This window comes from Pezoporus wallicus, unplaced genomic scaffold (genome assembly GCF_028554395.1).
Source record: "Pezoporus wallicus isolate ANWC-B61680 ecotype Strahan unplaced genomic scaffold, APGP_CSIRO_Pwel_v1 contig_9123, whole genome shotgun sequence".
Taxonomy (NCBI): domain Eukaryota; kingdom Metazoa; phylum Chordata; class Aves; order Psittaciformes; family Psittacidae; genus Pezoporus; species Pezoporus wallicus.
In genome coordinates this window covers 468,506-536,830 of record NW_026641571.1, presented here as the reverse complement: position 1 = coordinate 536,830, position 68,325 = coordinate 468,506, and the positions used below count along the sequence as shown (strand labels likewise).

Below are 68,325 nucleotides of genomic sequence, written 5' to 3'. Positions count from 1 at the left end.
GGTTTGGTGTCTAATTCCAACAGTTTTAAAGCAATGTAGCAAATACTCAAGCTTTGGATAGGATGTTTTCAGAATTTGTGTTTGTGTCTGATCAGCAAGGGAATTTATTATGTGCAGGGAGTGTAGCTTGGCTGTGCCTTAAGCTCTTGAAGGCATGTCCATCTGTCATTACTAACAGCCCATTAGATAAAAATACCTGAAGTTAAGCTCATGTGTGCTTAGCAAGCATTCAAGTGTTATCTACCAAAAGGCAGTGTTAACCTTTTAATAAACCGGATATTTTCAGTATGGTTATCCCCATTCAGAGCTAATGGGGCACTTCACAGTATCTCTGTAGCCACTATAACTGTTTTCCCCTCTCTGACTCCAGAATTAAGCCTGTGTTCTTATAAAGCTGGAAGCAAGCCCAGCATGCCTGGAAACTCTTTTCTTCCCGAGTGATTATTCCTATAGAGATGGAGATTCACGTTGTGAAAAGAAGACCCCAGTGCTTTTATTGTGAAGGTGCTATGAAAACACAGACTTCAATGTGTCATTCTTTTTCCCTTGGCAGATCTTTTCTCTCTTTGATTTGCTGCGATACTGTGTCAGTGTGTGCAATCAGATTGCTGCCCACCTGCACATCCACGTGTTCCGAATCAAGTCCTCCACACATTCTAACCACCATTAGGAAACGGGGAGTCACCAGAAGGAGAACTAAAGAAAGAGTTGGTTTTCTACATGAAAGGATGTGAAGATACATAGGAGACTAAGGCAAAAAAGCAGATAAGAACAAAGTAATTTATAATAATCAGTGTTGTATAACTTTTATTCTTCGTTATCAGTAACACTCCTTAACTAGTCTCCTGCCTGAGAGAGTGAATTCCAAGTACACCCTAGTCAACTCTACATGTAGTCAACTCTTGGTTTGAAGCCCAGGGAAGCATGCAGGAAGTAATGCTCTGTCTTTGTAATTACCTTGATTACAAACTAATCTATCTATGGTGAATGGATCCCCAACAACTGACGTTTCTAATGTAGTAGAATTACAGCTGCAATACAACTTGCTTTTAATTTTAATATTTCATCATCTCTTAGTGAAATACTTGTTTAGTGTCCACTTGAAATTTATTTACTAAAGACCTGAGCTGGTAAAACCAGAGATATCTCACTACTTGTGCAGCTGAAGCAGCTCTCAGGGCTTGAGTCCAGACTGAGGTGGTTCCTTTGCTTGTGCGTTGCTGGTTAAAGCGGTTTCTTGCTAAAGGCCGACGTGTTGAACAGGGTTCTGCAAGTCAAGGGATGAGGAGTGCAAAATAGTGTGGTATCTTTGTCAATTTTATTTTTTTAAATAAACAGTATCTAAAAAGCCCACTTCCTGCTCAGTTTTCTTCAGTGGAAAGACTCCAATTTTACGGTTTACTTTTTTATGTATGGAACTCCGGCAAAATTTCCTTTCTGCTCTTAATAAATAAGACTTCTGAGAGCAAGAGTTGTCTTCAGATGTGTGTGTTGCTCTGTCTTACTTGGAGTGATGAAGTGCTTGGCCACTTTCTAGTGCTTTTAGGTGTATTGTGTTGTCATTCCAGGATCTCCAAGATCTGCGATGTAGTGCAGTAAGTTTGGGGTGGGTTTTCTTGCTGCTCTTTTAATACCATTTTAAGTGGGGTGAACTGAGCTAAGCAGCTGATCCCCATGTTGGTGGGGTTGTTCCAGTACTTGCCATGTGTAGTGATGTGCCATGTGGGTTTGCCCATCCCTAGTAGTGTTCAAGGCCAGGTTGGATGGGGCTTGGAGCAACCTGCTCTAGTGGAGGGTGACCCTGCCCGTGGCAGGGGGTTTGAACTGGATGAGCTTTAAGGTCCCTTCCACTTCAAACCCTTCAGTGATTCTATGAACTGCATCAGGGGGGCTAAGTTAGATTTCATGGCGGGTTTAAGTGCACAGTAGTGAAGTGCTGCAGTATGTGCCACAGGCCCTGGCATTGAAGGAAGCTTCAGCCCCTGAACAGAGTGCCTAGGCTCACTGTACAGGGCAAAGGGAATGTCTCCAGAGTAGGATCTGCCATGGCTTTTGTGGGGCTGCTTGGGAGATGGTGGGGAATGCTAGGAACCTGCTGGCTGAAATCCTAGCCCTCTGAGCATGAAACATCTCAAGATGGTAAGATAATGCCTGTGTCTACTGGGAACCTAGGGCCACAGCAGTACCTGAAGGCACCTGCATGTGTTTCTTCTTGGAGGGAATTAAGTGCAGCTTAATTAAAATAATAAACCCCAAGAGCAATAAATCAAAATTTCCCTTGGCCAGGAAGTGGTGATGTGTATTTCCTGTGATACACTAATGGTTAGAAAACGTGCTCAAGAAGTGGAAAGAAAAGTCCATTTCTTCAGTGACTGGAGAGCTTCTCCCACCTCCCTGGGCCAGTGCTCAGTGTCAGCCTGTCATTCCCGAGTTGTGTGCTTGCAGCTGTGTCCACAGGACTGCTTGTGCTAGAGAGCACAGCGTGGCTTTGGTTCAGTTGCTGAAGTGTGTGTCTCTGTGAGGAAAGACCTGGGGCCCCTGGTTGAGATGTTGCAGGAAGAGGAAGTGAAATGCTAACCTTGTCAGCTGAGCTGCAGCATGTGGATGGGCTCTGGTTTGGGTCTTCTTTGGTTGGAAGAGTCTTGGTTCCTTCTTAAGGGCTGATACCAGTTCACTGGGTGAGTTGGAGGTCATGTGTTGGGATTGAGGCACTGGAGAAAGGAGGAACATCCTCAGGATAAGGAGGAAACTAATGTATGTTTCCCTGCTTTCCCCTTAACTTCCAGGTTCTTGCATGCTTGTGAGCAGCTGTTTTATGGCCAGTGCAGCCAAGGACTCTTTGGGGGACCTGACCCTATGGGTTTGTATTGGGGGTCCCCAAGGGCTCCCTGCAAGAGTTTGGTTCCTGCATCCTCACCACATAGCTGGGGCACAGCTCTGAAGTGTCCTGGAGCTCTGATGGTCCAAGTGCCGTGGTGCACAGTGGAGATGCTTTCCCTAAGGTGGCAGCTGCCTCTCCACTATCACAGCTTCAAATAGACCTGGCATTCAGATGAGTGCTTTATTTAGCTTGAACTGCATTCAGCTGGGTGAAGGCTTGATCTGGATACTCCAACCTCTGCTGCTGCCCTCCAAGCAGTGAGCAAGATGAATTCTACAAGGCAAAAAACCTGGCAGGATTTTAAGGTGCTGAGGGTCTGTCTCCCCTCCCACAAACCACTTGTGTCTCTTCATCAGCATGAAGTGGGTACAGAACTCCCTGGAGTGGGAGTGCTTTCTAGGGATGCAGACAAGGAGAGCCATACTCTTTGTCTCAAAGGTTTTAAGATGAAGCTGCTCCAAATGATGGCTCAGAAATACTTGGTGAAGAACTGAAGTCTTCATAGGGTTATCCAGAAGGAAACCTGTGTTCCCAAACGTGTCTAAGCCCAAGCCTGTTGATGTTAAGGCAATGCAGTCGGGTACCTTTCCCTGAGCTTTTTGCTACCTGGATGTTTGAATGGCCTCTTGCGTTGGAGCCAGCCAGGAAAAACTCCCTGTTTCTATCCTCATGAAGTGTCAGTGCTATCAGGGAATAGTTACTGCTGTGGGTAGAGGCATTTATACAATACCTATAATAAATAATGGCAGAAATGAACTTTACCCCTGGTGCTTGAGCATTACCATGCTGTCTTGTTTGTGATCATAGGTTGTCTTCGATAGACTTGGAGAGCTGAGGTTGCCTGAGGTGTCGAGAAGGGGAACAGAGGTTTTGTGGGCTCAGCCTGACTTTTTGCCATGCTTTTTCACTTTCTGTTGCCTTCAGAAGACGCTTGGAAGGAGGAGCTTCTGCAAGAGCCTGTCGAGCTTCCCGGAAGCCCTGTGTCTGGGTGCCCTCCCTTCAGTGCAAACGCAACCTGTCTGCTGTGAAAGCAGGCTTCCCCCTGAAACTCTCTAAAGGCAAGCTGCAAATTGCTGCTTGGGGTTGGAGTGTTGCCTCTTGCAAGAACTTGGTAAAGGAAGCTCCTTGCTTTGGCAAGCAGTTTGGTGCAGGAGAGAGGCAGCTCAAGATGCCTCAGGGTCTGTTTCTGTTTCATTTGAATGTCAGTCTTGTTTCCTACAAGTGTTTGTGGCTTCTTTCCTTCCTACCCTGCATGCACCAGGTACATCCAGTGCTGCTGTGCCCCCCTCTTTGTGTTTGGAATGGCATTGCAGAGATGTTTAATCATCAGAGAGCAGGAGGTGAAGACTGCAGCCCTGTTCTGAGGTTAGAGCCAGGTGGGAAGTGATCTGAGGTAGGAGCTGTGTCTATTGTTGGTACCAGCACAATCTGATGGCATTTAGCAATACTGACTGCATTGGCTCTGGTGGATTCAATATGCCCAGGGCTATTTGCTGGCACCAAGGCAACTGGCAGAGGGTGATACATGCCAAAACATGAACCTTATCTTCCAAGCAGGGCAGCTGCGTAGCAGGAATTGAACCACAGATCAGGATGCATTCCTGTGCTGACTCCCAGTCCATGCCCAGGAGTTGTTTGCATGAGTGTGAGTCGGCCAGTGCTATGCTGGGAGCTATGTTAATGATTTAGGAGAATAAATGAGCACTTTCCAGTCCAGGGAAGCATTTCTTGGCACTGTTTTACTGACTCTTGTAGATGCAGATCAAGTGGTAGACAAAGCTTTGCAGGAGGGAAATATGCTGTGAGTTCTGATGTGCTGCAGCGTGACCTGAGCCCTGGACGTGGTCCTGCTCCTGGCAAACAGCAGCTGAGTGTCCCCAGGTGTCTCTAGCAGCAAAGACCATCTCCCTGCAGGAGGTTTGAGGGAGGCAGGCTGTGCTCAAAGGAAGGAAATACGGTATTTTATTCAGCATCTGCCCCTTCAGCACGGTGTCTTCTTGACTGATCACAGGGAAGTGCACACTTCTTGCAATAGGCAGCCTGTCATCCTCTGGCATCAAAGGAAGGACACTAAAGCTCTTGCCAGTTTGCACCAGTGAGGTGAGTAATGATAATATCAAGCTTCTTTTCAGTGTTCAGACCAACCCTTGAAACTTGCTGATCAGGAACCCCAGCCCTTGCTGGGGCAAGTATCTGGCCCTGGTTTGCCTGGGAAGGAAACCCAGCTTCCCCTGCTGCAATATTTATTCCCTGTACGAGTGCATTAGGAAAGGGGGAGAACCAGAGTTCAGCTTCAACTCAGCTGCAGGCATCGTTTCGGAGTCAGGGCTTCAATGAACTGCGGGGGTTTAAAAGAAGTTGACATCAAAACCAGAGACAAGGAGGATGTTGATGTGTTTTACTGCTGGATTTAACAAATACTTCCTCCCCACTCGAAGCTGTTGATCAGCCATTTCCCTCTACTACAAAACACAGCCCAGTGGCCTTCACAGTTTGCTTATAGCACAAATAAATAACCTGCTGGAAAAGACTCTTTTTGTTTCTATAAAGAGCTAAACTGGGCTCTAAGTGGTCCCAGGCAGCTGCTGTAGAGGAAACCACTACAACCCACCATAACAGTTCCTGCTGCTATTTAACAATGAGTATATCTTGATAGAAAATCCAATTAAACACTTGTTAATAATAGAAACCTTGGAAGCTTGTCCCATAGGATGTTACTGATTTGCAAACCCTAGCTTTGCTTGCATGGGAAATAACACTATTTCTACTCATCTTCTCTAACAACTACTCTACAGCCTTTGTTGTCCTGCAGCCAGCTCCCCAACTTCCCTCAGTGCTGCCTGAGGTCCTGGTGGGTCCAAGTCTCTGCCCAGGGCTGGGCACTGGGAGCTGCAGTTTGTGCCTGGTGCTAGTGAGAGCAGAGGAGAGAGCACAGCCTGCTTGCTAGCTCTGTGCAAACAGAGTTTTCCAGTGCCATGGTGCCCTGAGGAAAAAGGGAAAAGCTGGGAACTGGTGTTTGGTGCTGCCCAGACATCTCGTGAGTCACAGATGGGTAGGAACTGGTGGACACATCCAGCAGAGGCAGGGGTGCTCTGCCCTTGGATGGGGCAGAGTCCGTGCTGTGTGGTGCTGCTGGCAGTGACCCTGCTCCAGGCCGGGCTTCAAGAATCCCTTCGGTGCTTCTTCTGTTGCCGGTACTCTGTTATTTTCCGCTGGAAATACGCTGTGGATGAGGAGAGGTCGTCAGGGAGAGGCAAGTGTTGGGCTGCAGAGTGCTGGGAATGCGGGAGCCAAACTCTGCTGGGTGATGGACAGCTGCAGCCAGGTGAGGAGCCCTGGGAAATCCTGGGTGTTGCAGTTCCACCCCGTCCCTCCCACCTACCCAAAATGGGCTTTATAATGCTGGGTTAGGCTAAGGTTTTAACCCATATGTTCACTCCTGTTCAGTTCTTGTAGTTCCTCTCCAGCCACCAAGGAAGAGAGAAAATTGGAGACCCTGTTCCTAGGGTAGTTGCCAAAAAGGTGACATAGACTGGGAATAAGATGAGAAAGCTGGGATTGGGCCATTCGTCTTTCCCAACTCCAGGCAGACCCAGATCCATGTCCACCCAGGCAGCCAGGAAGCCCCCAGCATCCTGGCCTGGATCAGCACCAGTGCGGCAGCAGGGCCAGGGCAGGGATTGTGCCCCTGCGCTGGGCACTGGTGAGGCTGCACCTCGAATCCTGTGTTCAGCTCTGGGCCCCTCACTGCAGGAGAGACATTGAGGTGCTGGAGCGGGGCCAGAGAAGGGAATGGAGCTGGTGCAGGGCCTGGAGCACAAGTGTGATGGGGAAGGGCTGAGGGACCTGGGGGGTTCAGGCTGGAGAAGAGAAGGCTCAGGGGGGACCTGATGGCTGCCTACAAGTGCCTGAGAGGAGGATGGAGCCAGGAGGGGCTGGGCTCTGCTGCCAAGGAACAAGGGATGGGACAAGAGGAAACGGCCTCAACCCAAAGTAATGCCAGGATGTCTCTGGCCACTGGTGGTGTTTTGGGTGGCTTCCTCACCCACTGTCTCCCATTTGCCCTCATCCCGGGCTGGGAGCAGGCTCAGCTCTGCCCAGTGCCCTGGAAATGCCCGGGAGAGGGGAAGGTCCAGCCTGGCTGTGCAGAGATGAGTCAGGGCTCACAGGCAGCACCATCAGGAGCCAGCTCCCAGCTGCTGCCTGCGTCCAAGCCAAATCTTTGTGTTGCTACTGGCACGGTTGCTGAAACACTGCGCTCTGGGGAAGCCTGCCCCATCCCAGGCAAGCAACGAGAGCTGGCACGAGCCCAGGGGTGGGTTTCATTGCTTCAGAGAAACGCAGGTGTTGAAGCAAACGGGCGCTGCTCGCTGCCCTGGGCCCCCTCAGCCTCCAGCTGCATCCCTCTCGGTGCATGGAGCATCTCTTTCCCTTAACCAAGCCTTGCAGAGCTCACCCACCCCGCGAGGGGAGGGACGGGGCCGTTACCTTCCTGGGGGATCCTGCTCTTTTCTGCTTCCTCAATAAACAGGGAGAACATGTTGGTCTTCACAAACTTCTTCACGAACTTGCGGCTGCTCCTGGAGGCCACGGCCTTGCAGAAGGCTCGCTCCTGGAAGGTTCCTGCTCCGCTTTTGCTCCACTTGATGTGCGAGGCGTAGTGGCCCACCGTCCGCACAAAGAAGTGCACGAAGGCCTCGGAGACGAGCGTGTTCACCTGCTCGGGTGCTGGAAGGGGACGCGGAGCACGAGAGGTGGGGATGGGACCTCTGAACGCACAAAGAACGGTCTCATTTTAACCCCTTGTGCTTGCATCCCAAGGAATGATTTGCTTCAAACCTCCCTCTGCCACTAAGCCAAGCTGAGACCTTTTGCTAAGGGAGCACTGCCTCTTTGCTCTTTGCTTTCCAGGGTGGCAGCATCTTTGCAGGCCAAATATTGGCAAAAGCTGGTTTTTATCAGCAGAATTAGGTGTTCCTGCTCTCGTGTTCTGCAGGACAGGGCAAATGCCGAGGGATTTCCCTCCTGTGGCTGCATTTAGGTGCAAATTGGGGCAGAAACATCCCAGACACATCCCTTTAGGGATATAGTTTCACTGAGGACTCTGGCCATCTGCAGAGAGCAGCTTGTGTGTGTTTTACTGTACAGAAAGAAGCATCCTTACTGTGCACGTTGTTGTTGTTGTTGTGCCTGCTCAGAGACGTCAGCATCTCATTCTGCAGCTTGATGGGCAAGATCTCCTCCTCATCGCCAACCTGGAAGGCAAGGGCACCATGAAGAAGGTGGTACTGGTGGGAACCTGGCTGAGATGGGCACAGGCAGTGGTCGCCCAGTTAGGTGATTATCACTGCAGGGTGATGCTGGGAGTGGGATGTCCAACACGTGGACCACGCAAGTTGGATGCAGTGGCCATAGACATCCCTTCATGGGACATTCCCCCTGCATGGGTGACACTGAGACGTCTCTGCCCACCAGAATGTGAAAGCTGCTGGGAAGCTGGTACAGAGGGGGAAAGGGGCCCTTCCTAGAGCCCACCCCAGCCCCAAGCCCTGCACGGGGGGTACCTACCGCCCGGAGGATCTTCCCTTCACAGAGGTCAATGATCAGAGCCTAGAAGAGAGCAGAGAGGACCAGGTTTAGCCCTACCAAGGCATCTGGGCTTCCTCCCACATGTTTTGGGCTCAGGGCAGTGTGTCTGCAGCCCATGAGGGTGGGATCAGTGCCTCTGATGCCAGCAGCAGCTCCCTGACACCCGGGGTCAGGATTGTAGGTCCTGAGGTGTCCGACAGTGCCAAGGGGGATGTGGAGACACTGCCAACAGGAGGGGACATGCAAGAAGCCCCAATCTCCAGCTTCCAGGGATGGGAAAAGGGCACAAGCAAAGCCTCCAGGCCTGGAGCCACCCCAGCCCCAGAGTCACTGAGTACCCATCCGGATGTGCTCCCCTGCCGGGATGAAATACCTCCTCCATCGGCTGGTCCAGGACCCGCTCCAGGTGCCGCAGCTGGATGCCGACCATGAAGGGCGTGGGGCAGCAGACGGTGTCGAGCAGGCACTCGGGTACCACGGGGATGTAGGTGTGAGCCCAGGTGAAGGGGTAGAGGAGAGCGGCCACGGCGTGGATGCACTGCGAGAGGACGCTGCGGGGCAAGGAGCCGTCGTGGTGGCATCACGAGAGGAAAGGGGATTTCAGCACTTTGGAGGGAAGATCCCAGCCCAAGCTCAGCTGCGTCCTTCCCTCCTCCAAGGGTCTGAATGAGCTTTTATGGGCTTTTACCCACCAGGTCAGGCTCACCTGAGCTCCTGCGCCAGGAAGATGAGCCGTCGCTCCAGCACGGCCGAGGCAAAGATGTGCAGGATGAGCTGGGGGCTGAGCTGCTGGAGCAGAGCCTGAAACTCCACGTGCTCCAGGTGGGCATCCACAGGCCGGGTGAGCTCAATGAGCTGCCAAGGGAGAGCCACCAAACCCTGGCTTAGGAGGTGCAGCTCTCCCCTGGCCTCCCGAGGTGATGCAGGAGCCATCAATGACCCAGAGCTTGAAGCAGCTTGGAATCGTAGACCCACAGAGGGGTTTGGGTTGAAGGGACCTTAAAGCTCACCCAGCTCCAACCCCTTACCATGGTCAGGGACACCTTCCACTAGAGCAGCTTGCTCCAAACCCCTGCGTCCAACCTGCCCTTGAGCACTGCATCCCTCTGCAAGGACCAAACCTCATCTTGTCCTTGTCCTGCCTGGGGATTTAGGCTGTGCAGCACTGGGGCTGCAGGGAGCCAGCGGCACTGTGGGATTCGGTTATTTGGGCACTGGGTTTTTAACCAAAATGCCTCTTTTCCCAAGTCCCTGGGAGGAGGTGGGCAGGGACGTGCCCCCATCTCAGTGCCTGACAGCTCATTGGTAGCAGCAGCTTCTAGGTAGGGCTATAAAGCCAGCAAAGCTTCCTCAGAAGCCTCTCTGGGGTCAGAATCGCTGATTCCTGGCTAGGGTGGCCCCAAGGTGCATGATGTGATGGCCATTGCCAGGTGGATGGTTGGTTGGTCTCCCAAACCCAGGTGGAAGCTCTGCCCTGCTGCAGGCAGCCCCGAGCTGGTGACCACTGAAGGGTTAACAGGAGCATCATGACACAGCCCTGGCCCCTCTTCCCTGGCTTCAGAGGGGGGAAATCCCTGTGCTCCGTGTGCCGGGCAGCAGCTCCCAGCACAGGGCTTGGCCGGGCTCCCCAGCCCTTTTCCAGCCCCAATCCTGAACATTCCCAACCCTTTCCCTGATCTCCTCCACCCGCTCAGCCCCTGCCTGGAGCCTCAGAGCCCAGCTCTTTCGAAGAACTTCCTTACCCATCCTCCCTGCTGGGCCCTTGGCCAGAGCATTGAGCAACCTGCAGAGCCCTTGCACAAGCCTTCCGGCAGGCAGAAACCTCCTGCAGTTTGATACCCAGCCGCCCCATTGCCCTGCACAGGAGGGACGTGGCTCTCGGACCCCCCCCGGCAGGATGCATCCCTGGGTGCTCAGCACCGAGGTTGCGTTGCCGGTGCCAGGGCAGATCCTTCTTGGTTTTTCCACCCCAGTTTTGCCCCAAGGAAAGGCTCTGCCTGCACGAGCCTGGGCTGTGTGGGGGTGAGAGGAGCCCCATGGGCACCGTGCTTGGTTGTGCTTAGTGCAGGTAAAGGCTGGGCTTGGTGCATCAGCTCCTCCAGCTCCAACCCCTGCCACAGGCAGGGACCCCTTCCATAGAGCAGCTTGCTCCAAGCCCCTGTGTCCAACCTGGCCTTGAACACTGCCAGGGATGGGGCAGCCACAGCTTCTCTGGGCACCCTGTGCCAGCGCCTCAGCACCCTCACAGGGAAGAGCTTCTGCCTAAGAGCTCATCTCAGTCTCCCCTCGGGCAGGTTAAAGCCATTCCCCTTGGCCTGTCCCTATGTCCCTTGTCCCAAGCCCCTCTCCAGCTTTCCTGCAGCCCCTTCAGGCACTGGAGCTGCTCTCAGGTCTCCCCTTCAGGAGCCTTCTCTTCTCCAGGCTGCCCCAGCCCAGCTCTCTCAGCCTGGCTCCAGAGCAGAGCTGCTCCAGCCCTTGCAGCATCTCCACGGCCTCCTCTGGCCTTGCTCCAACAGCTCCACGTCCCTCTTGTGCTGCTGCCCCAGAAGCTGCAGCCTGGGACATCCCACACAGACCCCCTGCAAGCACCCACCTGTTAAATGGGGTCTGGCAGCTCCAGCTCAAGGCTGATGCAGCTGCAGAGATGGGGCAGCATCACCTCTAGGTGGGCTCCATCCTCATCCTCCCTGCTTGCTGCTCTCCTCCTGGCCCAGGAGGGATGCGGCACCCGTATTCCCAGGCCATGAGGCCCCCAGCCTGCCCCACTGCACCCATGGGTTCTATGGGTGTGGAGGGCGCTCCCTATGTGGGAGCAGCCCAGGGCCCCCCACCAACCTCCGTGCCTGCCTCGGGGATGAAGCTTTTGATGGTGACGGTTTTCCCTGGAGCTGGGAAGGGCGATTCCCGCAGGCCCTGCATGAAGGGGTAAATCACTGCCATGGAGATCTGCCGCCTCTTCTCCACCTCATCCAGGATCTGCAGAGGGAGCGGGGGGGGAAAGCGACCCCTGAAACCCTGGCAGGCAACAGAGAGGCTGCTGGGGCCGGCACCGTGCCCCACGGCACCACCGCATCCCTACCTTGGAGAAGAGCCCAAAGCAGCCCAGGCAGCTGATGATGCAGAAGACCTCAGGGAGGCGGACGCCACGGCCCGATGGCTGGAAAAAGGATGGGAGAAGGGGTTTGGGGATCAGCCAGCCCCACTGCACCGCCTCCACGCTCACCCAGACACCCCCTCCCCAGAATACCCAGTCACTCGCTGGGGGAGTTTCAGAGCTGGGGTTCATGGATGCTGTTGGGGCTGGAAAGCAGAGGGTGCTTGGGAATTCAGATGCCAACGCCATTAATCACGTTGGGATATTCCCAAACTCCACCACGCATCCTCTGAGGCATCCTTGGGGCTAATCCTGCCTCCTGCTGAATTAGGGACCATCGGGATGAGGGCCCAGGCTTCTTTTCCCCTTTCCAACTGGACTCTCCTGGGTCTATTCACCCTCTGAGCTTTCAGCCTTCAGGGCATCCGCTTCAGACCAGGCAGAGCTCAGCCCTGGGTGCACAAGTGGGAAGTTTCAGGAGAGAATGAAGGGTGGTGGCATCCAGCAGGTCACCAAGCCGTGGTGGATGGATGGCCCTGTGGCTTTATGTCCGTGTTTAAGCAGGCTGTGCATCGATGAGCAGCCAAAGAACATCTCCATCACCCCTTGCAGCCCCTGAGCTGGCCAAATCCAGCAGCTCAGAAGCAACCTTTGAAACAGGGTTGAGGGCATCTGGGTGCACATCCCCATCCCGATGCTTGTCACCACCTCTGTCAAGGCAAGCGGCTTCCTAAGGCACCTCCCTAGGCTTTGGGTACGGCAGAAGCATCGTGTCCCACCGTGGGCACGGGTGACCCGGCCACCACTGACCCAGCAATGGGCGCCTGTGCAGGGAGGTGCTCACCAGCAGCCGCCTGCAGTAGCCGATCTTTCTGCTGCCATCCACGTTGGTGAGGACGAAGGAAAAGGTCTCACTGCAAGGAGAGACAACACATGGGGATGGGGTGGGGTGGGGTGGGAAGGGAGGGGATGGGAAGGGATGGGATGGGAAGGGATGTGATGGGATGGAATGGGATGCAAAGGGATGCAAAGGAATGGGAAGGGAAGGGATGGAATGGGAAGGGATGGGAAGGGAAGGAATGGGATGGGAAGGGAAAGAATGGGATTTGAAGGGATGCAAAGGGATGGGAAGGAATGGGATAGGAAGGGATGGAATGGGAAGGGATGGGAAGGGAAGGAATGGGATAGGAAGGGACGGAATGGGAAGGGATGGGATGGGAAGAGAAGGAATGGGATAGGAAAGGATGGAATGGAATGAGTTGGGGTGGGATGGAATGGGATGGGATAGAATGGGACGGAATAGGAAAGGATGGGAAGGGATGGGATGGAATGGGAAGGGATGGGGTGGGAAGGGATGTGATGGGATGGAATGGGATGGGAAGGAATGGGATGGGAAGGGAAGGAATGGGATGAGTTGGGGTGGGATGGGATGGGATGCGATGGGATGGGAAGGAATGGGATGGGAAGGGATGGGATGAGATTGAATGGAGTGGGAAGGGATAGGATGGCTCCCCCAGCCCAGAGCCCGCAATGGGGTTGGTACCTGGTGAACTCGGTGACAGGGGCCCAGTTGTTGCCATCGGGGAAGCAGAAGAGGGGGATGGCCTGCAGGAGACGCTCCTCCTCCTCCTTCTGGCCCTTCAGCAAGTTCTCACGCTGGAATGAAGCGATGCTCAGAGTCAGGGTGATGGAGGGTGCCCACGGTCCCGGGGCACGGGGTAGGTGTGTTGCAAAGCAAACCCTAGCTCAAACCGAAGCAGAAGATGCTGCACATCCCTGTGCATCTCTCCAGCTTCTGCCTCTTCCCCCATGGATTACGGGACACAGCAGAGGCACCCAGGGGCCACTCTCCAAACAGGGTTCTCCTCCTGTGCCACCTCCCCAAGGTGAGATTTCCCCCCCTCCTGGGACAGGAATTCATGGAGCATCCCTGGGATTATTGCCCTGGGGTTCGGGACCCTGGGCTTGGACCAGGCAGGCAAAGCCCTGGGGTTTGGGGCCACAGCTCAAGGCCATGAGCTCCTTCTCTGTTCTCCTTCCCTGGCTCTTGCGATGGAGCAGAGCCCCCTTTTCCTCTGAGTCTGGAAAGCTCATCCCCCTGGGAAGGCTGGACCGCGCACCTTTGGGAACTGGTAGGTTATCTTGGGCTCGTAACGTCCATCCAGCACCTTCCTCAGGGACACCACCACCAGGTACTCGAAGAAGAACTGGCCAGCAGAATAGAGGAGAGGGCTCCGCTCCCCGGCCTTCCCCTGCGGCACCCGCGAGGGGTTCTCTGCACCAGGAGCCTCCTCTTTGCCTGGACACGGGTAGGAAAAGAGCAATGGCTTTTATGGGGCCTTGGGGGGAAACCAAAGCGGCATCCGCTGCCCCCAGCCCTCCTTTGCTCCATCCCGGAGCAGAGCCAGAGGTGGGATGGGGCAGAGCAGAGGTGTGGGAATGATTTCCCAGCTGGTAATGTTATTCCTTTAGGGAAAACCAACCCCAGCAAGCAACCAGTGTGGGTCTCGTTTGAGCACCTCCAAAGGCTCCAGTAAAATGAATCCCAACCTCTCCCTGCCGCGTGTCTTCAGTCCTGGGAGCTGCTCATTGTAAATGAGCTCCTTGAGGGTTTTCCCTAAACCACAGCTCCCAAAGCAAAGCGATTCCCTGGGAAAGCATCAGCTGCCACAGCCTGAAAAACAAGGCAAAGAGCCCGGGCTGACATCTCCAATGGATGATGATGGTGGGGCCGGGAAGGAGCTGAGCTAAAGGCTGATGTGAGGCTGCAGCCAGGCCATGGCACAGCCCTTCCCTCTCCCAGCAGCTGCTTGTGACCTTGAATCGCCCGTTCCTGGCATCAAAACTGTCCCGGGCTTGGTCCCTGCTCTGTCAACAATGGGAGCTGGAACAGAAAAGCTGGAGCTGCTCCTAGAACAGGCAGGAACACAAACGTGTGGCTGGATGGGACATCTGACTCCTGCCATTTATCCCTGCATGCCAGAGTCATCGTCCATCCTCCTCCTCCCTGGTGCATGACACCCGTCTGTGCATCCCTCCAGCTCTGCAGCCACCTCCTTTCTCCTGGAATCACCCTTCCAGCCTTTGCTCCAGGTCAGCAGGAGCCGATGGGAGCAGAAAGCTCATCCAAGGTGACACTCACCGTCCCATCACAGGATGTCGGGATGGGGACACGCACGAAGCCACCCCTGCATCTACCCTGAGGCTGCTCCATCTCTGCATGCCAAGTTCTTCCTCTTGGCAAGGTGAGAGCCATCCCAAAGAGATCCCCTTGCAGCAGGAGCATCCTGAGTATGAGACCCCACTGTGGACACCTCTGGTTTGTCCTTGGTGGGGATCACCAAGGGTTGATAGGATGCTCTTTGCTTCTCCAGCTCCTCCTTGGAATGCTCCAGCAGCGGCTCCAATCCAACCTCCCTACAGGGCTGGGGCAGGAGGCTGCTGCTGGTGGGACTGAAGGGAACCAGGCTGCGCAGTGAGGAGGGCTGCTGATGTTCCCCATCCTTGCTGGACACCGGCATCAGCTGTTTTCCCGTGGGAGATTGTCAGGGAAAGGTGAAAGTCTGGTTAAATGCTGCCTATCCAGTCCCGTCCCGCATTCCAAGGAATACAGGAGGCACTCTCAAGTGCATCTCATCCATAGGGTTTCCAAAGAGCTGCTCCGGAGCGGTTGGTGACAGTGGGTGCAGGTCTGCCTCTCACAGGGTGACCCATGGGCCTGTCCAAAGCACATCCACTGTGGTGGGACATGCCCAGAGTGTGGTGGGATCTGGCTGCAAAGCCCTCACAGGCAGAGCCTGAACCCTCCAAACCCACAACCCCCATCCCTGGGCTAGAAGGGGCGCTCTGGGGGGCCATGCAGATGGGTTTAATGCAGCATCAGAGGTCCCAGCATGCCCCCGATGGCACCGGGGCTGGTGGTGTTAAAAGACATCCTGCTGCTTAAGCAGCTTCCTCAGCCAGAGCCGGGGGTGCTTATCGAGGGCTGTGCTCCGATGTGGCACAACCCGGCCAGGCACGATGGGTTGGGGGGGGGAACGACACGGACTCTGCTGCCCGTGCTTGCAGCACCCACCCTGCCCCAGCAGGGAGAAAATGGCTTTTCCTTCTCAACCCTTCTTTGCTGAGCTCGGAAAAGCCTCTCCGGCACCCAGAGCGAGAGGCAGCCAGCACTGAACGGACCCGAAAAGGGGAGAGCGCCCCAACTCTCAGGTTGTCCCATCCGGTAGCTCGGGAAAGCTCCCAAATCCCAAAGGGCCGATTCCTGGGCTGTCCTCTGAAAGCCTCGCAGCACTGACCCGTCGTGGGGCACCGTGTGCCCGCGGGTGGTCTCTGTCCTCCGGCACGTCCTGGCACTCGGCTGGGAAAGCTCTGGGGGGATGTGGTGATAGGGACCCGGTGGGGCTGGCTCTGGGAGCGGGGAACCCCACCTGGGGGTCCCAGGGGATGGGGCAGCTCCTGGGCTATGGGGCGCACTGGGCTAAGCCCCTGGGGATGGAGCAAGCTCCGGGGCGGGCGGCCCGAGCCGCGCTCCGCAGAGTGAGCGTGCACGGGCAGGACCGAACCGGTGCCGGTCTCCGGGTACCGTCGGTCGCACCCGATGTGCCCCGGGGAAGTCCCCGCTCCGCCGGCAGCCGGGCTCCGGCACCGCCACGAACACCGGTACCGGCACCGGCACCTCCCGGAGCCCGGCTGCGGTCCCCGGCGTCCCCTCCCGACCCTCACCTCTGCGGCCGGAGCGCCGCAGGCTCCGTCGGAAGAAGTTGCCGATGGAAGCCATGGTGGCCGCGGCCCCGGTGTGGCCCCGGTGCGGCCGCGGTGTGGCCCCGGTGCGGAGCAGCGCGGCCCGGCGGGGAGGGCTCGGCTTCCGCCCGCCGCGCTTTCGCTTTCCCGGGGGAGGAGGGACGGGACGGGGCGGAGAGGAGAGGAGAGGAGAGGAGGAGCGGGGGGAGCCGGGCAGCACCTGGCACCGGCCGGGCACCGGGAGACCGCCCAGGGCTCTGATGGGGTCCCGGGAGCGCCGGGCACCGAGAGCCCCCGGGCATGGCGGTCCCGGAGGCACCGGGAATGGGAGCACCCCTGGGTACGAGGGTGCTGGGAGGAAGCGGGCATGGGGCATCCGAGAGAACTGGGAATGGGGAGATCGGGAGCACCGGGCACGGGGAGCCAGGAGAACCAGGCAGGGGGAGCCCGGGAGGGACCTGGATTACAGGGGTCCCGGGGACACCGGGAACGAGGGAGATAAGCATCCCTGCAAAGGGGCTGAGCATCCTGGTGGGGAGCTTGGGGAAGGATATGGGGCATGGCTGGACACAGGGAATGAGAGGTGGCTTCACCCTGCACCAGAGGGAACAAGTGGTCCCAAACATCCAGCAGCCCTGCCTGAGCCCTGCTCTGGCCTCCCTACCTACTCCAAGCCCTTTTCCTGCTGGGAACCCGCTGGTGCCAGGGATGATGCCCAGTGCTGCTGGGATGAACGATCCCATGGAGGTTTGGGATCTCCCACAGTGCAATGTGATGGGGAGTCAGCCTGATGCTTTCACTTCCATGGCCTGAGAGCTTGTCCTGACTCCACTTGGGAATGCCGGCCGGGTTGTGCTGGCATTTCTTCATCAGACAGAGATTTATTGCCCGTATCAGAGTGACTCAGAGGTGCCAGCTCCGGGGCTGGAGGCCAGTTGCCATCTGACTCTGTTACAGGGACAGCAGCTCCTTAGTGCTGCGACACAGTGGTTGCCCTGGCCTGGGCATGCAGCTGGGTGCCTGTGGACCTGCTTGGCCTCGCTGGGTGGTTTTACTGCTCCAGACCCACCAACGAGGGAAGACTCTTGAAAACCAATGATCTCCTTTCCCCATCCCACACCCCTCATATCTCCTCTGCTGCCTTTAGGCTCATGCAGTAACGAAGCACAGAGCTCTCGGTTATGAGGCCCTTAAGTGTGATGAGCTGGGCACAGTTCTCAGCCTCAGTGCCGGGGGGGTGCTGCTTGCAGGTGTAAGAGCAGGTTTCCTACACCGAACACCCTCCTTACGACAGCTCCCAGCCCCTTTCCTGCTCTTTCCTTCGCCGAGCGTGGGCCGGAGCTCAGGGAGGGATTTGCCAGCTCACAGAGGGGGTGGATGCTTTCGAAACCTATCCCGGCCAGGATGCTGCAGCCTCTTTGGGGTTATCAGGGAGTTGCTGGTCCGGGATAGGTTCTGGCTGATCCTGAATGGGTGGAGGAGCACTCGTGCTTCCCGCAGGAGTGGGCAGCGGCTTTGTTTGCGCTGAGGGCTTGCTCGCGGCAGAAATTTCCTCTTGGCACAAAGGGGAGATCAAAAGTTGGGGGTTTTCCCTCTGGATTTTGGAGGAAAATCCCGTCTTTCCTGGAAACCGGAGCCACTTCGGGAACGCGGCTGCTGCCCTCAGCGCAGAGAAATCCCCGCATTCCTTGAGTTTGTTCCCCGTACACACAGATCTTTTCTGCCTTCTCTCTTTAAGGCAAGTCCCTGCCTGTGATCCCGCCTCGATAATGCCTTGACTCCGCTCCGGCGGCTTTTGTGCGCCGTGTTCCCAGCTCCGAAGCCCCCCCGCTCCCGAGGGAACACTGCCCCCTTTGTGCCTATGGCCCCGGTCCAGCAAACCTTGAGGTTGCGCTCTTGAACATCCCCACTGAAAGCTCCTTTCTGCGGGAAGGCTGCCGCCCACCGGGACAACAAACGGGCGCATTGTGGGATCCCCGCTGCCCCTGCGCTGCGCCGTCCCCAATGCCAAAGTTGTTTCACTTCCCTAAACCAGCCCCGGGGAGTTTTGTGTTGGATTTTCAGCCCCGGAGCCGATGAAAACCCGCTGGGATCCGGCTGGAATCCGTTCAGCCTCCAAACGCCCCGCGGTCGGGGAACGCCGTTGTAAGCATCCCATGGGACGGGAGCGACCTCACTGCTTGCGCTGCAGCTCCTCAGCCTCCTCCTCCTCTTGACGCCCAGCTTGCTGCCCCTTGCCTCATCCCGGTGCATCCTCACCCCCTCCTCATCCCCTCGCTGAGTGCTGTGTTTTGGGAAGGGCATCAGGATGCTGGAGGAGCTCAAGCACATGGCGTGCGAGCGGGTTTTATTACACCCATCACAGCCAAGCTGGGACTGGGACTTGGAGATGGAAGCTCAGGTGTGGCTGCAGCATCCCTGGCAGGGAGGTCCCGAGGCTGGTGATGGGTGTCCCCCCCCCCAGCCCTGCGCTGGGGACCCCGATGTTCTTGTTTCCAGCCTTTCCCAGCCGGGGAGTTTCTCCCACTGGATGGCAGCATTAGAGCAAAGAACCATCTCCAGGAGCCCTTGTGGGAGAGGGGACCTTGCTCCAGGGGGACCTTTCTCTCTGGCTCCTGGGAGGTTGGGTCATGGGCTGAGGACGTGCAGGTTCAGTTCATTCGTGTTTGCACGCTCCCTGCCGCTGATGCTTCACTCACTGCCCTGTTCGGTGCTTGCTCATCACCCCCAGCTCCCCTAAACGGGGTGGCCTCTGCCTGTTCCTCTTCCTCAGGATGCTTTGTGGGTGTAGGGGACCTGTCAGGGTAGGGGGGGGGGGACTGAGAGCCAGCTGGGACTCTCTGGTGTCAGCCTGGGCAAGGAGGAGAGATGCCAGCCCTTATGGGACACCGATATCATGGCTTCTTAGCACGGCGCATCCCCATTGCCCAGAGCCCCTCGTGCTGCAGTTGCTGGGGTGCAGAGAGCCCCGAGTCAAAGCCACAGACCTCCAAGAGAGGGCATTTCTGCCTCAGAGAAAGCTTTAGGGGCCATTTCTTGCATGGGGGCTGCACAACGCCTGGGGATTAGAAAACACAGCTCATGCGGCCACTTCTCCTTGCACCCAATGGTTTGAATCCCAAGTCTTTCATTCACCTTTAGGGTTTCTTGGAGGTGGTGTTCCCAGAGGGGCTCGGGCAGTGCTGGGTGGGCAGGGAGGGTTGGTGCGGAGCTGCGGCCCCCTTGCACATCCAGTGCAGAGAAACTGCTCCTTTCTGAGGCTGTTTAATGGTCAGGAGGTGCAAAGACATCTCAGTTTACAGGCTCAGGCCAGGCTGGCATCGCTGTTTGCAAGCAGGAATCCATAGATAGAAAGGGTCGAGGGGCAGAGCCCAGCCTCAGGTGTAGGATGGGATCTTCCCCAGTCCCTCCTGCTCTGAGCAGTGACTTGTCCTGGGTTCAAATGCCAGCTCGGGGCCATTCCAGCCCTGGGGGTGTGTTGCAGGGGTCAATCTCCTGCAGCATGCAAAGGCTATGGCTGGTTTTCCATCAGGATGTGCCTGGGTTTGGGCCCCTTTTCCTGCTCAGTTCTAAGGGCTTCTCCCTCCTTGTTGGCCCTGGTGCAGAATTAACCCTCAGCTGAGCTTGGAAAACTCATGGCACGTGCGGAGGCACCAGGGTCCAACCTCCTGGGGGGCTTTGGCAAAGTCCTGGCCAATCTGAAAGCATCCTGGTTCAGGGAAGTGCCAGTGCCAGCGGTACTGGGGACACCGGGGTGACGGTGCTGGGGGTGACGGTGGCTTGTCCCTGGGGAGCACGGGGTGAGGATGGAAAGGGCTGAGGCAGCCAATGGGGAGCTAAAGCTAGGAGGAAAGTGGGGATTTTCCAACCTAGAGAGGGCAGGGAACTCTGGAGCATGGGGTGGGCACCCATGTGAGTGTGGGGGTCCCATGCCCACAGTGATGACCCCAGAGCTTGCCTCATCTCCTCCAAAGAACAAGAAGCATTTAGAGCTCAGTGCAGTGCCCCGGAGATGTGTGTGTGTGTGGGGGGGGGTACCAGGGTGGCAAAAGCCCCCCCAGAAGTTACACTGCGAACCATGCCCCCCCCCCAGGCTCTGAGCTCGGCAGGATTTGCTAATCTCCAGGCATTGTTGGCACTCAGAACAATGATTTATTGCATGTTTTGCCACAGCAAGTACTTTCCGAAAGGCCAAGCTAAGTTTACACCGGAGCTGCCGGGATCAGATAACCACTGCCTGGCTGCTCCCTCCGTCCCCGTCCCTCCTGCTTGCAGAAGGACATCATGACCCCAGGAGGACTTCATCTGCTCCTATGTGCTGCAAGGGAAAGGCGACCACGGGCCACGAGCAGCAGGAAGGGAGCACTGATGGGGTGCCCCCTCCTGCAGGCAATGGGGTGGGATGCGGGTCCTGGCCTGGCTTGCAGGGAGACGAGAGCCTCAGGTCACCCTGCCAGGGACAGCAAACACCGGGTGCTGGTGCCCGGCCTGGCCGTGGCCACCTCGGCGGGGGTGTTAAATTCAAGCAGCTTCTCGCCTTCGGTGGCAGCCAGGGCTGGGTGCCCCGCACGTCCCAGGGCATTCCTGCAGTGCTCCAGCAGCCCCTGAGATCCCCAAGGGCTTTACAGGTGTCGGGTAGGAAGGATGCCTCTGGCCACCGTCTCCCAGTGGGATCCCGGAGCATCTCCAGCCTGTGGGGCGGGTGAGCTCCCTCTGCACCATGGAGCAGGTCCCTCGATCCAGCTTGCTGTTTGAAAGGGAAGTGCTCCTGTCTCCTAAGGGTCACTTGGGATCCCCCCCTTCCCTGTCTGCCACCCTTGTCCCCAGATCCTGCCACCTCCTCACCCCAAGGAGGTGGGGAGGAGCCCATCACATGCAAAAACCACCACCAGCCTCCGCTCTGGCCATTGCTGGCCCTTGGTCAAGGCAGGCTGGACGGGGCGGCATTCCCTGCTGGAGTGTCCCTCCTGCCTTAGGATCATGGAATCAGCCAGGCTGGAAAAGCATTTCAGCTCATCCGGTCCAACCTCTATACCAGCGCTGCCAAGGCCACCACTGACCCACGGCACTGAGCGGGTGTGAGCACTTGCAGGGACGGTGACTGCAGCCCTGCCCTGGGCAGCCTGTTCCAATGCCTGAGCACCCTCTGGGGAAGGAATTCTCCTCAGCTCCATCTAAACCTGCCCTGGGGCAGCTTGAGGCCGTTCCCTCTTGTCCCATCCCTTGTTCCTTGGGAGAAGAGACTGATCCACCTGGACCAGGAGGATGAGGATGGAGCATCCTCTTCCACACTGGTTTCCTTGCCTGTCATTTGGTCAAGAGATCAAACCCCATTTGTTCTCCGAAGCCCATGTGCTGGTTCAGCTGCTCTGGAAGTGCTTTGGAGTGATGCTTCCTCCAGGGAAGACACAGGGCTGTCACTGCGCTGAGTGGGCACAGTAGAGGTGGCGCAGGGCAGGTGCCCTGACCACAGCAGCAGGCATCCTTAAGCACATCTGGGCCACATCTGGCTCTGGGTACACCAGGGACCTAAGGACCAGTCGCGGAGGGGACAGCATCCTCCCAAAGCTTGGCGCCGGATCTGGAGGGTTTCAGCCGGACCCAGGCGCAGGCTGATGGAATGTCCCCATGATGCTCCCTGGTGGCAGTAGAGAAAGGGTGCAACCCCGAACTGCTTTGAATTCCCAGTTCCCTGGCACCTGCAGGGACTCACTGGGATCTGAGGGTCGCGCAGCCTCTCTCATAGCCCCTCCAATCCAGCCAAATCTCTCAGGGACACAGTAGGGAGGCTCCCAAACAAAGGCGTTAGAAAGGGACGTGGGATGGGTCCGGGATACGGGGTCCCATCAAGGAAGCAGATCCCGTCTGCTTCGGAGCATCCTGGAAAGGACCAGCCCTCCTCAAAGCCCTCAGGCACGGCAGGGTGCAGGGTGCCAGCCGCCACCACGGCCTGGGAATGTCCTTGGGATATCGGGTGCCCCGTCCCAAGCACAGCTGGTCCCAGAGGCTGGAGGGGTCTGGTCCCGGTCTGCTTGGATGCTTTGAGGCCCGGAGGCTGTGGTGACGGTGGAGCACGGCAGTGTCCGGCTGGGAATCCACAGGAGATGGGGAGGAGGATGCAGATAGGAAGAGGGGATGGGGAGAGCAGAGGGAGAGGAGGAGCCAGGTGAAAGCATTGGAGGCAAAGGAGGGAGGGTGTGGATGTGAGAAGATAAAGGAGGAGCTGGGAGGGGAATTGGAGGTACCAGCATCAATGTTGGTCCTGCAGGAGGGACTGGAGAGGAGCAGAGCAATGGTTTTGAGGACATTTAATGGTCCTTCAGTCCCTGACGGAGGTAAAGGGATGCTGAAGTCAAGTGGCACCAGGAGGGTGTGCCTGGGGATGTAACTGGCCACCAGCACCGTGAGCCCTGACGGGGGTTTCAGTGCCTTGAAGTCCTCCTATCAGGGCTAGACCCCCTCCTGGGGACCAGCTGGCACTGCCTGGGCCCGTGTGCATGGTGAGGCTCTGAGGGGTGATGGTTGCCCCTGTGCAGTGGGAAGCAACCACCCGGGCTCCCTGCTGATAGCAGATGCTGAAGAAATCCAGTGCTGGTGCTGCTGGACCCTGGGGCTGTGCTGCTTCCTCTCCCTTCTCTCGCAGAGCCTCCCAGCTCCCCAGTGTTCAGGCGTTGGCTGCATCCCCTGGGTACCATGTCCTGCATGGGATGGCCAAACGTGGCTTGTGACACTGGGGCTTTCTGAGCTTTTGGAGCAGGAGGGAAACCCCAAGCTGCTGCTTCAGCCTTTCCTCGCTGCAGAGCAGGACCAGGCATTGTCAGAGCCTTATTGGCATCCCCAGCTGCTGACCCCAACCCTTGGTTGAGGTGACTCCGGTCGAGATGAGGACATCGGGGCTGGTGAGGGCTCTGTGCTTGCTCTCCTAGGTAAGGCCCTGCAAATGGGAGGCAGAGCAATGCCCGGGGCTTGGCATCGCTGCTGGGCACTGGGGACACAGGAAGGGGGCTGATGCAGTGCCAAGGTGTGTGAGAGCTGCTGGCCCATCGCATCCCATCCTGGCCGGTGCTGGAGGTCACCGCTCCTGCCCTGCTCAGAGCCTGGTTCCAAGGGTGCTGCTCCATGTTGTGCCATGGCCACGGTGTGTGATGGCCCCATGGAGGGACCTTTTTGGCTGGGAGCAGGGGGTGGTGCCACTCCATGATGGGTTTCCAGGGCACTGACTTCCCCGGCTCAGCTCCCAGTGAGGCACTGGGCAAACCTGGGGCATCTCAATAGTTCCTCTGCTTCCCTTCCAGCCTGGAGGTGAATTGTCCCATCACAGCTCCAGAACAGCACCCCAAAGAGGCAGCTGGTTCTGGGTGTTTGGATCCATGTGTCCTACCCTCACCCTGCAGCTCCTCATCCCAGCAGGTAGGCGGGAGGTTGAGGCACCCATGGTGCTGCTCCACGGAGCTGACGCTGGGGGACCTGGCGGTGGGTGACCCTATTGCTCACCCTGACTGGTCATAGAATCATTTTGATTAGAAAAGACCCTTAAAATGGCTGAGTCCAACCACAAACCTGGTGCTGCCAAATCCACCACTAAACCATGCCCTTAAACACCGCATTTACGTGTCTGCACAGAGCCTTGGGTGCCATGGTTTAGTGTGAGGTGTCCCTGCCCATGGCAGAGGGGTTGGAACTGGATGATCTTAAGGTCCTTTCCAACCCTAACTGTTCTATGATTCTAAATGCCCTTGGGGATGGTGACTCCATCACATCCCTGGGCAGCCGGTTCCAGGGCTGGGCAACCCTTTTGGTGAAGAAAAGGTTATCAGTGACTCGATGAATCAAGCTATGGTGATGCTGAGTGCTGGTGGGGTGAGCTGGTGTGCAGCCACACGGCAGGGATAACTGGAGTGGCTGGGCACTGTGAACCTGACTTCTGTGCATGGTAAGGGATGGAATCATGGAATGGTTTGGGTTGGAGAGGACCTTAAAGCTCCTCCAGCTCCAACCCCTGCCATGGGCAGGGACCCCTTCCATAGAGCAGCTTGCTCCAAGCCCCTGTGTCCAACCTGGCCTTGAACACTGCCAGGGATGGGGCAGCCACAGCTTCTCTGGGCACCCTGTGCCAGCGCCTCAGCACCCTCACAGGGAAGAGCTTCTGCCTTAGATCCAACCTGAACTTCCCCTGTTTCAGTTTGAACCCATCACCCCTCATCCCATCACTACGGTCCCTGATGAAGATCCCCTTTCTGGCACCCAACAGGATGCCTATCAGGACCTCGGAGCCGCTGCTGCTGTCTTCTCACTGATGTCTTTTCATTGCCTGCCTGTGTTTCCTAGGCCAGACAAGGACATTCCAAAGCAATAACTGCTTAACCCCCCTGCGCCAAGGTGGGAGAGGGGTCGAGCCCCAGCTCGGCCCCAGCAGCCCCTGCCTGGAGCCATTGCTTTGGGGTGAAGTAAGCGTCCGCTTGCGTGCCCTGCACCAAGTGGAAAGCTTCTGACGTCCCAGCCCAGCTGCTGCCGGCCCCGGCCTTGACTCAGCACGCTGGGAATACCGCGGTGACACAGGGAGCGCTGCTGGAGCCCTGACGTGTGCTTCCCGTCCCACCTCCCCTGCTTGCATCTTCCCTTCCCATCTTGACCTATCCCCCCTGGCCGGGGGACAGGCAAGGGCAGGAGCAGGGGGGAGCAGCTGAAAGGAGGGGCTGGCCCCACACAGGAACCGGCTCCAGCTTCACCAGTGACCAGCAGCAATATCATGGGGTCATTGAAGGGGCTGGGTTGGAAAGGACCCCAAGATCATCCAGCTCCAACTCAAGTTCCAAACCCCTGTGTCCAACCTGGCCTTGAACACTGCCATGGATGGGGCAGCCACAGCTTCTCTGGGCACCCTGTGCCAGCGCCTCAGCACCCTCACAGGGAAGAGCTTCTGCCTTAGGTCCAACCTGAACTGCCCCTGTTTAAGCTTGAACCCATTCCCCCTTCTCCTCTTGCTACAGTCCCTAAAGGGAATGTGTGACAATGCCATGGGGACCGCTTTGGCTGGGAGCCCCCAAAGGGGTTTGGGAGCCTTCTTTCTGCTGAAATCCAGGGGGTTTGGGCATTTTCCTGGCCATTTGTGGTGTCTGCCATGGACTCGCAGGGCTGGATGTGGCCATAGGGAGGTGTGGATGGTCCCTGGTCTCTCCGGCTTTGAATGGTTTAACTCTGGAGCCTCATCTCTGGAAACCTCTAGGATCTGCCCCACATCTTCTGCCTTCCCACGTGGACACACATCTGCTGTCATAAGGGGGAAAGGCGTTGCTGAGGTTTTCCTTCATCCCACCCAGCAGGTCTCTGGTGCTGTGATTCCCTTTATGGCAATGCTGGGTGAGTGGGTAGGCCTGATCCTTTTGGGGTACAGCAGATTTATCTCTTTGCAATGGGGTCCTGTCAGTAAATCCAGCTGGAAGATGACCATGCTGCATCTTTGGGGGGGCCTTGAATAACAGTGGCATGAGGAGGACCTGATCCTTTAAGGAAGAAAAGATGCTGTCGTTCTTTAGACCTGTATGTTACCTGAGAGAGAAATCAAGCAACTTTTCAATGCTGTAGTCAACTGGAATTGAGGGTCACAACCGATTTATAGGAAGAACCAGCTTCTGTAGAGATCTTTTCTCACTGGACCACAATGAATATGCTGTATTTCAGCTAAATCCTGCAATCTTTGGAGTTTCAGGCAAAACTGCATCGATATTATTCTCACCAACACTGCAATGTTCAACCTTCCCAGTTGCCTGCAGGAGCAGCGCTCTTTGCTTCAGGCCAAGGCGGAGGAATCACACTGGCGAGCATCTCGTTGTGTTTCTGATGCCAGCCTCATTTCACCTCCCTCACCCCAAAGTGGGGGGCCGAGAACCCCACTCCCATCCTCCACAGTGCAATGGCTCAGTTTCTCCCTCCCCATCGTGCAGCCACAAACGAAGCCATCGCAGTGCTAACGCAACCTTCGGCTCCCGAGTGTGTGCCCTCAGGGAAACCCTTTGCCTTTGGCCGTGGGGCAGCCTGCCCCATGCCTTTGTCATCTCCAGCAGGCTCATAGCGTTTCCATGCTCGAGTTTGCTCGACATCCAACGTTCTGGCTGGCAAGCTGTGAATAAACGAGATGCCTCCACAGCACAGTAACGTGGCCCAGATAAGTGCGGATGATAAACCCTGTTGATTCACTTGCCCTTAACCTCTGAGTCATCTTGTGAGTCAACAGAGGGAACGGCACCTAAACGTCACCGAGCAGGTTGGAAAACTCAGGTTCTGTTCAGGTCAAGAACTTTGAGCCAAAGAATTACATTGGAGCTCTTTCCCTTTTATGTTTCAACCCCACACTCTCAAATCAGAGAGGGATCCGAGTGCTCATTTCCTTATGGTCTGGAGTTTAGGTGTTGATTTGTGTATATTTGTTTCTAAGAGCTCTTTCAATTGCTTTTCTTCACCCCAACTCAAAAGAAACCTGCTTTTTTTGTGAAGTGTTTTTGGTTGGAGGAGGCATTCTGATGGCCTTTGGGAAAGAAAGACACATGGAAAACTGATGAGCGCAGTCGATGGCTGTGGGAGCCTGGACATGGCCTCCTGTGAGCTGAATGGAAAAAGTCAGTCAGACGTGGGCCGTGCGGATGCTGAGGGGTCAAGGAGGTGCCACGATCATCCAAGATGGGATGGTTGGAGCTTATCCAGCCATTCTTTTTGGTGCCAGCGCCACCAGGGAGCCGAAGGCAGCTGGATGGGGACGGACGGATGGTGTCCCCAGCCCTGCATCACTGTGCTGGGCAGCGGGGCTGGCTTCTCTGTGCCACAAAATGCTCTGGTTCATGACTAGAACTCCGACCCCTCCAAGCTGTGCTGGGGAGCAGGAGGGACTGCCGGTACCCATCTGTGACCCCCAGGCAGCAAAACCAGCCAGAGCCCCATGTTAGCATCTCCTCCTTCAGGGAGCTCATCTCTCAGGCATCCCTAAGGCATTTTGGGGAGGGAGGAGCCGTTATTAGTCATGTTCCTGCTTACCAGTGGAAGTAATCAAGGAACATCTGGGTTATTGTATTGTTTTGGAGGCAACATGCCCCCCCCAAAGGCACTGATAGCATCTCTCGGTGTCCCGGCTTCATCCTGCTGCCAAACGCTGTATCCGAAACAACCAGGGGAGGAAAACTGTGGGGCTCAATGCAGGATTAACAGGGAGGATTGGGGTGGGGGGAAGGCAAGTGGGGTGCAGAGTCAATGGGGCAGCGGGGGGAGGACTAAGGGGGACAATGGGGGAGGTGGGAAGCCCTTAGCTAGAGAGGTGTTGGTGCTTGGGGACAGGAGCCATGTCCCTAAGGAAAGGTGACCTGGCTCTGTTCGGTCCCGTGCGAGCCCGGGGGGGTTGGGAATGGCAGGAGGGGGGCAGGACCATGTGCTGCAGCCCCATAGGAGGGGGTAGTGGTGTGCTGCTGAATGTGCAGGTCCCGGGTGGCTATTCCTGGCGTCCCCGCCTGCGCAGGCAGATTGGTTTGCAGGGAGGTGACAAGTGCCAGCCAAAGCCTATAAAAATCCCCCAGTTCTGGCTCAGTGACCTGGTTCCCCCCTCCCAGCTCAGCCAGCCCGGAGCAGAGAGCTTCATTCCAGAGCAGAGACCCCGGCTTCGGTGCTGAGATCCCACATAAGGAAGAGAGACTTGGTCTGGAGCAGGGACCCCAAAAGAGAGCGGAGATCCCGGCGCAGAGACCCCCAAACATCCCCTTCTCCAGCCCCCAGGCTTTGCAGCAATGACCGGGAAAACTGCACCTCCAGCCACGAAGAAGGACACAGCCCCAGCCCCAAAGCAAGAACCAGCCCCAGCCCCAAAGCAAGAACCAGCCCCAGCCCCAAAGCAAGAACCAGTCCCAGCCCCAAAGCAAGAACCAGCCCCAGCCCCAAAGCAAGAACCAGCCCCAGCCCCAAAGCAAGAACCAGCCCCAGCCTCTGAAGACCCCTCAGCCGCTGAGCATCCCCCCGCTGCAGAGCAGCCTGCAGCCCCTGCCCATGAGCCTGCTCCTGTCCCCACAGCAGAAGCAGCTCCAGCCCCTGAAGAAGGCTCCCCGAGTGCTGCAGCTGAACCCCAAGCCCCTGAACCTGAGGAATCAAAGGGAGGTGAGGATGGGACCGGGCACTGGAGCTGGGGTGGGAGGGATGCAGGGCTTGGAGGGGATGTGTGGGGCTGCTGGAGGGAAGGGATGGAGGGTGAAGTCATCAAGGTTGTTTTTGCAGTGGGGTAGGGCTGGGGGTTACGAGGATGGGGGTTCGGAAACCAGCATGGACTTGAGTGGTCGCCCTCCACTTGCGATCCCGTTCTCACCACTGTGGGTTTATTCCAGCTCCCCCCAGCTCCCCCTTGGCCTTGGCTGTGGAAGAAGTGAGTGAAAACTCCATAACGCTGACCTGGAAAGCCCCGGAGCAGACGGGCCGGTCGCACCTGGATGGATACGTGGTGGAGATCTGCAAAGATGGAAGTAGGCTTGGGTTTTGCTGCTGTGTTAGCGCGGAGGCACGGGACGGAGCTGGGCAGCACCCGGCAGCGTCTCCCTGCTCACCCCTTCCCTTTCTCTGCCCAAATGGGTTCATTTTTAATGGTCTTTTGGTTTTCTTCCCCATGGAGGAGATGGGATTCCCACTGGTGTTGGTGTCTTTAGCAGGGGGCTGGACTGGGTTTAACGTCACTGCTATCCCCAGCTAGAGGGTGGAGGAGAGACCAGCGCACCCACTGAGAATGGTCTCTGATAACTTCAGCTCTGCAGGGACCTGGGGTTGGGATGGTTTCTCCTACGTTTACCCAAAAGGAAGTGCAAAAGGAATGGGAATAAGGTGGGAGGATGAGGGACAAAAGGATCCTGGGGAGTGTAAGAGGGGCTGGTGTGCATCAGCAAGCAAGCCCTGCCCCAGTGGGCTGGTGCTGGAGATGTCTGGAAGGAGGATGGAGGTGGGCTGGGGGGTGGCAGCAGTTATCTGTGGTTCTCTGCTTGCATTGCTCATTTGTAGAATAAGAGAGGTGGATTCGACTTGGGATTTGGGCATTCTCTTGAAGCCCTGCCTGGCTTTGGGGTGAGAGGGAATGATCTGTGTGGCTGGGGGGGGTCTGCAAGGGGATACTGAGGCTGGTGGGCTGGGTGCTGTATGAGGATGGAGTGGTCTGGGAGACCAAAGTGGTCCATGAGCTTTGGGGAACTTGATGTGTGACCCTTGGTGTTTAGCCTGCGGCAGGCACGATCCATGCTTGCTTAGCTATGGGAGGCCTTCACCACTGGGCTGGGGACTGGGCAGGTAACCATGGCTGGATGGGATGCACGAGGAGGCCCTTGTGTGGGACAAGGAGAGATGCAGCCATTCCTGGAGGATGCTGGCTGATAGCCACCCAAAAGTCTCAGTTTTGGATGCTCTCCTCGCTTGCTTTGGGCTTGGTTGGTGACAGGAGAGCTCTGATCATTCAATGGTAACCACATGGGCTCCAGGAGTGCTGGTGCAATGCCCTGGTTGACTAAAACACGGTGAGATTTGAGTGAGGGCTGGTTTGGGTGAAGGGAAAGAGGAGCTGGTGGGATTTGGCTGGTCCGATGGCATTGACAAGAAACCCTTTTGGTCCGAAGGTGCCCATGGTGGCTTAGCACAGCCTGGCACACTGGGTTGCTTTAGTTGCCTGCCTGGGACACCCAGTCCTTGTGACTGGGGCAATCTGTTTTCTACCTGAGAAGCCTCCTAAGAGGTTTGGTGCATTGGAAGGATGAGCTTCTGCCAGCATTCCCTACCCTGTGCTCCTCGGCACGGTGGGGTGGCCAAATCCCCCCTAAGATAAATCCCTCAGCCTTAGGGAGCGGGTTCTTCTCCTCTGGGTTTCACCCCTGTGGCTCGATCCTGCTCTCCATGGTGTGTGTCTGTCTGTCATTGCACGCCTGAAGTGCTCTGCTGGCTTCATCCTAGGTCCAGACTGGACAGCTGTGAACCAGGAGCCTTTTCTTTCCACCCGGTACACGGTCCAGGACCTCGGCTCCGGTGACAAGATCCATGTACGGGTGAAGGCTGTCAGCGCCTGCGGTGCCAGTGTCCCAGCTACTCTGGAGCAGCCAGTGCTCATCAGAGAGATCCTCCGTGAGTACAGCTCCCGTCGTGTGTAATTCCAGTGTGCTTTGTCAGCAGTACAGAAAGGGACCGTAAAGCTCCTCCAGCTCCAAGCCCTGCCACAGGCAGGGACCCCTTCCATAGAGCAGCTTGCTCCAAGCCCCTGTGTCCAACCTGGCCTTGAACACTGCCAGGGATGGGGCAGCCACAGCTTCTCTGGGCACCCTGTGCCAGCGCCTCAGCACCCTCACAGGGAAGAGCTTCTGCCTAAGAGCTCATCTCAGTCTCCCCTCGGGCAGGTTCAAGCCATTCCCCTTGGCCTGTCCCTACATCCCCCTGTCCCAAGCCCCTCTCCAGCTTTCCTGCAGCCCCTTCAGGCACTGGAGCTGCTCTCAGGTCTCCCCTTCAGGAGCCTTCTCTTCTCCAGGCTGCCCCAGCCCAGCTCTCTCAGCCTGGCTCCAGAGCAGAGCTGCTCCAGCCCTCACAGCATCTCCATGGCCTCCTCTCCACATCCTCTTGTGTTGGGGGCCACAGAGATGAACCCAGTACTTGGTCCATCCCTGCAGCAGGTTGCAACCCAACCTTTGACCAAGGTGCTCTTCTCAATAGCTGTGTCCAGTTCCCTTGGGGCGGGATGGAGAAGCTTCCTGACCTCAAGACATCGATCATGCAGATGGCAAAAGCTTGGGGGACGAAGGGCACAAAAAGCCGAGCCACATCTTCCCATGGGAAACCCATCTCTCCTTGGCCGTGTTTACATCCCCAATGTGCCATCACACACCCATTGGGCAGCTTTGTTTAGCGAAGGAAAGTCAGGAGCTGGTAGTCTGGAGCATGGGAACTTGAATCATGCTGAACTCGCTAATGACTTGCTCCCATGCTCGGCAAGACTCGCATTCCTCCCGGGGTGCTTCCCATGTGCTGAGCCATGAGTTCAAGGCTGGTTTTCACTTCTCAAACAGCAAGCGCAGGCTTATTTTCCCCTTACAAGGAATTATTAATGCACAAGTTTGCCTACCAGTCAAAGAGGTTTCAGCTGCTTGAAAATGAGGATGACAATAACAAATTATTCCAGGAACATCAGCTTTTCCTAGGAAAAGGCCTGGAGATGATTATCAGCATCTGGAAAGGGTTCTGCAGGGTCCGTCCTCTCAGCCTGCAGAAGGAGGTGAACCTGGGTTAGTGCTTGGTATCTGCTGCTGCGTTCAGCTCCACATCTCACAGGCATCCCACCATACCTTGAAGCTTGGGGAAACTGAGGCATGGGGGACTGTCATGAGATGCCAAATACACAGCTCATGTTCCCACTTCTAGTCCTGTGCTGCACCCATAGGTTCTTGCTGCCTGAGCTTTGTCCTAGCCACATGCACCAGCTGAGGGGTGTAAAACCCAAAGGACCCCCCCCAACTTGCTCTTGCTCCATGCTAGTAGGGCCTTTTCTTCTCTCTTTGCTTTTTGCCCACCCATACTCCTCATCAACAAGCAGCATGCTCTGCTCTTGCATTTCACTTGCAACGCAGGCCTGTGCTCACCGCCTGGCTTTGCTGAGGACCAAAATAGCCCTCAATGTCCCTCTGCCTCCCTGTGTCCACCCTGGTGTGTTGGGTGCATGGATCTTTTCCTCTGTGCCCCATCTGTTACCTTCTGGTCTTCACATTGCACCTCTCCCTGGTTCATTTATAGCATCGCGGGGGGGTTTAAACAGCAGTGATTCCAGACAGCAGAGTTTCAAACCAGGTGGGATGAGTGGGTTTGGGAAGCAGAGTGAGACAGCCAAAGGTTCATTGTGAGCATCGTGTTCTTCAGGTTGCTGGGGCAGCAATGGTGCCTTCCCATCACCTCGGGCAGCCCTCTCCAGCCAAGCCGGCCGGAGCAAACACCCATGAATTAACATTCCTCCTCTCGAGGTTGGGTTTCTCGGCCCCGCTGAGATGGATGAGCCCAAGTGGCAGCATCCGTGCGCGGATCCATGCAGCGAAAGCAGCGCGAGCAGAGGAGGGACCGTCTCAGCTGTCGGTGGGGCCATCTGGGACCGCTGGGCATCTCCCCAGCCCACCGCCGCCGCTCCACAGCTGTTGAGCCATTGCTCAGCCCTGGTTTAATTCTGGCCGTGCCCCCTCCCCAGAGCTGAGCTCCAGCACGTTTAATCCAGGCACAGACACACAGCTCTTTTATGAGGGGCTCACGTAAAGCCAATGCCTCTCCGTCGGATCACCCGGTGGCGCTGAGCCGGTAGGGTTACACGGCTGCTATTTTCACCCCGGGAAGGAGACACACGCTCCATCAGCATTCTCCAGTGGGTTTTTTGCTTGTCTTTGTTATGTTCCCTTGGGGACGTTAGCCTGCGCTTTAAGCCTGGGGCTCGCACAGCTTTGCTGTGGATAACCACGCACCACCTTGGTCTCTCCATGGCCTTGAGTGAAGGTGGAGGCTTGGGAAAGCCCTGTCCTTGCTGGAAGCTGGGTTCTCAGCCTCTGGAAAATGCTTTCTGAGCTGGGGGAGAAACAGCTCCTAGCTTGGAGGTGCTGTCCCCTGCCTTGCTGCCTGTAGGCTCTGCTGGGGCTCTTGTGGTGAAGCCCATGTGGGTCTCCATGGCTTGGCTATAGTGAAGGAGGTCAATGGTCCATTGGGTTGGTGCTCTGGTATCTCAAGGATGGTTGTCATTCGGAGGTGCAGGCTGGCACGGCCCTGCAGGGAAGCAGGCACTGTCCAGGTGATGAGGAGGAAGAGGGGTGGGTGTTTCTGGGTGGGATTTCTCGATGGCCAAGCAGGGGGATGTGTGGGGTGGGTCAGCCAGTGGGAGGCTGTGATTTCCTTGGTCCCACGACATGACTGTGCTGTCCGCAGAGCTCCCGAAGATCCGCATGCCCCGTCACCTGCGGGAGACCTACGTCAGGCATGTTGGGGATGCTGTGAACATGATGATCCCTTTCCAGGTAGGTGGACAGGTTGGGATGTAATCCCCCAGGCTTTTTCACTGCAGGCTAGCTTCTGCAGTGACTTTGATAGATGCTATTGGCATGCCTGGGGCCAGCTGTGGGCTGGCTTGTCCTGGTGCCCATGCCTTATTGGCCAAGGGTAGGAGATGGGATGGGAACTTCTGTCCTGTTCCTGCCTGGCTCCTGTTTTTCTCCTGCTGAAACATGGCCAAGCAGGGGGAAGGGAGGCAGAAAGCTGCCCCTGAGGTGAGGGCTGTGTCCATGCCATGCTGGGAGCCTGGACTGGCCATGCTCCAGGCATGGATTGCTGAATTCAAGAGCCCCTCCTGCTAGGCTTGAATTGCCTGGGGTAGAATTGAGTTGAACTTGGGCTTAGTGCCTGAGAAACAGGAGCACAGCTCTGCCTACCATGCCCTGGGCAAGTAAAGCTGGACTTGCTCGGTGAGGACTCTGGGAGACCAGCACGTTCCAAGCATCATCTCTGGAGCCTTTGATGGATTCCATCAGTGGGGCTGGCAGGGCTTGGCTGTGATTTCTTCCCTGGGGACTGCTGCTTGGGAGAAGCCAAACCCAGGCCACTGCTGCCTGGACAAAGCGGGGTGGCTCTGCCCACCCATCCTTCCCAGCAGGACCCGTTGTGTTCGAGTGGCTCCTAACCAGCCTGTGCGGGTTGCTCCAGGGAAAGCCACAGCCCGAGGTGATCTGGACCAAGGGTGGGCAGCCCCTGGACACCAGCCGCATCGCCATACGCAACACAGAGAAGGACACCATCTTCTACATCCGCGAGGCGCAGCGCGGGGACTCGGGCAAGTACGAGCTCACCGTGCGGATAAACGGAGCGGAGGACAAGGCCGTCCTGGACATCCGAGTGATTGGTGAGGCTGGAGATGGGACCCTGCAGGGGCTCGTTTTTTGCCCCTTGGTTAAGGGATAGTTCTTGTTCTGGGAGGGATAGGACAGGGCCAGCAACAAGGGAAGGGATTTTGGGGTCCTTCTTCCAGTGGGATCTTCTACAGGATCATAGACTCAGAATGGGTTGGGTTGGAAAGGACCTTAAGATCATCCAGCTCCAACCCCTGCCACGGGCAGGGACACCTTCCATAGAGCAGCTTGCTCCAAGCCCCTGTGTCCAACCTGGCCTTGCACACTGCCAGGGATGGGGCAGCCACAGTTTCTCCGGGCACCCTGTGCCAGCGCCTCAGCACCCTCACAGGGAAGAGGTTCTGCCTTAGATCCAACCTGAACTTCCCTTGTTTCAGTTTGAACCCATCACCCCTTGTCCTATCATGCCCCTCTCCAGCATCCTTGTAGTCCCCATTGAGATACTGGAAGGTAGACATGGAGGTGAACTCCTCTGGTTGGGGATACAGGATTTCTGCCAGCTCATGCCCATTACAGCTTCTCATTCCTCATTCTGCTGCAGCTGGGGGAGAAGAGATTAAAAGTGATGTGCAAGGGATGCTCAAGGCACAGCATGTGGGGGGTGCAAACTGGGATGCCACCCTATGACGGTTTGTGCTTGCAGAGCTGCCGGGGCCCCCCCAGAACCTCAAGCTGGTGGATGTGTGGGGCTTTAACGTGGCCCTGGAATGGGCCCCACCGGTGGACAACGGGAACTCGGAGATCAAGGGCTACATAGTGCAGAAATCAGACAAGAAGAGCGGGGTGAGTGCTTGCCCTCGGGATGCTCTGATGGCTGCACACCCCCCGCCTGCCCCAGTGCCTTCTCCACCCCTTGGCCCACCTGCCTTTCCTCACCCCTCTTCTTTCGCCCTCCCAGAAGTGGTTCACGGCCCTGGAGCGCTGCACCCGCACGAGCTGCACCATCTCCGACCTCATCATCGGCAACACCTACAGCTTCCGCGTGTTCGCCGAGAACGCCTGCGGGCTGAGCGAGAAGGCGGCCGTTGCCACCGCCGTGGCCGACATCAAGAAGACAAGTAGGGACAATGCTCTGCCTGCGGGCTTGGGGGTGGTGGGGGGCGAGAGGGGTCCTGTCCCTGCCTGGGGTTGGTGGGGCTTCCTGGTGTTGTGGTGATGCTGCTGGGCTGGGCCTCAGGGTGAGTGTGGAAGGGGTGAGTCTGGGTGTCTCCTTCTATACCTCCTTTCTGCTCTGGAGAAGGCTTGTGTCATGGTTGGTTTGTAGGAGGGATCGAGGACATCCCTAAGGTGAGGTTGAAGCAGGAGGGGTGAGGAACAACCCTGGATTTGGCCCTGCACCTGAGGACCAGCAGGGGAAGAGACCTCTACAGTGGTCCCGCTGAGGAGTCCAAACCAGCATCCCTAAGCCCTGCCCTCCCTCCATTCGTTTCCATTCTGGTCCCTGGTAGAGCTCACAGTGAGGTGGGGTCTCTGTCACTCTATCTCCTATGCACTGAAGGATGGAGTAGGAGACGCAGAGTGGTGACTGGCCTGGGTCTGACACCTTGCACATAGCATGCATCGTGGTGTTGGTTTGCAGGCTGGCATCTCCCCTGGCCCCTGCAGGGGTTTGGTCACTAACATGGTATGGTTGGATGAGAAGGAGTTTACAGACAGAGTTGGTCTGAATTGAAGTCTGGGTACCCAGGTCAGGCTAGATGCTCTCTGGCTTATCGTGGCATCATAGAATGGTTTGGGTTGGAAGGGACCTTAAAGATCACCCAGTTCCACCCCTTATGTGAAGGAGCAGAAGTATTTTGGTGTACCTTGGACCACATGGCCATGCCCCATGTGGTCAGCCCCGGAGCTCTGCCTCAACCTAGAATGAATTACTTCCTTAGAAACTGCTTACCAGTCAGAGAAGATCCCCCAACGGGACATGATGGAGCCTCCAAAGTTCACCCAACCCCTGACAGACCGAACCACCACCCGGGGCTACAACACACATCTCATCTGCTGTGTCCGGGGCTTCCCCCAGGTCAGTGGTTCCAACGTGGGCAGCATCGCCTCTGCATTCGGGCAGCCACCAATGGGGGTTTTGAAGGTTGGATGGAGGTGTTGGGAGACAGTTGGTCATGTTGGGTTGGGGTTGGATGAAGTTAGGGGGCTGCAGCTGCCCTCTAAGTCAAACTAGGGCGAATGCGGGGTGTTTCTGTGTAGAGATGGGAGACTGATCTTGATTCAAGCCAAGCCCTGTTTCCTTCTGCACTGGGGGAAGAAGTGTGGGGCAGTTTTTAGGGCTCAAGAATGGGGTATTTAGCTCTTCAAACTACTTCTGACTATGAATCCCACCATGGCCACCAGCTTCAGGCAGGGCTGAGGCAAAGGGAGGTGGCTGCATTTTGGGGCCAGATTTCTCTTTTCTCTCTCTGCTTTAAAGAAACAAATTCTGCTGCTTTCAGCCCAAAATCATCTGGATGAAAAATCAGATGGAGATACGGGAAGACCCCAAATACATAGCTATGATCGAGCAGGGCGTCTGCTCCCTGGAGATCCGCAAGCCCAGCCCCTTCGATGGGGGCATCTACACCTGCAAAGCTGTAAACGCCCTGGGGGAAGCCTCAGTAGACTGCAAACTGGATGTGAAAAGTAAGATTGGCTGAGGAGATGGAGGAGCAGTTCTCCTTGCCTGCCTTTTCCTCTTCTGGCTTTCACATTGCTGTGGTTTGTCCCTGTTTTGTGCTGATCCTGGTGATGGAGGAGCCTAAGAGCATTGGGAAGCCGTGTAGAGGTGGAGCTTTGGGCTTCTTGGGTTTATGGGCTTGAAGCATCTTGAAATCACCTTCCCTCATGCATGGCCAAAAGTTGGGGAAGAAACCAGAAACTGCAGAGCCAAAGGACCAGGCTGGGACAGTCGCTTGCTCCTCACTGCGTCCATCAGCACTTGTGTCCCAAGACATTTGCAAGCCATGCATGTGGGGACTGTGCTGAACCCCCCGCTCTTGGCACCTGGGTTGTTCTGATTTATGCCTCGGGATCCTGCCCAGACTTTCCAGCTCACATTTCCCTGCTTCAGCAGTGTTCCCAGCCCAGCCCTTGCATGGAGGTGCCCTGCTTTGGTCCCCGCAGACGCCTTCTCTTGTGTGTTCACCATGCAGGAGGATGCATGCCCTCCACTCTTCACATGCTCTTCACGTGGTGGTGTGTCCTTAAACACATGCTATTGTTATTATTTCTCCTCCTGTGGCTTCCCAGCACGTGCTTGCCCCAAGACACGCTCTGCCCTACTTCCCAGGCAGGAAGGGCTGCAGTCTGTCAGAGCAGCCATGCAGGCAGCAGGGTGAGGTTGGCCAGGAGGATGAGCTTGGCACTGTGCTGGGGACACCCAGACTGGGATCCTGGGGACAAACTGTCCAGGAGCAGGCAATGATAGTGCTGTGTGTGACTGCTTGGAGCGTGCGTCCATAAGTGCGTGTTGGTGTGCACATGAGTAGGTTGGTGGTGCCCTGGCTCACTTTTGGATGTCAAAAGGGGAGTGAAATGAAGGGAATTCATGGAGTTTATACCTCCTGTGCTCTCCTGCAGTGCCCCAGTGAGGACAGATGGGAGGGCAAGATGAAGAGCAAGGTAGGTCTGGGTTGGGGCTATGGGATGGAGGGAGGGTGAATCACTTCAGTGGGGATGGAGTGGGATTGAGTGTCCTGAATTAGCCCTTGTCACCTGTTAATGGAGCCTCCAGCTCCATCCCATTGCTGTAGATGCGCTGGTGGGGTGGGATGCAGCAGAGCCTGGGTGAAACTTGTTCCTTTGAAAGGTGGAGGGAGGGCTGCAAAAGTGGCCATGAGGATGAAGATGCATGTGGAGACTGGGGTGCATGGGAGATGCATGGGCAGCAGGGCAGGCAGGGCTCAGGGAGCTGGGGCACCAAGGGGTGGATTCACATGGGGACGGGTACCGGGGCTGGGGGCAGCTATGGAGTGGGGCTGTGGGGTGGAAAAGCAGAGTTAAAGGGAAGATCTGGGCTGGGCTTGTCTTGTATTAGAGCCATGGCTGGGACGTGGTTTCCCATCTCACCCTTGACCACTGGTCTCTTGGCAGCGGTGCCTTCACAGGACTCGGATCTTGTTCCTTTACCCCAGGTGGATGCTGGAGCTGCTCTGCGGTAGCATGGGGCATGGTGATGCTCCTGGCCGTGGCCTCTGCTGGCCTGCCCCATCCCTGGCTGTGCTCTGGGGGATCCTGCACTGGCATGGACCTGCCATGGCATGGTCCTCTCTCAATGTGTCCTTAGCTGTGACAATAAAACAAGCCCATCTGAGGGACTTGGGTCCTAATAAGAAAACCCACACCGCTCTGTCCTGCTTGGTGTGGGGCTGGCTTGGATGGGGGAGGTAGAGGGAAAAGTGCTGCTAGGGATGCTATGGGCTCATATAGCATCCCTCTGAACCACGGGTGGAGGATATGGGTTTTGAGCTGGGAAAGAAAGGACCAGCTTTACAAAACACATATGAATCACATAATGATTGGTTAGAAGATTGTCTAGCTCTAAACCCAAAGCAATTCAACAAGAAAGAGGGGCTTTGATGGGGAAAAGTTTCCTTCTGGAGCTGGGAAATGATTCTGGCTGGAGGGAGGAAAAAATAGGAACATCAAAACTGTGTCATGATGATGCCTCTTCATCAAGCACAATTTCTTTACCCACACCAGCGATTCAATGATCCAGCCATGTGCTGCCACCAGCATCCCCTCCCCATGGTGTGAGACGGTGGGAGCAGGACATGGTGATGTGTTATCCGGAGGAGGAAGAGGAGGAGGAATGGACGTGTTAGCTGCTGCTCGCTTGTGTGCAGAAGGAGGATTTGTTACTTACAGCTCGGAGACAGCTCGGGTCAGATGCTGTTTGTTCACAGACAGAGCCATCAACTTGATTGAGTACATCGTTATAGAGGAGTCAATGCGGGGTCCACCTCCTGCTCCAGCACAGCCTCCCTCGAGGGGTGACAGAGGAGCTCTCCCAGGTCCATGACCAGCTTGCTCATGGAGCCAGACATGGATCCTGCCCTCAGCCAGATCCCAGCAAGCAAATGTGGGTGCAAATCCAGCCCAGGCATCCTCAGACCTGACCTCAGCCCCAACTTGGTGTCGCTGGTGAGCAAGAGCCAGGCAGTGCCTATGGCTAAAATAGATGGTTCCTCCTACAGCCCCTCTGCTTTGGCCCCATCTTTGTCATCTCCGCGCCCAAGCTGAAGTCCAAGAGGATATTGCTGTTCCCAGGGGCTCAGCACTGTGTGCACCAGACATGGTTTCCACCATCAGAGGGCATTGTTGGATTAATTTTCCCCCATAAGGGGTCAAGGGGAGAGTTGGATGCTCGCTTATGGAGGTGGTCAGGCTTAGCAATGATGCCACCAGAGGGGATGGAGGTTGTGGTCCCACCAACAGGACGAGAGCAGGTCTTTCCCCGACATGCTAACACCCAGCCATGGACACTGATGAGGATGTCCTGGCCCCCTTGATATCCCTGGCATCTCGCACGTGGGAGCCTGGGAGAACAGGGTCTGGGAGCAGGCTGTGTTAGATGTGGGTTTGCTAACACAGGGGAGAAGCAGCATCTCCAAGACTGTCTCATGCTGCACACTCTGTCCTTTCTAGATTCTTAATATAGTTCTATGAGGCAAAGACTTGCATTTGTAACCCCAAAGGGGACCAGGGTGGGTAACAGCATCCACTTTTAGTGAGCCCTCCCTGGGTAAGGTCTAGAGAGCACGGAGTGGAAAAAAACCACTGGATGTTTATTCCTGAAAGCAATCATTCACTTGCCTTTTAATTTATGAGCATCCCAGTTGTCAGGGTTCTGGGCACCTTAGCAAGGATCAGGCAAAGGCATCAGTTCCAGGAAAGCAGCCTCTTGCAGAAATGCCAGGGGGAATCAGACCTGTGCTCGGCAAACAGCAGCCCTCATGCAGGGCCAAGCTACTCCTGTGCAAAGGGCCATTGGGCACGGGGTCCTCCCTGGGGTTGCAGCATCCTCAGACACTGCTGATAAAGGATTTGGGGTTCTTCACCTCAAGGAGGCTGGGAGAGTGTTCGGGGCACCTCTACAATGAGACCCATGCACTCCTGTCCTTGCTGCTGCTCTTCTGTCCCGCTCCCATTTTGCCCAGTATACTCTGGGGACAGGAGCCTGGATATGATGCATTGAGGCCTTTGCAAAATGTGGGAGGCTGAGCCCCTCATCTCCTCTCTTCTTTGCTGCCCTCCTCTTCCTCTCAGACATGAAGGAGCTCCCTTCAGGCTGAACAGAGCTGGTGCAGAAGTGGGCACAGGGGGCACCCAGCGGCCCCATTGCCCATGCTACACGTGCACAGCATCGCTCTCTGGAGCTGGCTAACAAGCCACCCATAAATCTCACCCATTCAAGGTCCTTTCACTCCCTGCACCCCCTCCCAGCCCCTGCAGGAGCTTGCTGCAGTGACTTGGTGACGTCCAAGGGGCACAACCCTCCTGGGGCAGGGTCAGGGTCATAGGGAGTGTGTTTCCAATGGGAGGCTGGTGAACAAGGGATGCTGATAAGAGAAGAATTCAAATTAACTCTTCCCACCACCTCTTCAGCCTGGAAGAGATCCTGCTGCAGAGCAAAGACCGGCAGTGAGGCTGCCAGCATCCACAGGGGGACCACAGAGCTCCTCAATGCCCCCTGCCCATGGCTGAACCTGCGGCAGACACACGGAGGTGGCAACGTGTCCCTGTGGCAGCATCAGCACCAACCCTGTGGCTGTAGTTGTCTCCTACTTGCCCCCACACGGGTGCAGGTTCCTCCCTGCTCCCGTGGACCATGGAGGCGGCTGAATTATAACCCACGAAGTGTGGGTCAAAGGAGTTTGGCAGCATAGGGAGGGTGGTAGGGAGCAATGTGGGAGAGATGAGACAAACAGGGCTGGGGGAGGCTTGCTACTGCCTTGCGCTGAAGATAGGCAGGGTTGAAGAGGGGAAACTGATTCAGAGCCAAAGTAAAAGGAGAAAGAAGACACAGGAGGGGACACAGGGGGTTACTCACAGGGCTGTGAGTGCTATTGGGGGTCATGGGCACCAAAGGGTTCTTCTTGGAGAATACTCTGGGTTATGCCTAAGGGTTTTCTTTCCCCTCTACCTACCTCTCTGGTAGCGTTTAGAGTTGGAGTGTGACCCTTTGCTCTATGGGGATGGTGGGTTCATCACCCTGTGGGTGCTGGCATTGCCATGGGATGCCTTTTCCTACCTCTTCCCTCACCTGTCCCTGCTTATGGATAGGAAAGAAAGGGCTTGAAAGCTCCCAGCTCCAGAGCTGCAGATATCACATTGTCCTGGGCTCTCCTGGCTCTCAGCAGCTTCACTCCCACCAGGGCACCCTTTTGCCCCATGGATGCAGGACCCAGAGCATGCAGTAGCCCCAGTATCACCCACTGCCACGCTCCAGGGAGCCGGAGGTCTCCATCAATGGCAGAGGACCTCCTGGGTGGTTTTTATCATCTTTATTTGCATGAAGATAAACTGTGCCTTTGTCTGTACAATTTCTCCTTAAATACTTGGCAACCGTTAAAAAAAAAACACAACACAAACCCTGAAAAACAAAACCAAAGAGAACAAAAAAGAAAGGCGAGGAACAGTGCAGGCTATGATATCAAACCGGTGAATAAATAACCCCCTGGGCAGCGGGGGGACACAGGGCTGGTGAACGCAGCCCTCCCAGGTCCTCACTACCCCTTCCCCTGAGAGCAGGGAGCAGGCTTGGCCATGGGGGACCCGTCTCTGCTCTCTTCCAGCTTCAGTTGGCCGTGTCGGCCGTGGTGGTGGTGCTGACGTTCTTGTTGGTCTTGCAGCAGAAGTACTGGTTCCAGATCTGCAGGAAGGCTGTCCGGAACTTCTTGATCCTGAAGGCGTAGACGATGGGGTTCATGGCTGAGTTGCCGTGGGTGAGGAAGATGGCGATGTAGGTGAGGATGTGCGGTGTCTCACAGGACGGGCAGAACAAGGTGATGCAGTTGAGGATGTGCAGAGGGAGCCAGCTGAGGGCAAAAAGGAAGAGGACCAGTGCTAACGACTTGGCGATCTTCAGCTCCTTCCCATAATACTTCTGGGGGTCGTTGGAGCTGGAGGAGACTTTCTTGTTGAGCTGCTTGCGGATGAGGTTGAAGACTTCCAGGTAGATGAGCAGCATCAGCACCAGGGGAGGCAGGACCCAGACGAAGAAGTTGAAGTACACCATGTACTCCATGCTGATGACGGTCTCAAACTGGCACTTGATGACAAACTGCGTATGGGTGGCGTTCAGCTCCTGAGTCCTCCGCATCTTGTTCAGGTTGTTCCAGCCGAACATAGGGGTGAGTCCCACCAGAAAGGAGACGATCCAACAGCAAGCGATGGCCACGGCCGCCCGCCGGGGCGTCACCACGCTTTTATACCTGTGCAGGAGACAGCAACAGCAGGAAGGAATCAAACAGGAGCCGCACGCTCTGCCTGGGGGCCAAGGCTGCTCCAGTGAGGCGGCGGTGGCCGTGCTGAGATGCCACGATGCTGCTCGCTCCCATCCTTGGCAAGCGGTACCAGCTTGGCCTGACAGACGTGTTAATGGACTGGTTTCTCTGCGTGTGCCCTGGGGAACCTCAGCCTGCCTCCCACCAGCCCCAGGGATGGGAAGAGACCTCAGTCATGATCCTGGAGCTCTGGGGGTTGATGCCAAGCCAGGAAATGCATTAGGAAGCTGGAGCATGCGTGTTCAGCCCTCACATCTGGGGCGGGGGGGGTCACAGTGCTGCTCCAACAGCCCACCTTCCATCTTCCATCCATCATCCACTCCTGGAGCAGCATTCCCCCTTTCTTCCCCCCATGCACCCGCCCTACCAGCACCCTGTCCCACACAATTCCCCCTGCACTGGGGGAGGAAATCACCAGCAAAAGCCTCTTCTGGGACCCACGGGGCTGGAGGAAGGATCTGCTGGTACTAATGGAGCCCTGGGGAAGGCTCTGGGCACAGCTTGTCTCATTTCCTAAAGTGCTGGGCTGATCGACCAAACCCTCTTTCTTAATGGGCCGGTGCCAAGAGATGGAGGAGAAGGAGGAGGAAGCCATGCTCTGGCTGGGCTCTGCTCCCTCCCTGATGCCACTGGGGAGCACAATGCGGCTGGGCTCATCTCTCCAGAGCTCTCCATGCGGGAAGTGGAGGCTGCTGGACTGATTTTCCCCCCTGGTCCTCAAAGCAAAGCTTCTCCTCAAGAGGCCAAGGAGATTTGCAGCCCAAGTGCTATTGCTTTCCACCGGAGGGGATTGAACAAAAGGCATTTTCTGACTGTTTGCTGGGGTTTTTGCAGTGCTGCCAGTGTTAACCTGGCCATGGGGACCATGGGGAGGTGTCTGGCAAGCCTGGATCTCCACCCCAGTGCTCAAAGCTCTCCTCAGCCTTTACCTGTGCTGGGAAAATGGAGACTCTGGGGGCTTTTTAATAAAGCTAAGGGCCCCAATCCAGCCTCACTCCCCCTTGAGGGTCCCTTCTCAAGTCCCATCTTTTGGGCAAGGTGTCAGGGTGGGATTATGGACTGGGGGACATAGGAACCCAGAGGGTCCAGAGCCACCAGTCCCTGCCAGCTTTCCCAAACAAACCCCTCTGGTCTGGGAACAGATTCCCAGCATCCCGGAGGCAGCCCAGTCCATGGGAAGGAGGTGGCAACGCAGGCAGCTCCTCTGGGAGCCAAGGTTAGAGCTGGAGGGTGATTTATTCCTTGCAGGGAGGAGCGAGGGCAGGAGACCCTGAGAAAGGCGCAGGGCAGGGAGCGCTGGGGCACGGGCAGGGCGAGGGGTGGTGGGAGAGCACCCGTGCTGCGAGCCAGGCGAAGGGAAAGGTGGGGGGCCCATGGGAATGGGGGTACCAGAGGCTCCGGTGGGGCTGTGTGCTGGCCTGTGCACCCCGCATCACCCTTAACAGGTCCCTGGGGAGAGCTGATGTTCCCTTGCAGCTGTGACACCCCATTCCCACCACCTAGGATCGAGCAGGTTGAAATCACAGCACCAAGCGCCTGCCCTCGCTCCTTCCCTCTCTGCAGTCCCTGCGGTCCCATCTCCTCATTCCCAAGGGTTTCTAGGGTCTTCTATTGATCCCGGTGGATGTGCTGCCACCACCCCGGGTGCTCCCTGCCCTGTAGAGCTCTGTGACACCCATCACCAGAGAGACAGAGCTGCTGAGCACCCCAAACACCACCCCAAGGCTTGCAGCCAGCACCCACCCCTTCTCCCCTTGCTCTCATGCTGGGGCTCAGGAGCACAAGGGGCAGAATGAGCACTGGGACCCTGTTAGTCATGAACCAGGGTCGGATCAGAGGACGCAGTGTTCTCTCTTAGAGCCAAAGCAGAAGGGATGGGGAAAGGCTGCAGGGGGCCCAGCCTGGTCAGTCCCGGCCCCCTGCAGCTCCAGAACACTGTGTGTTGTTGCAGATGGATATCAGCACTACCAGGACAGCTGCAGAGGTTGTGCAGACCTCAGGTCCCTGGATGCACGCAAGCTCCCGTGGTCCAGAGTGTCCAACACACACACACACACACACACAACAGAGCAACAGCCCCACACGCTGCTGGCTGCTTGTCCACCCCTCCTCTCCAGTGAGCGTCCCTCCCACCTCCTCACTGCACATCCATCCCTCTTTGCCTCACATGGATGCTCCCACCTCACTGCGCAACCATTCCTCCTCCTTGCTGCACATCCACCTCTCTGCCATGGTCCATAGCCATCCCTCCTTGCTGCACATCCACCTCTCTGCCGTGGTCCATAGCCATCCCTCCTTGCTGCACATCCACCTCTCTGCCATGGTCCACAGCCATCCCTCCTTGCTGCACATCCACCTCCCTGCCGTGGTCCATAGCCATCCCTCCTTGCTGCACATCCACCTCCCTGCCGTGGTCCATAGCCATCCCTCCTTGCTGCACATCCACCTCTCTGCCGTGGTCCATAGCCATCCCTCCTTGCTGCACATCCACCTCTCTGCCGTGGTCCATAGCCATCCCTCCTTGCTGCACATCCACCTCCCTGCCATGGTCCATAGCCATCCCTCCTTGCTGCACATCCACCTCCCTGCCATGGTCCATATCCATCCCTCCTTGCTGCACATCCACCTCTCTGCCATGGTCCATAGCCATCCCTCCTTGCTGCACATCCACCTCTCTGCCATGGTCCATATCCATCCCTCCTTGCTGCACATCCACCTCTCTGCCATGGTCCACAGCCATCCCTCCTTGCTGCACATCCACCTCTCTGCCATGGTCCATAGCCATCCCTCCTTGCTGCACATCCACCTCCCTGCCATGGTCCATATCCATCCCTCCTTGCTGCACATCCACCTCCCTGCCATGGTCCATAGCCATCCCTCCTTGCTGCACATCCATCTCCGCCCTTGCTGCACAACGCAACAGTTCTAACATCAGGACCGACCTCTTCATGTTCCTTTGCTTAACTTTTCACCATGAGGTTTTAAATGTGGCATTGCAGAAGCAGCCAGCAGCTGAGACCAAAGCCTGTCTGTGCATGCCCCTGGGAACCATAGCTGAACACCCAAAATCCATAGAAAACAGCAGTATTTGGAGCTGGGGCTTTTGCTCCTTCTTCAAGCAACAAGCCAAAGGCAGAGGCAGCTGCAGCATCCTGCAGTGAAACGTGGTCTTCAGGGGCTCATGGGTGCCATTGCCCCTCATCAACCCCACATGGAGGTTGACAATGGCCTTAAACTGACTCTGAGCTCCTCCTTCACCCACCCCACAGGGTCTTGACCATGTAGCTCTCAAGGGGCTCAGCTGCTCTGAGGGCTGCAAAGCCAGCTTAAAGGGAGGAAATGTAAGATCCCACCTAGTGCTTGATCCCACCCACTGCTCAGCCTCACAGCACAGGGTGTTGGGTGGGGGGCGATGAGCTTGGTTGTTTCCGTGTCTCTTCCTTGGTTATGCCATACAGAAAAAGCCTTTCTCCTCTACCTCATTTTGCATGGATATGATAGGGCTGGAGTTTGGGATGGGTCTGGGAGGCAGAAGCATGAGAAAATGCTGCTAATGGCACCCAGTTAATAAATAATCTCATTATTCTCATCAGCATCAGAACAACTGCATCGCTGTGATTTTATTACTGCTATTATTTTTATTAACAGCTGTGACTAAAGCGTCCCTGGTAATAGTCACCGCCATCACCACCCGATCTGGGTTTGTTTCCTTTGTCTGTGGGGTTTTGAGCCTGACCATAATTGCTAGATTGTCCTCAGTGGTGGTTTTTGCACCATCTCTTCCCTACAGGGATGGGCATCGCCCCAAGGCCTCCTGCATGCCCTGCCAAGGCCAGGAGAAAGGAGCCTGGAGGGAGCAGAGCAGCCATCCGGCCTCACTGACATCCCAGTGAGACGGGGTGGGCAGGAAATGGGGTTTGGTGTGGAGCAAAAACATCTTTGGTGGTTTGGGAAGAAATGCAAAGAGGCGAAGTGTCAATTATTGCTGGAGTGCTGTCTGCATCCCAAGGGGAAGGGCGAGAAGTGATGGTTGAAGGTGGAGGCAGACAAATTGTCCCCAGGGGCTGTGTAGAGATAAGAGGGAGATGTGGAACAGGGTCCCCCAGGGACAGATGCTGCCTCCTGATGGGATGCTCCAGGAGATGCTGCAGGCAAAGTTTCTTGGGCTGAGGATGGAGGCACTGGGGGGGGGGCACTGAGGCCCCTTTTTCCCAGAACATCACAGAACAACCCAGAGTGGTTTGGGTTGGAAGGGACCTTAAGGCTCCTCCAGCTCCAACCCCTGCCACGGGCAGGGACACCTTCCATAGAGCAGCTTGCTCCAAGCCCCTGTGTCCAACCTGGCCTTGAGCACTGCCAGGGATGGGGCAGCCACAGCTCCTCTGCACAACCTCACGGTGTGGTGCCATCTCCTCTTGCTGCAGTGCACACCTGAAGTGTTTGGGCAGCAGAGATCCTCAAAGAAGAGGGTTGGTCATGCCCAGCTCCTCTCCCTGCTGAGCTGCTGTAACGCCAGGTCACCATGTGTGGGACGAGCTATAAGAGAGGTGCCAGCTGCTTGTAGAGATGATGCCAAGCAGAGAGGACACCATATGGTGAGGAGATCCTTCTCTGGCTCTCTGTAGGACGGGCTCAGCTCCTTTTACATCAGTTCCTTAAGGTCACGCGAGGATCAGAGGCCGGGATGGTGGAAACCACCTTGGCTGCCCTATCCCACCATGTCCCCTTGTTCCTCCTTCCCCCAGCAGCCTGATGGCATTTCTCAGTTTTCTCCCTTGGAGAGCACCTTGGGTCCTCCTTTGGAGCACTGGGAAGCGTCCCTCTGGTAGGACATCAGTGTCAGGTTGGAAATGCCATGCTGATGGAGGCTGTTGGGCTGTTTCGGTGCAGGAAAGGGGCTCCGTCACCAACCAACACCAATGCTTTTGCTGTAGAAGGATGCACTCTTCTGTCCCACCTCAAAGACTTTCCATGGATTATGGACCAGTGTTTATGCCTTTACTTGCCAGCTGGCAACTCACAAGCAACAAGTCTGGGATTTGGGGATCAGGATAAGCCCCCATGCATCCCAGAGAAGATGCTGATAGGGCCAGACTCCTCCCTTCCAAGCATTCATAGAGACAGGCTGTCCAGCCCTCCATCCAGCTGCCAGCTTTGGATGATGTTAGGTGACATCTGTCCCTCCCAAGGCCATCACTTACATGGTGAGGCAGCCACCAGTGGTCACCAGCCCCCATTTCTTCCAAGGTGGAAGACCAGAGGTGATGTGACCAGGAGAGGAACGTGCTGAAATGGTGTCAGCACCTCTCTGCCATTGCCATCTGTGTCCCCATCCTGGCTGTGAGAGCTGCCAGGGTGACCCAGGAGGGTGTGAAATGTCTTCGTGGAGCCACCCAACAGCTCAAGCTGTGTCTGCAGGCTGTGTGGGCCCATCACTGTCATTGACTTGCAGCAGCGGTTGGATGGATGCTGTCAGGAACGTGAAGGACTGAGTGGCTGATGTTTGACCCCCAAAGAGACACAAAGCTCCCAACAGGAGGGATGTGAACAAACAGGAGATGCACTCAGGTGATGCAAAGAGGGTGTTGGTGCTGGGAGACATTAATGCTAATGCTAAGAGACCTTTTTAGACATCTAAATCCACTTTCAAATCCTTGATAACCATCAAGAGTTTGAACTTACCTAGATGAAGCCCTAAAGAGATCTGAATGGAAGGAGGTAAGCAACCAAAGCAAAAGATCTAAGAAGGAATAAGCATTAGAGGTGAAAAAGAGCCTATGAGAACCCAGCGTCTGCCCCACAGTTTCCCTTCTGCAGCACTTCCCACCTCGTGCAGGGATCTCCTCATCCCAGCCCTGGGCATTTCCCAGCTTGGCATTTCGGAGCAGCTTTGATCACCACCATCTGAGTTTTCCCACCCAAGCAGCCTCCGGGACACAGGGAGAACTGAAGCAAAGATGCAGCCAGGCAGGAGGAGCAGAAACCCCAATCCTCTGCCATCAAAGGACTTTTGTCTAGAGATTTTCAATTAGCTCAGGACGTGCTCTGGCTGCTTTGCCTTGCTGCGTTCACAGGGCAGATGAGCCTCGTGTCAGCTTGGCCTCCTTTCCTCCTACCGCATTGGCCTCAGCTTAACTTCATTAGCTATGGCCTGCCTTCATTAGTGAATTAACTCCCCAGGACTTGCAATGCAATTCCCTACCAGAGCAGGGACCAGCAAAGCCACGTCTTGGGGCTGGCTGGGCAACTGCAGGTGTTCTCTGGACAAAAAGGATATTCAAGGAAATAGCGAAGAGCAAAATGGTTTTATTCAAACCAGACCTGGAGTCTTTGGGGCTTTTTGAACCAGAACAAAAGGAGATGTTTTGGGAGTGTTGCATTTACATCGACCTGTGGGTTGGAGACGTAGAGAATGAGCCAACGTCTTTGTCAACAGCATGGAGAGTGGGATCGAGCACCTGCAGCAAGTTTGCCACTGACACCAAGCTGTGTGGGGCTTTGGACAAGGGCCTGGAGGGACAGGACGAGGGGGAATGGCTTTAACCTGCCAGAGGGGAGACTGAGATGGGATCTTAGGTTGTTCTGGAACTGGATGAGCTTTAAGGTCCCTTCCAACACAAACCAGTCTGGGATTCTATGACTGATGCAAACCTCCCCCAAAGCCAATAGGAGAGAGGCCAGAAGCATCTGCATGGAACTGTATAGGTCCATAGGTGTGCATCCCACTGAAGAGCCTCCTGGTCCAGCTGGTGTCCAGGGTTTGGTTTTAGCACCCTAAGATTGTAGCTCTCTGCAAAGGAATTGCCCTGCACAAGTGACTGTGAAGCACAAGCAGCTGTCGAGGCCACCGAGTGTTCCTGACCACTTTTAATAGCCAGTAAATGTCTAATGGATGAAGGCGAGGGTGATGATGAGGCTTCTGAGAACAAATCCATCCTGCCCAAATTGACTGGTCCCCACACACTGAGACACAGCATCCCCAGGGCTTTGGTGAGTGCTTGGTTTCGTGGTGGGTGAAGCTGCGGTGGCCACAGCTCCAGCAAATGGCAGGAAAGGGGGATGTGGGCACATCCAAAAGCAGCCCCAGGGACACAAACATCCCCACAAGAAGCAAGAGCAATAAGGTAGAAGAGGGTTTTATGGGATAAAGTGCCTGGAAATGGGGAGCAATGCTTCTCTAGGCCAGCCAGGCTGTGTCAGGGTCTCTTCACCCCAGACTGGAGGCACAAAGCATGGGAGTCCATCCTGGATGGACTACAAGTATGGGAAGAGGTGTCTCCCCCCAGCCCCAGCTGTCCACAGCGTGGACCCAGAAGCCAAACACATCCCCCCACATCTGCTGCTCTATTGCTGCCATCAGCCTCGAAGCCCATCACAGCTCAGCCCATCTGCAGCTTGACATCTTCTGTGGGGCAGCATCACTTCATGAGGCTGTTTAAGGGCTTCCTCCCCTGCTCCCCAGTAGCCCACAGTGTCCACCTGGGTTTTGAGTCTAAACCTGCCCTAGTGCAGGTTCCAGCTGGAGGACTGAAGTAAATCTTTGCCTGCTGAGCCAAAGACACTTGTCACATCTCTGGTCCTTAGGAGCAGACAGAACATCACACCAGCCTGGATGAGTTCAGTGCCAAGCAGTCACATACCCCTCCTGCGGCTGCTTCTGGCCTTGATGGAGAAGTAGCTGCTGGATCCCTGCAGCCTGTTTAGGCTCTGGTGATGAATCACAGCCCATCTTCAGGAACAAACAGCAGGCACCCAGTAACTGCAGAGCTCCTTCCAGACCTCTTGCCCAGCTGGCCTCATCTCAGAGGTGGGATGTGAGTAACCTCCACGGCAGCTCCACCATGGAGCGGTGCCAATGGCATCACCTTGGGCATCCCACTGCAACAGGATGCTGCAAGGGGAAGGGCTGGAGATCGCAGGGAGGGAGGATGGAGAGCACAGGGACCTCCCATGCATCCTTCCCCTTCAGTCTCTGCCCTGGGTGTGGAGGAGACAGCGCTCTTGTCCAAAGAAGGCAGAGGAGCACGTGTCGTCCGCTGCTGCTCAATGAGAAAGGCCGTTTTTCTCGCTTCCTTCAAGCAGCATCCTTCATCCCGGCAGCGAGTATAAATCCTTTGGGCACATAAAGCTGAGCTTGTTTTCAGACTGGGCTTGGTTTACAGCCTGTGGCTGGATCCTGACACGTTCAAGTGCTCTGTGGCTGTGCAAGCAGAAATTCTTGGCAAGGACCCCTCAGTGCTTGGCAGTCAAAATGCGACTGGATGGGGATTAAGCAAGGGGCTGGGGACACGCAGGGCATCCGATGCCTGATGGAAATGGTAGGTTAGTTTGTGCCTATTGGGGAGTGCTGCCCTCTAACCCCAGGCAGACCCCGCATACCCCAAAGGGAGCTCTGAGACTGCCTGATACTGTGGGCAGCACCAGGTGCATCCAAGGGTGCTGAGTGCCTGCACTGGGGTGGCCACGCTCTGGATGTCACCCTCCTGCTAACGTGTGGCAGTGTCCCTGGTGAGTGGGGTGCAAGGTGCCCTGAGCCTTAGCTTTGCAGCCAGGCAGCTCCAGGGCTCCCTCCCAGCTCCATGTGTGGTCACAGCCCCCTAGGACATTCCTGGATCACTGGCTTCTCCCTCCAGGACCCCGAGGTAGGGAAAAAATGATTTAACTCCATTGGCAATGGCTGCAAATCATGAAACAAGCTGAAGAATCTTAGAACTGCTGGTTCAAAACTGTGATGTTCTTGTCTTCTGGCTCCTGCTTTCAGGCAGTGGCATTTTTGAGCGTTTCTATGCGATGCAAAGCATGAGAAGTGCTGCTTCAAACGAGAATGGAAACAGAAATTGAGATTCTTCCCTAGCGCCAGGACTTTGGGAATTAGGACACAGGGAGAGGAACAGCCCAGTCCCTAAGAGATGGGGGTGAGATTCGGGAAGCGGGCTGCATCAGTGATGGGTTTGATGGGCTTGTTTTCAGTGTTACCCCAGAGCAATAAACTCAGTGGACGTTTTTAGTGCCTGAGCAGTTTCGGTGTCAAAACCCAGGGATTTGGTGTGCAAACATCTCCTTGGAGAGGAGGACAGGCCTGAAAGTGAGGGCGGGTCCTGCACGTCCCCATCACACAGCTGAGCCCTTTCTGTTCTGGGAGCAACCCACCTCCAGCAGCAAGAAGGTTTCAGGAGGAGCTGCTCCAAACCCATGCACATCCCCTTCTGTGCTGTGCTGGAGGTGCTTCTCATCTGCCCTGGACCATTGCTCTGTGGATCAAAGGCTCGCATACGTCAGCCTTGCCCCTGCCATGGTGGCTGCCTGGGGGCTGTTTGCCCAGGCATGTCTCTGCGTGTCACTGTGTGATGAGAGAAGTCAGGGCAAGGTACCTGTGTAGTACAAAGGGGAAGGGATGAAAGGCAGCTTTGGCTGGATAAACAGCGAGTTACTTCAATTGCTGTCTGTATTGTACTTGAATTTTCCATGCACTGCATGTTTTCGTTCTTGATGCAAAAGAACATCTTTGAAACGAGGACTCTGAAAGTCAGAGCCCAAAACGGAGAAGAGAGGGGGAAGAGGAGAGGACAGCGAAAGCAAGAAAGCAGCTCTTTAAACCACTTAAAATGCCAAATCTGTCAAATGTGGGCTCCATGAGGAATTGAAATGAGCTCTACAACGCCTGGTGTGCCTGGGCTGCCCGGGCCTCCATGGCTCATACTGCATCCCACAGATCACTGCGGCTTGCAGAAAGCCGGACGTGTCGGGAGGAAGGTGCCAGCTAAGGAAGCTCCTGGTGCCATCTGCCCAGCACCAGGGCAGGATGCCCAGTGCCACCGTCCTTCCCTGCGTGTCACCACCACGCTCTGTGAATGCTGCGAAAGCAAAGGACAAGTGGGTACCCAGAGGATGCCTCCGACCAGGTGGAGTCTGCAAAGCACCGAGAGCCATCAAAAGGCAGGAGCAGATCAGAGATCCCAACTGGAAGGGAAATAAGGGGGATCTTGAGACCTGCTGTTGGCATTCAATCGGAATTCAACCTGTTCCTGAGATAAATGGGAGGCCGGAAACTGGAACCATCATCTCCTGTTAAGATGTGTTAACCCAGCCACGAAGCAGGGCTGAGGTGGGTCTTTATCTCTCCGCTGCAGAAGGACTCTTCAGAAGAAGACATATCCCACGTTACAGCTGGAACAGGAGATCAGTATCATCTGCCTTTTAATTCCTTGTTTTCTGCACCTCTGCTTGCTCACCCGACTCCTCATTTCGCAGTCAACAACTCAACTGCTCAGTTTCTTAAGGCCACAACCGGTTATCTCTGGCCAGGATCCTCAACAGCACGATTTGTCTCTGCAAAGGGAACATTTCCCTTCTTGCCCATGGCCCAGTTCAAAGATTAACACACTCGAGACTGAGAAATGGGCTGGAAGCTCACAAGTTGAGGGGGGTTGTTTTCTCCACCCAAGGTCTAAATAAGAATTAGGACGTGCCGATGAGATCCGCTGTTTCTAAACCTCAGAGGACACAGTAACCCAAAACAACCAGTTCGGCGCCTTCTGCCCACTGCATATCTCCCTTGATTAAAAGATCGATTTCAGACGCCAAAAGCAGTTGGATTAGATTAATTGAATTGAAGTTTTGGCTATATGGACTTGCAATTAGTGAAAATCACTTTGGAGGTGCCATTTCACGCTATCGTTGACTTCCAACTTCAGCGCAAACACAACTTGCCACAGAGCTGGAGGAAAACCTGCGTTATTCATCCCTCAGCAACGGCCTCAAAACAGGAGCAGTGGGGATCAGAGTACATACATGTCGAGCCATTAACTTACTTATGCTGGGATGAATCTATATATCCTGATCAGCCAAATGAAACGCCAAATTGAACGGGAAGGCTCCAGTTAAAACCGCAATCCAATGTTCTCTCGCTGCAGAGAATCAATCTATCACCAAGAAAACAACTAAAAAGTGCAAAAGAAAAGCAAACCTGCAGTTTATTGTGTAAATGCTGTTGTTTTTTTTTTTCAATCAGATTTAAAGGATTATTTATTCCCTTGGAGGCAAACTGACCTTGCTGCCTGAAGGAAGCAGCTCAGCAGCTCAGCAGGATGGTGGGGTGGAAAACCTGAGACCCAAGACCAGCAAAATGCATCAGCTGGGCATAAATTACACCCCGTGCCTCTTCCTAATGACTCTGGTAGCTAAATCCAGACAAGGAGCAACGGGCAGACATAGCACAAGTCTGCCCATGCAGCCTGGCTGGTGCCTGGCACGGAGATGAAGGATGCATGGACCGGGCAGGATCAAGTCCTTCCCAGGCACAAGTGATGCGCAAGACCCTGTGAAGGACCCAGCGTCCCCCTTCCCTGGTGCACAAGGGACATGCAAGAAGGTCCCCAGGCTCCTGGAGGTGGAGATGCTTTGCTGTGGCCGGACCTTGGTGCTTAGGGTAGGGCATAGCCCTACTCAGGGTGACAACCATGCTTCTGATGCTGCAAGCACCATGGGAGGGGGTGTAAAAGCAAGATGGGAATGGCTGCTGGTACCAGAGCACACCTTGAGCTCCTTTGGAGCAAACAGACCTCTCTGAGCCCATAAGGCTCCATGGGCACCTGCCTGGCTCAGCACAGGCTTTGCCACATCCATCTGGACACAGGCTGTGCTCTGAGCTCTCTCCCAGCCTTGACGGCTCGGTGCTGCAGTGAACAGAGCTCTCTGCACCCAGACAAACGAGTGCTTCAGTTGTGCAGTACAAGGTTTGAGTCACCGAGTGTTGTTACCAGTGCAGAAAGGAAAGAGAAATCATTTGGTCTGTAAGACTGTGCTAATTCTGGCTGTGGCTGAGGCAGTGTTTCTCAGCATCGTCCTCTTGGTGCTTTTGGAGTGTTTGTAGAGCATCATTCCCTCTGTGAACAGATGGGGAAACTGAGTCGCAGAGGGGGACTGTGATGTGCCAAGTGAAGCAAAATGAACTGAGTGGAATGAGAAAGCATCCCTGGTGCCAGAGGCTGGCACTTCCCTTACTTGAAAGAGGCCAAGAAAAATCATCCTGGTCTCTGGATCTAGGGAGAGAAATGGCCTGGAGAAGGTTGCTAGACAGCCATAGCAGTGATGTGCTGGTTTTTGTGCTCCGGCCCTCCTTTGGGGATCAATAGAAAGGTGTTGTTGTCACCCCATGCAAGGTCCAGGACTGGGGGATGTCACCTTCCTGCCCCTGTGTCCCTGTGGTCCTGCTTGTGCATCACCGGTACCCAGGGGTCTGCATGCAAGAGCACCATGGCCAGTCTTAGGGACAGCAGTGAAGGAGGCTGGTGAGGAAGACAAGGAAATGGGGCTGAGGAAGAATCCTCTTCCCTCCTCCAGCTCCTTTTTGGGAACAGAGACTTTTGTTCTTAAGATCAATCCAATCAAACTGCGGTGGCTGCTCAGTGGTCCCCAGCTCAGTGCTGGGGGGCAAAATCCAGGCAAGGAAGGGATGGTAGAGAGGATGAAAAATCAGCAAGACATGAGGCAAGGGCATAAAGGGCAGCTGCTGGGTCCCACTGGACTCGGGGCAGTGAAGGGCAAACCCAGATGCTGCCAGACTTTCCAATGGCTGATCCTGCTCTGCAATGCCCTCCATCACCAAAAGCATCATCACCCTTCCTCCCGTACTCGGCCCTCATCAGTTGCTGCCTCTGCTCTATAGGAAGAAGGCTCTCAACCCCTTGGGGTTATTTTACACTCTGTTCCTGATGGCATCACCAGTGATGGCTCCTTAATACCCAGATCTGCCCGTCTGGGAAGGCAGCTGCATGCCTGGCTGCAGGCTGTGATGGGGCTGGGTGCTGGGGGTGCTCAGCTCATTGCTATTCTGCAGGACACCTCAGTGCCTGTGGGGCTTTTTGTGGCTGCTTTGGAGAGCATCAATTGCTCTTTCTTGCAACTGAGCATCCTGTGCCTGCCCGGGCAGCTGGGCGGCCGTGCTGCCACAGAAGGCATCTCTGTCCCTGCCAGGAGACCAGGCAGCCTCTGGGACAGCTGGGATCCCATTTCATGGGCTTGGAAGTTCGGGTCACCTCGGACAAGGTGTGTCCCAAAAGGACTGGCTCCCTGGGACCGCTCCTCCCAGCCCATCAGCATCCCGCACGCTCGGTTCTCCCCATGCATCCCTGCGGCATCACTTTGAGAAGTGCTCCGTGTCCTGCTGTCTGCAGGGACCTCAACCCCCAGGACCTGTGTCTGTGGGCAGAACCCTGCAGGGTTTTCCCCTGCCCTTCTGCTAGCCAGAGGTTTTCATTGAGCCGCACTGAAATGAGCCCTGCTGGTGCCACACAGAAACTCATGTCCCAGGTTATTTCACCTTGGTGCCTCCTCCACGTTTTCCTCCTTCTTTCCATTCTCCTTTGTGCTGCAGTGATCTTTCTATCCCCTCTGCCTTCACAAGAGGATACAGAGCCACCAACACACTGCCTTGCTGAATTTCAGACCCCTCGTGACTCTCATGTCGGCTCCGACCGGTCCCACTGCAGCCCCTCTCCATGCTGAGACTCCCTAGGGGTCACAGCAGTGAATCCCTGGGAATGACAGGGTCATTCCCGTATAAAGATAGACTGAGCAAGTTGGGGCTGTTCAGCCTGGAGAAGAGAAGCTGCATGGAGACCTCAGAGCAGCTTCCAGTGTCTGAAGGGGGCCTATAGGGATGCTGGGGAGGGACTCTTCATTAGGGACTGCAGTGACAGGACAAGGGGTAATGGGTTAAAACTTAAACAGGGGAAATTCAGGTTGGATCTAAGGAGGAAGTTCTTTACTGTGAGGGTGCTGAGGCACTGGAATGGGTTGCCCAGGGAGGTTGTGAATGCTCCATTCCTGGTGGTGTTCAAGGCCAGTTTGGACAGAGCCTTGGGTGCCATGGTTTAGTGTGAGGTGTCCCTGCCCATGGCAGGGGGTTGGAACTGGATGATCTTAAGGTCCTTTCCAACCCAAACCATTCTGGGATTCTATGATTCCTCCCCACTGTCAGGCTGATTTTGAGCATGGCTGTTTGAATGCAGCAGCTCCATGACCCCCATCCCTAAGCCTTTGTCCAGCCCTGCCTATTCTTCCTTGGAGGCCCAGGGACCATGGTGGCTGCCATGTCCCATCAGAGCACCCATCCAAGCTTGTGGCCAAAATCCCCTTTCTGGTCAATGGGACACTTTAAAGACACAGTAAAGCTTATTCCAACACTGCACATGAGCTAGAAAAACCAGGCTGTGATGCACCCTGGGCTGTCAGAGGAGGGTGGCTTGGCTGCTGGTGACCACATGGAACATGTCCAACCAGAGCCAGCCCACATGCCAAGGGCTGGGCAATGACACGGAGACTCACTGGGGAGTGGATTGGTGCTGGCTCCATGGCACAGGAATGCCTGAGCCTGCTGCACACCCAGCCCTGACCCCTGAGTCCCTTTGCTCCATCACACGCTCTGGCCAGCACGGAGCAGGGCTGGGACCGTTTCTGTAAGAGCAGGTAAAGACGATGCCTCCCACTGATGGAGCCGCATCCTCCCATGACAGGGCTGGGGGAAGACACAGGACCCCCCCACTGAAGGGCTCCACCGTGCCCTGAGCCAGCGCCAGCACCGGATGGCCGCGGTGATGGCACACACCGTGGTGAGCTGGACCTGACTCATGCCTGACAGGCTGCCTGCAGGGCCAGGCTGGGCTGCTGGGGACCCGGCAGGCTGAGTCAGCAGCTTTTGCTTTGGCAGAGCCTCCTGTAGGGTGTTTCACTTGTCCTGCTGCCAGCAGCTGCACAGGGTCCTTGGGAAGCACCGGGCACCACGGCTCAGTGCGCGCTGCCATCGCCTCCACCAACCCAGAGCCCTTGGTGACACCCCAGGCACTGCAGAGAAGGGAAAGCCAGCTCTGAAGGGCTCAGTGGTGCTGCTGGAAGCGTGGCACTCTGTCTGATGGGTCTGCAAATTGCAGCTCCGGGGCTGGGGCTGGGTTTGGGGCTCTGCTGGTCTGATGGACTATTGCACCATGGACCATCACTCACCGGCAGTGAGGGACCTCATCTTACTGCAGGCACTTCCCTGTCTATGCCACCATGTTGGTGCTCCTCACCTCATGGTCAGTTTCTATTCCCATGGGATGAAGAAACGCAAGCTGGCAAGCGCCCCATCTCAGCTTCCATCTCTGCTGTGCCCCAGCCCCCTTCCCTGCCTGGTGGGGTCATGCTGAGCAAGCCACAGCGCTGCTCCGTGCCTCAGTTTCCCTGTCTGCACACGTACTATTGCCCTGGAAACCTGCCTCCAAACATACTGGTGATGCCTTGCCAAGGGGCAATGCTTTCACCTAAAATCTAGGGAGATGGAGGGGAAAAAAAAAGCATCCCAGAGCAGGATTTTGGGGTGCAGCAAGGAGACAGCAGCAGCAAGGAGCTGGTATTGGTGCCCTGCCCTGCAGCTCAGCCTAAGCTCTGCTGAGGGACCAGATGTCGACTCACAGCAAACGGGGTCAGGGTGGAATGATACCCTGGGCAGATTAGCCAGCATGGGGAGCACCCTGCTCAGGCCTACAGAAGGGCTGGGATGAGATGGGATGCTGCTGCCCAGGAAGCCTGGCCAGGGTCTTGGGGGCCACACATCTCCCCATCTCCTTCTCATAGCGAGAACGTGGGAATAAACCCCAATCTGAGCACATCCAGAGTATCCCTGCATGGGATTCACTGCTCTTCTCCCCTTCCCTCTACGCTACCGGGAATGGAGCATCCCACAGTCAGACCCTCTCTGCATCCTAAGGAAGAGACACTCATAGACACCAAGGAGGGGACACCCATTCCCGAGCCTTCCCTAAGAGCCCTGGAGCTGCAGACACTGCTTACAGCCCAAAGCACTTCCTTTGGCCGGCGTGGCAGCATCTGGAGTTAGTGACCTGATTTTGTGTCTGCTGGCAAGCGTCTCGTGGTGCTGCTGCTGCAGCTGTGTGTGATCCCACTGAGCCTCCTCCAGATGTCCCCTCTCCCAGGGATCTCTGACATAACCTGCTCTTGGCTCAAAACCACCCCGTGCATCAAAGCATTGTGTTGCAAACCAGCTCACTCGAGTGCTTACTGGGGTCTTAAGACCAATATAACCTGCTCTTGGCTCAAAACCACCCCGTGCATCAAAGCATCGTGCTGCAAACCAGCTCACTCGAGTGCTTACTGGGGTCTTAAGACCAATATAACCTGCTCTTGGCTCAAAACCACCCCATGCATCAAAGCATCGTGCTGCAAACCAGCTCACCCAGGTATTTACTGGGGTCTTAAGACCAATATAACCTGCTCTTGGCTCAAAACCACCCCGTGCATCAAAGCATCGTGCTTCAAACCAGCTCACTCGAGTGCTTACTGGGGTCTTAAGACCAATACAACCTGCTGGTAAAGCCCATGGTGGTGCCAGGGCTCTGGGTGTTTTGGTGTGACCAGGATTGAGCTCCCGGTCTGGCACAGCTCATCCATGCACCCCGGGTCTGGTGTGAAATGCTGGCTCTGATTTAGCAGCCACCCGCTGAGCTGGTGCAGGGTGCAGGGTGCAGGGTGCAGGGGGCAGGGTGCTGGGTGCTGGGAGCTGCAGCTTCAAAGCAGCTTGGAGGCTCCAGCCAACCTCCCTGTGTGTGATTTCTGCCTTTTGAGCTCCATCCTCGCTTCAGATGTGCTTGCTCCTTGGGAATGGAGGTCTCCGTAGATCACCCTCCCCTGCTACAAATACACTGGTGGAGGGCAGCAAGGGAAGGGATAAAAGAGGCGGCTGCAGAGACCCCCAAATTTCTCCGGTTTAGGACAAATGGGAGCTCTTTCCTTGGGAATCCAATCTGCTTCCACAGGGGCAGGGCCTATAGGGGTGGATAATGAGTAATGGGGTTGAAGGAAACCTAGAGGAGCTCCTGGGTGCAAACCCCCCCTGCGGCTCCCTGAGCTCACGCTCCTGGCTCTGAGTCACCTGGATGCTTGTGAAATGTTTCCTCCAAGACTGAAAATAAGCCTTGGGACAACCAGGGTTTGGTTTATTCCCTTGCCTGGGTGGACGCAGTCACTTTGCCATCACCCTCACTGCTGGTTTGGCCAGGCTGAGGCATCTCCAGTCACCTTTGCCTCCCTGGGTAGCCATGAAACCCATTGCCTGGCCAAAAACTGCCCTCAGATGTAGCACACGTTTCCTCTTCTTCCATTGCTCTGATTAGAGCCTCAAAACCTGCTGCTGTGGTTTGATACCTCCGCAGAGGACCGGCTCCCACAGGCATCGGGGCCACCACACATCCCAGCCTGGTCCAAAACCTCCTCATCCCCATCCTGACCACATCTGCTGGGTCTCAGAGCCCAAGCATTGGGGTTGCTAGAAAGGTTTCCCATGTGCTTTGGTGCCTGGGAATTTGGGCCCAAGCAGGGTCTCATCCCAATGTCCTCCCCATCCCCATCCCACTGTCAGTGGAAGAAAGGTGGGAAAACCATCCCAGCCACATGCCCTGCTCCATGACCCAGCTGGCTGAGGGTGCTGAGGCTTCCCTGTGACCCAGCCCCAGCTGGCCCCATGCCTGCAGCCTTTGGCAGGCCCAGAGAGAAGGGAAAAGAGCACTGCAATCCCAGCAAGAGCCTGGACAACAGCGGGGTCAAGGGGGGGAAGCTTCCCCCTTCCATCACTGGGGCCATCCAAGGCTGCCTGCAGCTCTCACCGCCTCGACTTCCAAGTGCTGCAGCTGGGGGCTGAGGGATGCTCCTGCCACACCTGAGCTGGTTTATCTCATCAGGCTCAGGAGAAGGCTCTCCTAAACCATCTCCTACTGCTCCCCCCACCATTTCCTAGCAATTTCCACTCCACTCTGGTCTCATTTCCATGGCTCTGCAGCCTCACGTGTATGTTCAATACCTTCAGCAATGTAAAACGCAGCTTGCCTTGCGGGATGCTGCTCGGGTGGGCATTGGAGGTCCCTGCTGCGGGGTGAGAGGCCCCCCCCACAAGGGCTCTTGCTACCAGCACATCTCTCCAACTTTAATCTTCCTGGCCCGTGTTTCAAAGACCCGGAGGAAAGAGCTGGTGGTGTGAAGTGGGCAAGGCGAGGACCCCCAAGGACACAGCAAGATAGGACCAGTGCCTCCAGCATCCCCAGGCAAGGGGCTGTCTGCTCCTGCTGCCATGGCCCCCTCCTCAAAGCCCAGAGCAGCATCTCAGAGCAGAGACAGGGCAGGGGCTGGCGCCAGAGGAGCTACATCCCCCCCCGCCCCAACATCCCTCCGGCCCCCAGCATCCTGCTGCCGAGGGGCCGGTTCCTGCCGGCCGCCCCTGCCCGGCTGCTTCCCCTCCCTTTGAACTCGTTTCATCTTCCCCAGGCCCGGCCGTGAGAGGGAAGTTTGGGCTGGGCTGGGGGCCCTGCTGTGCCCGGCGGTGGGGACGGCAGCAAGGGGGGTCCTGCCTTGAGGCCAGAAGGGGAGGAAGGATGCGAGAGGGGAGATGTGAGCGCTTCCACCTGCAGGAAAGCAGCAAACCTATTTTAGGTGGTTTCCAGCTGTTTAGAGCAGTTCCTGTGGAGGCTCGGGAGCGTGGTACCCTCTGCTCCAGCCCGCTCAACCCTAGCGATGCTCCTGCATCCCTCCAGAGTCAAGAAAATGCCCTTTGTGGGGAGGCAGCTCCCTGCAGATCCCAGCAGACTGGCGAGATGCTACCTGGGGTTTGGGGCACAGGAAGAGGGTTCAGTGGGATACCCTGGTCCCCCAACCATGCTGGGTGTGCACTGGGTTTCCCTCCAGGAGCAGGAGGAAAGGGGTGCCAACACAGAGCCATGAAAGACCCCTCTCCATCCCTCAAAACCTGCCTCCACCTTGCACGAGTGGCCCATGCTCCTCTGTGTCTGTGTCCATAGGAAACACGGCCATGGGAGCGGGGAGGATGCTTGCGATGCAGCATCGGATGTCACTCTCCCACTGCCATCCCACACATCCCAGATGTCTCAGGGCACCATTTGCTCAAGACATTGCGCCAGAAAACACCCACCCCTGGGGTCACAAAGCTCCTGGTCTGCCCCAGGGCTTGATGTCCATTGGGTGCATGGGCAGAGAACGGGTCCACGTTCGCTGGAAGAAGGAGCAAAGCTGAAGGTGGTTCCCCCAAGCTCACAGCCCCCAGGGCTGGGCTGTACATGGGAGCTGGAGCAGGATCCCAGCTGTGATGCACCACATTCCCAGCTCCCTGCCAAGCTGCGCTTCCAGTCCTGGCTCTGCCTAATTAAATAGAAAACCTGGAAAATCCACCAGTGCCTTGGCTTCTCCTCCAGACAACCCGTCCCAGACAACAGCCCCGTTGGCTTCTCACCCCAATTGGCCACTACGTGGCAGGGATGTGGAAACCCTGCACACCCCGTCATAGAACCCAAACCGCAAGTGCTGCTTGCTGGGGAGCACAAGGATGGAGCAGGGAAGCCCGGAGCCTCTCTCCTTGCTGCTCCCAGTCCTTTTCGGCTGCCTCTAGGAGATGCGTTTCGCTTCCCTGCTGTCCCCTCCAGCCAGTAGTGGGGCTGGGGATGTGGGATCCCCATGCACAAAAGCCCACAAGGCCCCTTGGCCATGCGTGCATCCCACTGGGGAGCACCCACCCTGTGTCAGCCTTGTGTGGGCACTTCCTTTGGCACCGCAGCACCCACTCTGTCTGCTCACTCCATCCCCTCCATGCCCGATGTCAATGTGCCAGGGGGGATACCCCTGCTCCATGTCCTGGCCACCCTATGGATGTGCCCGGGGCAGAGATCCCCCCCCACATCACCTGCAGGTCTCTGTGGGTGCCACCCCGGGGACACACGTGGGTCTCGATGGGGACTCAAGTGCTGCTGCAGGCTCTCAGCACCCGTTTGCAGGCTGCTGGGTTCGGTGTCGCAGTGAGGAACGACACCATGAAGCCGTGATTGGAGCTGTCAAAATGTTGTCGGTATCATCCCTCAGCAGCCAGCACAGGTTGGGGGGAACTCGCCACATTCCAGGCTCAGGGAAGAGTCTTTCGTGGTGTTTTCTGTGCTATTTGTCATCTCCAGCCCTGTGTTTTGCTGCTGCTGGCGCCCAAAATCACCTAAAATCGCTGCATCTGCCAACTGCCAGGGAGAGGAGGAAGCACCCGGGGATGAGAGAATGGGAGAGTGAAGCCAAACCCTTCTTGTGGCTATGAAGCCTTTTGATATTAAGTAGGGTACAGAAACTCAGAGGGAAATCTCCCTGTGCCAAGTGCTCAGCCACATAATGGGACAGCCAAAGTCAGGGTCGATACTGCATGAGAAAAGCCCACCCAAACTATCCACAGCTTAATATTGCTGCAGGAAACCTCCTGGGCACAGGGCAGAAATCTCCCCATTTGCTGCTCAGAGGCAGGAATGGACATAAAAAGACTGGATTTGTTAGGAAAATGACTGCTGAGAGCTCGGCGGTGTTGCTATGTATGAAGCTGCAGCACTCCCACTCCTGAATCCAGCCCCAGCATGCAGGGGAGGCAGGAGGACCAAAAAAGCACCCAGATCAATGACAGGGTGAGAATCACTTCAGCTACAGACGGGCTGGGAGACAAGGATTTGTCAGGCTGGGAAAATCACACTTAGGGAGGAAGTCGGGAACAGCCTCAGGAATCATCTGTGGCAGGGAGGGGTTGGGGCTTAACCTGTGCCTCCCCTCTCCGCCTTCTGGTCCCTCACTGAGCAGCCTCTGCGGGCCAAGGGTGCAGGAAAAGCCCCACAGTGGTGATCCAGTGGATCCGGGGACACCGAGCACACTGGAGCAGCCTCAGGTCCTTGTCTCCCTGTACAGGGAGGTGATTCCTGCCCCTGGAAGGGTCTGGGCTGAGTTTCCTCAGCCTTCCCGGAGCGGATGAGCCTGGCAAAGGCGTCCTTGAACAGAGCAAAGGGAACCAGCAACAGCGACGGCGCAGCGCGGGGCTGAGGTGGGATGTGCAGGTACCAGCGCCGGGTGTCAGATCCCTGCCAGCCCCACAGGGGGATCCCGGCCCCACAGCTGCCTCTCCCCAGCCCCAGGGGCTGCAGCAGCTCACCAGGAGCCAGCCATGAAGCGGTTAAATATCTCCTCCTGGAGCAGCAGGGTTCAGATACAGTTCGTACCCCCCCATTTACACCCCACCGTACTGGTCATGGGCTTGGCTTTGACAACAGATAGAGACGAGGAGAAGGGGAAAACCAGGAAGGGGAGGCGTCTGTGGGGCAGCCCCATAGGCAGGGTCTCTCCTGAGTGAGCCTGCTCTATAAGACATGCCCGGCTGTCACCTCTGGTCCCTCAGCCCCCCAGAACTGTGCCACACATGTCCATGAGCAAGCAAGGCATCACCCCATGGCTCCTGGGCTGCCCGTGGTGAGGGAATGACTGGGCTGAAGACAAATCTATCATCCCCTTTCCACTCCCTGGAGCACCCGCTGGTGCTCTCCCATATGCCGTGGGACCCCACGAGGGACCACAGTGTAACATCTGCCTGCACCCCAGCACCCTCTGAACCCTCAAATGAAGCTGCCAAAGGCTCCAGGACCCCCCCCAGCCCAGCCTGCCCCAATCGCTGCTGCAGCCAGATGTGCCCCAGCAGCAGCAGCGTGGAGGAAGACCTTTCTTTCAGTGCTTCACCAAGAGTTTGGGGCTCCCTTTCTCCCCCCAGCCGTCACCGCAGAGCTCATCCCGATGCGTTTTCCTACCTGACAGGGATCTTCACCCGCAGGTATCGATCCACGGCGATGGCCAGGAGCGCCAGGATGGAGCTCTCGGTGAGGATGAGGACGGGACAGGCCACCATGAGGCAGCTGTAAAACTCCGTCTGCGGTCCGATGTTGATGATGATGGCCAAGGGGATGACCAGAGCCCCCACGGCCACGTCGGCCACCGCCAGAGAGACGATGAAGCAGAAAGTGGCATCCCGCAGCGCCTGGTTCATCTTCACAGCCCAAATGACCAGGATATTCCCCGGCACGGACACCAAAGCGATGAGGACCTCGATGGAGATGTAGGCAGCCTGGAAGGCTGAGACGGGGTGCGCCATGGTGCTGCGGGCCCCCCGCGCTGGGGTCCTCGGTCACCTGCAATCGCCCAGGGATGCGGTTTGCAACTGGCATCGCCGGGTGCGCTGCGAGCCGGGATGGAGCCTGGGCAGGGGGTGGGAACTAGGACACCCCCCCCCCCCCCCCCCCCGCCAAGCTCTGTGCCGTCCCCCGGAGCTCCGACCCCAGGGGCTCATCCTGCACCCACCTCCGCCGCTTCACCACCGCTCCCGGAGCCGCGGGGCCAGCCCCGGCGGAGCCCTTCGGGACCGAGGCATCAGAGCAGGACCCCCGTTTCCCCCCTCTTTGGTCCCTGCTCCGGCAGCAGCCGCCGGACACGGACCTCACCTTGTGCTGCAAGCAGAGGGCTTGTTTCGGGGTGCCCTCACCCCGGCACAGGAGCAGCTCTTCACCCGCAGGGTGCCGCCGGGGGCATGCTGCGGGGCGGCAGGAGGGATGCCCGCGGCTCTCGGTGGCTGTGCGCGGTCCCCGGTGCCCGGCACCGCTCGGCTCCCGCAGGCTCCGCCGGCTCCCAACCGGAGCTGGAGCATCACATGGTGCAGCCTTCCAGGCGTTTAAAGAGCGACTGACCCGATTTGGGGCTCGTCGAGGCCGGGAAGAACCGGGAGGAGGGGGGGGTGTGGGGGGTAGGGGGGTGGAGCCGGCAGTGGTGGGGAGCAACGGAGCCGGTGCCAGCCCCGAGCTCCAGGCACGGATCCGGTCCCGGTTTTAGCACCAAAACCGGTTTTGGAGGCCGGGTGTGACGGAGGCTCCGGGAGCGGAGGCAGCGCCTGCGCTCGAGGGGAGCGAGGTCCCAGCGCATCAATGGGACAGGACGGGGCTGGTCGTCCCCAACCACCACATCAGACCCGAACAGGCGCTAAGAGCTGTGGCTGACAATGTGTCACCCCAAATCACTGCTGGGGTCTGTCGGGGTGAAACCCCCAAGCAACCTTCATCCTCTCTGGGTGCTGGGATGGGGCTGCACCCCAGGCTGGGGAGCTGCAGGGCTGGCAGCGTTCCTTGTGCAGGGGTTGTGCCATTGCTAAACAGAGCTGCTGGGGCAGGCGGAGGGGCCTGGGTGGGAATAGTGACCCCAAACTGGCGGTGAGGCTGGACCAGATGCTGCTTAAGATCCTAGAAGAAGGGGGAAAACCATCACCCCCAAAACCTCACCCCTTGGCTGGGTAGTGAGGAGGGAATGGGACTGATGGAGCTGAACCAGCCAAGCCCTCCAGGGACTCTTCCCAAGCATGGACTAGGCTCATCCTGCATAAGTGGCTCCCCAGGAGTGGGGTTAGACCATCCAAGTGCTGCAGGGACATGGACCAGCTACAGCCGCAGATCTGCAGCAAGAGGATGCTCTCAGATCCCATCTGCACCTCTTGCCACCCTTCCTCCCTCCTCTGCTGTGACTCTGGTGAGTTGTTCCCTCCTGCTCTGCTCTGCCTCGGTGAGAGATGTCCCAGCACCTGGATCTGCCCCTTTGGGCTGACCCTCACCCTCTCCTCCATCAGAGCCTGCACATCCCCAGGTGGGGATGGGAACAGTGCGGGACCATCACAGACCCAGTGCTGAGCATCTCAGCTGATGGTCCATGGGCTTCCCCTTTACCTCCTTGGCCAAGTGGCCAGTGTGGGGCTGAGGGGTTTGAGCATCCGAGGAGTGCCTGGGGCCTGCAGCAATGTGCCATTGGGCTGTGCCAGCACCAGGGCCAGGAGAGCTTATTTGGATTGAACAATCTGTTTGCTCTGCAGAGAGAAAAATAAACTGAGGATGGCGGGCTCATGTAAACACCGTGCTATTTATGGGAGGCAATCACTGGAGCATCTCCCAGCGCGTCTCCTCACACATCCTCAAGCACAGGCAGGAAGCCGTTACCCAGCTGTACGGCCAGAGGTAACACATGGCGCTCGGGGCAGGGGACCACAGTGGAAAGAGCATCCCCAGGGAGCCCCCAAAACCCCCTCGCCCACCAGCTTCCCGGGGGGAACGTCGTTGCAATCAACCTCTGGCTGGGAGCAGGGCAGGAAAACTGGCAGGTTCCTCACGGGAGCGTAATGCGGAAGCAAAAGCAGGCAGGTCCCGGCCTAATTGTATGCAAATCTCCCAAACACAGATCAAAAACCACTCCTTTTCCTTAGTGCGTTTGCAGTTTGTTCTCCCTGCCTGGACTCATGCCCCAGCACACTTAATTTTAGCAGCACCCCTAAAAAAGCCCCATTTAAAGCCAAAACTGAGCTGCCTGGCTGGGAGTTGGTCAAAGCAGGTAGGAGCTCCATCACCAGCCCATGGAAATGGTTCTGGGGGCTTTGGCAAAGGCTGCAGAGATGGAATGAGCAAATGTTGCTGCTGGTGGTTGTGGAGAGCCTGCTCCTGATGGACAAGGCATCACGTCCTCGCCCTCTGGGACACCAGGCTCGTGTCGGGTGAGTGTCAGAGATCCCTTAAAATCCCATGAAAGGTAAGTTTCCAGAGGACATCAAGCACTGACAAGGGTTTTTTTTCCTCTCTTTCAGGGTCTTGCTGGGGTTTGGAATGAGAAAACACCTTGAGACCTGCAGCGGGTCGTGAAGTGGTGGATAAGGCTGCTACAGGCACGTACCCACTGCCATCCCCGGTGTGGATGGGATGAAGGTGGGTGAGGAGAGGACACAGCGTGGCTCCGGTGCTCCTGCTCGGGCTGTTCCACCTCGGCATCTCCCGTGAGCTGGGGACAGGACCAAAGCTTGCCCATGGCAGGAGGAGCTGGTGGGTGTCCGGCTCCGTGCCAGCGCCGTGCACCGCGGGGTTTGGCGTGTCAGGGCCTGGCTGACAAAACCAAACCCCAAGTGAGCACCCGCAGGGCTTGGGAGCAGCCAAGGAATGCTGCTCCGAGGAGGCAAGTCCAGGCGATGGCAGCTCATTTCCACTCGTCTTCCTTCAGCCTTTCTTGGGGCTTGGAGCTTTCCCCCTCCTGCCTCAGTTTACCTCCCCGAAGAGCAGCCCCTTGCTGCCGTCCTGGGAGCTCAGGGCAGAAGCTGAGGGTTTCTCCACCTCTTCCATCACAGGCACCATCCCACAGCCCTTCTGATCATGGAAAGGGGCCTCTTAATTAGGGAAGTTAATGAGGAGCACGGCTGGTGCCAGCAGGACGAGGCCGACGTTGATGTCTCCATGAGGACAAGTGACCCCTTGAACGCCACGGGCCAGTGGGTCCAGACAAGATGGTACAAAAAGGAGCAAACACAGGGAAAACCCGGAGCTGTTCCAAGGATGAGATGCTCACCCCATAGCACCAGCCCTGGGGCCGACGGTGACGCAGCGCCTCAGCTGGACTTCCCGTGGGATACGGGGCTGCTCCATGACTTGTGCTGGGTTTCTGTCCCGTTCAACAGGATCCACGGCCCTTGGGAAGCCCTTGCAGGGTGATGCATCCCCGGGCAGACACTCAGCAGCAATGACACAGCGTAGGAAACATTCCTGGGAGACAATTCAAAGCAGCAGATCCTGGAGGATGGATGAAGGAGCGGCTGCTTCCCCACGGCCTGACCCTTCCCACCAAGCCCATCTCAGCCCTGCCTCCCAGAGCAGGGGTTTCCAGCACATCGGCAGCACTGCCCGTGCTCTGAGGTAGGAAGTGGGT

General features: G+C 56.5%; 5 protein-coding genes across 7 annotated transcripts in view; 2 read left to right on the top strand and 3 right to left on the bottom strand.

The window, feature by feature from the left end:
* Positions 1–1,481, top strand: part of CEPT1 (choline/ethanolamine phosphotransferase 1) — a 30,586-nt gene extending 29,105 nt beyond the window's left edge. For both annotated transcript variants that reach the window (XM_057424467.1, XM_057424466.1), the window contains one exon: positions 554–1,481. In XM_057424467.1, the coding sequence (XP_057280450.1) occupies positions 554–670 (117 nt within the window). In that variant the 3' untranslated portion in view covers positions 671–1,481. The remainder of the gene's footprint in view (positions 1–553) is intronic.
* TMEM167B (transmembrane protein 167B) overlaps positions 1–18,285 on the bottom strand; it is a 151,022-nt gene extending 132,737 nt beyond the window's left edge. Inside the window, exon 1 of the mRNA XM_057424489.1 lies at positions 18,282–18,285. The gene's annotated coding sequence lies outside the window, so the exon portion shown is untranslated. The remainder of the gene's footprint in view (positions 1–18,281) is intronic.
* On the bottom strand, positions 5,261–18,638 carry DENND2D (DENN domain containing 2D). The gene is given in 16 exon segments (XM_057424438.1): positions 5,261–6,104; positions 7,370–7,609; positions 8,046–8,136; positions 8,450–8,491; positions 8,844–9,021; positions 9,177–9,325; positions 11,306–11,446; positions 11,550–11,627; positions 12,409–12,478; positions 13,108–13,220; positions 13,685–13,863; positions 16,290–16,356; positions 16,358–16,510; positions 16,513–16,765; positions 17,674–17,861; positions 18,567–18,638. Coding segments are annotated over 16 exon segments (2,076 nt in total). The 3' UTR covers positions 5,261–6,042.
* A 9,233-nt stretch (positions 18,639–27,871) lies between these two features.
* On the top strand, positions 27,872–38,543 carry MYBPH (myosin binding protein H). Its single transcript, XM_057424460.1, has 11 exons — positions 27,872–28,439; positions 28,664–28,798; positions 30,261–30,428; positions 33,246–33,334; positions 34,017–34,212; positions 34,863–35,002; positions 35,118–35,277; positions 36,100–36,236; positions 36,661–36,847; positions 37,784–37,825; positions 38,297–38,543. The coding sequence occupies exons 1-10, from the start codon at positions 28,076–28,078 to the stop codon at positions 37,792–37,794; spliced, it is 1,587 nt and encodes a 528-aa protein (XP_057280443.1). The 5' UTR covers positions 27,872–28,075; the 3' UTR covers positions 37,795–37,825; positions 38,297–38,543.
* A 3,251-nt stretch (positions 38,544–41,794) lies between these two features.
* ADORA1 (adenosine A1 receptor) lies at positions 41,795–65,330 on the bottom strand. 2 transcript variants are annotated; one of them, XM_057424473.1, is made up of 3 exons: positions 65,049–65,330; positions 64,362–64,739; positions 41,795–42,639 (listed from the first exon to the last, which is right to left on the bottom strand). In XM_057424473.1, exons 2-3 carry the CDS (start codon positions 64,700–64,702, stop codon positions 42,003–42,005), a joined length of 978 nt encoding a protein of 325 aa, XP_057280456.1. In that variant the 5' UTR covers positions 64,703–64,739; positions 65,049–65,330; the 3' UTR covers positions 41,795–42,002. The 2 variants fall into 2 exon arrangements, with proteins under 2 accessions (XP_057280456.1, XP_057280457.1); XM_057424474.1 differs by lacking the exon at positions 65,049–65,330 and adding an exon at positions 64,909–65,032.
* Between the last annotated feature and the right edge of the window lie 2,995 nt (positions 65,331–68,325).

Coding starts and splice junctions, on each gene's coding strand:
- ADORA1 (XM_057424473.1), bottom strand. CDS start 64,702: ATGGCGCACCCCGTCTCAGCCTTCCAGGCTGCCTACATCTCCATCGAG. Junction 42,640..64,361: donor CGGGTGAAGATCCCTGTCAG/GTAGGAAAACGC, acceptor TCTCCTGCACAG/GTATAAAAGCGTGGTGACGC.
- MYBPH (XM_057424460.1), top strand. CDS start 28,076: ATGACCGGGAAAACTGCACCTCCAGCCACGAAGAAGGACACAGCCCCA. Junction 30,429..33,245: donor GCTCATCAGAGAGATCCTCC/GTGAGTACAGCT, acceptor TGCTGTCCGCAG/AGCTCCCGAAGATCCGCATG. Junction 34,213..34,862: donor CCTGGACATCCGAGTGATTG/GTGAGGCTGGAG, acceptor TTGTGCTTGCAG/AGCTGCCGGGGCCCCCCCAG.